Here is a 65,467-nt window from a genome sequence, read left to right on the forward strand (position 1 = left end):
TATATTTTCATTTTACTAGCCACTCTGAAGATTTTGAGAAGAGCCATGTAATTGAGAAACCTATTTGCAACTTAACAAATGATTTATATCCCTAATGAATATAAAGTGCTTGCAAATAAAGAAACAAATGATCAAAAGCCCAATGGAAAAATAGGCATAGTACATGAGTAGGCCATTTTACAAGTAGAAATACAGATGGAAAATAAAATGTGAAAAATGTCGAACAGTAATCAAATAAATGTTAACTAAAACTGTTACCACCTTTTCTCCATCATCAGTGGTTATCTTCAAAGGGTAGGATTACAGGGTCTTTTTTGTTGTTGTTGCTTATCTAAATTGTGTAATTTCTATCAATAGTATCTAATAAGTATATAAAAGAATAGTTCAGTAGCTGGGCGGTAATTACCACTTCAAAGAACAGTGATACAGTAAAAACTCATCACCAACTCATCACCAGGATGGCCCAAGAAAACAAACCCATGGAAAACGAAGTGTATCATCACTTCAAAACCTACTATAGGCCGGGCATGGTGGCTCACACCTGTAATCCCAGCACTTTGGAAGGCTAAGGCAGGTGGATCAACTGAGGTCAGGAGTTCAAGACCAGCCTGGCCAACATAGTGAAACTCTGTCTCTACTAAAAATACAAAATTAGCCGGGCGTGGTGGCATACACCTGTAATCCCAGCTACTCGGGAGGTTAAGGCAGGAGAATCGCTTGAACCCGGGAAGCAGAGGTTGCAGTGAGCCGAGATCACGCCACTGCACTGCGCCTGGGCAACAAGAGTGAAACTCCATCTCAAAAAAAAACAAAACAAAACAAAAAAAATCCTACTATATACCATACTCTTTTCTCTGTTTCAGGCTGTTTTCTTTGTCTGGTCCTTTCCTCATATCCATAAATTTGCCAGTTCCCCATGACTATTTCCTTTATGTTTATCAGGTCAACCCACTGCTAATCCTTTCACATAGCTGGTAAAGCCACCTTTGACAGTACCAGCTATCTTCCTGTATCTATCTTCCCGTAAGATGACTTTGATCATGTCACTTCTTTGCTCATTAAGTTTAAACTCTTTAAATGTGGCGCTCAAGTTCCTTCACAAAGGAGTCTGACCTGACTTCTGGACTTCTGAATTACTCCTATCCAGTAGGATTCCTAAACTCCAAGCTAATAGGCCTTCTCTACTGTCCTCTGAATAAGTAGAGGAGGCCCAACTGTTTGTATCTCATTCTTTATTCATCTAACACTATTTGGATGAAGATGCTGTCTTAGTAGTTTAAGATTGGGAGGATGAAGGATACAGATGAAATATTTAGTATTAATATCCAATATAAGCTATGTGCTAAAGAAGTGGTAGACACTACTCATTGATGTATATTTTCCTTTTCCCTTTAACTGGTCACATATTAAAGAATAAAATGTTTATTTTACTTCTATTTTTTAAATACAGTGTCATACTATATTGCCCAGGCTGGTCTCAAACTCCTGGTGTCAAGGAGTCCTCTCGCCTCGGCCTTCATAAAGTGCTGGGCTGAGCCATGCACCTGGCCAAGAACAAAATTTTTAGCACTTGTATTTGTTGAACTGTGTCTTCTCAGGACATTAAATTTAGTTGTAATAATCTTTAACTTTTCAAAGAACAAACATACCTCTCTCACTATTGTTTGTATTTGTGTAAATTTTCAGGCTTTTTTTTTTCCATTACTGATCTGTAGCTTAACAGAAATAATTTTCCACAGCAGTTCCATTTATTCCACAACTCTTAGGACATTCAGTTACAGTTAAAAGAGCAAGAACTTTGCAATGACAAAGGCCAAGATTAGCATTCTGAATTCTACCCCCTACCCCCGTTTTTTCAGCAGTGTGACTTTAGGCAAATTGTGACCTCTCCAATTTCTTTCCCCTAACTCTAACACGGGGATAATAATACCTATTTCATAGGGTTATTGTAAAAATTAAATGAGTAAGTGGAAACTACTTCATAGTCCTTGATACATACTAAGAACTCTACAAATAGAAATTATCAATACAATTATTACTACTCAACAGCAAGAGCACCACTGTCTAGAGTATCTGGTAACTCCAATTTTGAAAACCTGAGCGCAAGATAATGAGACTGCACTGTAGCAGTTACCTGAATTCTGGTAGTACAAACTAAATAAGCACCGTCTACACTTTAATATGTCCCTTATTTTACTTGACCCCTCTAGAAAGCAAGCTATTATACGTATGATTATTTATCATGAGAGCATAGAAATATATAAAATAATTGAAATGATATAATAATGTCTGGGATTTGCTTCAAAATAACCCAGGGTAGCTGGGTGCGGTGACTCCCGCCTGTAATCCCAACACTTTGGGAGGCCAAGGAGGGAGGATCGCTTAAACCCAGGAGTTCAAAGATAGCCTGAGCAACATAACAAGACCCCAGCTCTACAAAAGGGCCGGGGTGGGGGGGGAGTTAGCCGGGCTTGGTGACGCCTGCCTGTAGTTCCAGCTGGCGGGGAGGCTGAGGCGTGAGGATCGCTGGGGCCCAGGAGGCGGAGACTGCAGTGGGTCGAGATCCCGCCACTGCACTTCAGCCTGGGTGACAGAGACCCTGTCTCAAAAACGCAAAATAACCCGGATTAGGGGAGCAAGACTGCCCATGTATTGATAATTACTGAAAGTGGGTAATGAGTACAGTGAATTCCTTATATCTTCGTTCAATTTCTCCACAGTTTGAAGATTTCCATAATAAAATGCTGCTGTTGTTAATGCCCAAAGGCCGGCTTTGGGGCTTCCTGCAAACTCTGGTCATGGTCAGAAGATACACTGGTAAGTTCTAGGAGGCGAAAAGTGACACAGCAACCACGCGAAGCTGGTTAAACTTTCCGGCAGACCACCGAGCGCACTGCTCCTGTCGGACGCCGGCTTGAGGTGCACCCGCGCAGTCGGGCTCCCGAGCCTGGGAAGGGCGCAGCCCCCGAGGGAGCCGCCGCGAAGGGCGGTCGCCCCAGGACCGCCGCCTGGCGGCCGGCGCGGGAAACGGGGGTCCGAAAGATGGACCGAAGGTCGGGGAGGGGCAAGAGGCGTAGAGGTAGATAGGCGGGTGGGCGAGTCTCAGCCTTCAGGGCAAGTCAGCCGACTTCCCTCTGCTTCTCCGGAGCCCCGGACCCACGCGCCCTCAGCCGAGGCAGTCTCTGCCTCCCAGCCGCGGGGCAAACACCCAACCGGCCCAGGATCCCGCCGGCCTCCCTGCGTTCCCGAACCGAGCTCTTTCAGCTCCTGTCCTGATTCCAGGGCATCCCACGGCCGTCGGGCCTGGAGCCGACTTCATTACCCCGTCGCCAACCGCTTTTCCGAGTTCCCACCCTACTCACCTCCGCCGCGCGGCAGCCAGCACCCACTCCGGCTCCTCAGGCTTCCACCTTGGCTGTCCCGTGGCGTTGCTGCCAATCAGCCAATCCCCGCCTCAAGCCTGAGCCAGGCTGATCAATCAGCTGTTTCTCCAGGCTCGGAGGCGGGCACAAGAAGCCCGGCGGAGGGCGCGGCAACCGCTCAGCAAGCCGGCTGCGGCGTTTCACAGTCGGTGTGCGCACGCGCGGAGCTCTGCGAGGGGCGTGTGCTTTTATGCGGACCTTGCTTTGTGCCTTCACTGTCCTGCCCTGGGTAGTGCTTTTGTCAGCTTCATGCTCTAGGGGTTTAGGGACACCCACATTCTGAATGTAGTCGCAGATGTGTATTACCTTGAAAGAGGCTGCGAGTCGTAAGCCTTTGTTAACCTAACATGTGGAGCCCATTTCACCGCACGCTATAGGGACCTGTGTCCACCCGGCAGATATAATGCCTGTGCGGACCTCACATCAGGAATGTTTCTCTTCAGGCAGAACAGGAGTGCGGGGATTACAAAGTGCCTCATGGATAAGTATTTTAATTTACCGTGTTCAGTTCCAGCGTCTGTTCAGTCAGATTCATTTGGGGAACGTGCTTTCTAAAGATTTGAATACTCTAGGACACTCTGGATTTCCAATAATTGTCGTGAAAATATGATTATTACATTTATAGTTAACTTATGCAGTATAGTAATGTGCGTAGGCTTGATGAAAGATTCCCATGTATGGCAGGAAACCTGTGCGTATTTCTGTATGGCTTTTGAAGAGGCTGTTGCTGATTGGCTGTCTCTCTTACCCTCCTATTGCAATTGATCCCGGAGGTCGCTGGGCTGTCACTGGATCTCTGATGTTCTTGCCCTGGATGACACAAGTCTCTTCCTAGTGAGGGCTTTCCTCCTTCACCCAGAGCATTAACTCATTTACTCAACAAGGGCTTGCTGGGGTACCACTATGACAGCAGAAAGGTTGGTAAAAGCCTTGAGCCACGCCCTAAGTGAGCCTGCATGATGACGAGGAGATAACACAAACTAAACAAAAGCACAAACTTAACATACGTGATCAAATATTATAATGGAATTGAGGTGGGAGCCTCGGCGCCTCCATAATGTCTCAGGGAATACTTCCTGAGAAGTGAGTGCTTGTCTGAGACCGGGTGCAAGAGCAGGAGCTTTGGAGCTGAAAGGGTGGGAGCGACGGATGGTGGCGGTTCTGTCAAAGGGCACTCATTTCTTCCTCTGAGATCTTTCTGGAGGTTATTTACTGCTAAGCTAATGAAGCTTGTGTTTCAGGCACGCTGACTTTCGCTAGCCCTTTCCAAAGTCCATAAAGGAACTTTAGCACTGAGTTTACGTGATCATACGTTGTTTTCTACTTATTTATTAAAAGGAAAATGTCTTAAAGCACCCCTCAAAGAGGCATTGGTTAAGACCTGTCTTTTTTTTTTTTTTTTTTTTTTTTTTTTTTTTTTTAATCCTCTCCAACTTCCCTTCCTTCATACTTCCTTTCTTGCTAGATACGCTGGAGTAGCCTTGGACATTTTGGGAATCTGGGTGGGGGAAAGAGAGTTGAATTGAACTTGGGCCTCTTCGTGATAAGTTACTGCTGGCTCTCCTGGTGCTGGACTGGCTTTAAGCAAGACATGCTATGCCATCTCACTCAGTGCTATGATACAGGGATGTGTCCCTTGGCACCTGGCCCTAGAAGTATGTGACTAGTGGAGGATAAAGTTTGAGGCCAGGCGCGGTGGTGCATGCCTGTAATCCCAGCAATTTGGGAGGCTGAGGCAGGTGGATCACTTGAGGTCAGGCGTTTGAGACCAGCCTGGCTCACATGGTGAAACCCCGTCTCCACCAAAAATACAAAAAAGCTGAGTGTGGTGGCACGTGCTTGTAACTCCAGTTACTCAGGAGGCTGAGGCAGGAGGATTGCATGAACCCGGGAGGCAGAGGCTGCCGTCAGCGGACGGAGCGGAGACTCTGTCTCAAAAAAAAGTGGGGGCAGGGGCTGGGCGCTGTGACTCACGCCTATAATTCCAGCACTTTGGGAGGCCGAAACGGGGGGATTACTTGAGGTCAGAAGTTTGAGACTAGCCTGACCAACATGGTGAAAACCCTGTCTCTGCTAAAAATACACACACACACACACACACACACACACACACACACACACACACACACAAATTAGCCAGGCATAGTGGCGGGTGCCTGTCCCCAGCTACTCGGGAGGCTGAGGCAGGAGAATGGCTTGAACGCGGGAGGCGGAGGTTGCAATGAGCCGAGATCACGCCACTGCACTCTACACTCCAGTCTGGGTGACAGAGCGAGACTCTGCCTCAAAAAAAAAAAAAAAGAGAGAGAGAGAGAGAAAGAGAGTTTGAAATGTACAAAGCCGGAAGCTAATCTAGGGGAGATCTTCTGGTCATCACGCTTCTAAAATTGTCAGCAGGATGCTTTGTTTTTTGTTTTTAATTAACTATTTTAGAATTATTTTAGATTTACAGAAAAGTTAGAGTACATAAAGTTCCTGTCTACTCCTCACCCAGTTTCCCTAGTGTTAACATCTTACATTACCATGATACACTTACAAAACTAAAGAGCCAGCCAGGCGTAGTGGCTCACGCCTGTAATCCTAACACTTTGGGAGGCCAAACTGGGAGGATCATTTGAGCCCAAGAGTTCAAGACCAGCCTAGGCAACAAAGTGAGACCCCATCTCTATTTTTTAAAATAAATAAATAAAAGAAAAAACAAAACAACTAAAAAGCCAAATATTGGTACATTACTATTTACTAAACTCCAGACCTCATTTGGGTTTTAGTAAGGTTGTTTTTCTGTTTCAGGATCTAATCTAAGATGCCACATTGCATTTAGCCATCAAGCCTCCTTAGTCTTCTCTGATCTGTGACCGTTTTTCTGTCTTTTCTTGTTTTTCATGACCTTGATATGACCATGACAGTTTTGAAGTCTAGTCAGGTATTTTGCAAAATGTCCCTCGATTTCTGTTTGTCTGATGTTTTTCTCATGATTAGACTGTGGTTATAGGGTTTGGGGAAAACATCACATGATGAGATGACCTTCTCATCACATTATGTCAGAGGATACATGATATCACTCTACCTTATTACTGGTGAGGCTCACACATGGTAATATTTGATAGTTACTCCACTATAAAGTTGTATTTTCCCACTTTCCATATTCCTTTCTTTGAAAACAAGTCACTAAATACTGCTCACACTCAAACGGAATGGGGATTAAGCTTCAACTTCTGGAGTGGACAATTGATAAACCTTATTTGAAATTCTGAAAGGAAGATTTGTCTTTCCTCATTTATTAATTTATATTTATATTCAATCATTTATTTATATAGACATATAGACTCTTGCATATTTATTTTATACTGTTACTCAATTGTTTCAGCTTTGGCCATTGGGAGTTCTTTTAACTAGGTTCATGTGTTCCTTTTGTTTTTTGAGTATCTCCTTTTTTCTGGAACTATAAAATGCTCTGCGCTTATCTTGTATTTTTCCTTACCCAGCCCTAAAATCAGCCATTTCTCCAAGGAGTCCTGGAATGGTATTTAGAAACCAAGATTTAGGTACTGGATGATCTCATTGCTACTGGGATATCACTTAATTTATTGTTTTATTTTTTATGGAGCTGGGGCCTTGCTGTGTTGCTTAGGCTGGCCTCAAACTCCTGGGCTCAACTGATCCTTTTGCTTGGCGTCCCAAAATGTTGGGATTACAGGTGTGAGCCACCATGCCAGGACCAGGATATTGTTGAATTTATCCTCTCTTACAAGATAGAGCTAGGAAATATATTACCACCTTGTTTTTTAATTCTTTGCTTACATCTCTATGATAGTCTCTAAGGTGACCCCCAATGATCCTTGCCTCCTGGTATTCATGCCCCTTGTATAATCCCCTCTCCTTGAGCATCAACTTGCTTCTAATGAATAGAATACAGTAAGAATGAAAGGATGTCATTTCTAGGTTAGGTTACAAAAAGATTGTGGCTTTCATCCTGTTTGCTCCTTCTAGCTCTCCTTCACTTGCTCTGAGGGAAGACAGTGTCATATGTGAGCTGCCCTAAGTAGAAGCCCATGTGGCAAGAAACTGAGGGAAGCCTCTGACCAACACTCAGCAAGGAACTGAGGCTCTCCTTCCATCAGCTATGAGAAACTGAGTCCTACTAATGGCCATGTGAGGTGAGCTTGGAAAAATAGCCTGTCTCACTCAACCCTTGAGATGACTGAAGCCCCAGCTGATCTCTTGATAGCAGCCTTTTGAGAGATCTGAGCCAGAGGCACCCAGCTAAGCTGCACATGGATGCCTGATGCACAGAAACTATAAACTAGTAAATTATTACTGTGTTAAGTTGAAAACTTTTGTAGAAATGTATTAGGAAGTGATATACAGGACGGGCGTGGTGGCTCACATCTGTAATCCCAGAACTTCGGGAGGCCAAGGCGGGAGGATTGCTTGAGCCCAGGAGTACAAGACCGTCCTGGGCAACACAGTGAAACCTCATCTCTAGAAAAAAACATGCATAAGGGACGGGTGCGGTGGCTCATACCTGTAATCCCAGCACTTCGGGAGGCTGAGGCAGGTGGATCACTTGACGTCAAGAGTTCGAGACCAGCCTGGTTAACATAGTGAAACCCTGTCTCTGCTAAAAATACAAAAAATTAGCCAGGCGTGGTGGCAGGCGCCTATAATCCCAGCTACTTGGGAGGCTGAGGCGGGAGAATCACTTGAACCCAGGAGGCCGAGGTTGCAGTGAGCTGAGATCGCGCCATTGCACTCCAGCCTGGGTGACAGTGCAAGACACTGTCTCAAAAAAAAAAAAAAAAAAAAAAAGAAAGAAAGAAAAGAAAAGAAAAAAGAAAAAAAAACATACATAAGGTAGCCAGGTGTGGTGGTGTGCGTCTGTAGTCACAGCTACTCAAGAGGCTGAGGTGGGAGGATCACCTGAGCCTGGGGAGGTTGAGGCTGCTGTGAGCCCTGATCTCAACACTGCACTCCATCCTGGGTGACAGAATGAGACTGTCTCAAAAATTAAATTAAGTTAAATAAATAAAATGAAATACAAAGGACACATTAGATAATTAATACAATTTATGTTTCCTCCACAAGATCAGTGACTCTTAAATTTCACATTGGAGCTGTTTAAAAGTATGTATGCCCAAGCCTCTACCTCTGCAGCTCTATTCAGCAGAATTATGATTGTTCTGCATAGCTAGCTTTGGAAACAAATGTGGAAGATTATAGGGCAATCCATTTGGGCATGTGAGAATAAAATAGAATACTTTTCTTTTTAGTGTATTTGATCCTAGAGTTCTTGACCCAAATTAAGGGCTCAGTTTTCTTGGCAGAATCTCGAACAACTGAAACTTCGTCTGCCATTTGCAGTTTTTATTGAATGGAAGAGAAAGAAACAGAGCTCTCTTACTCACTGTATGGCCTTGAAAAAGTCCCTTATCTTTTTTGGGCCTCCAAATTCTGAGTAGGAAATTAAAGGATTATAAATGCCATTATTTACGCAAATAGATTTGTTCATTGTTAGATGTATTAGGCAAAAGAGAGGTGACCAAGGCTGATCGTGAGCTTCCTTCACCATAGAGATTTAACAAAATATCAGACTCCCATTAATGTTGGTAGACAATGAAGCTGTATACTGTAGTAGAAAGAATATGGGCTTCAGAGGCAGACAGACCCTTGTTGGAAATATGCCTCTGCCAATGACCAGCAGTGTGGTCTTGAGCAAGACAGTCAGCCTTCCAGGGTCTCAATTTCTTCCCTTTCACAGTGGCAATAGTAGACAGCTCAAAGAGTAGCCTTGAGGATCGATTACATAACATTTATCAAATGCTCAGGGGAGTGCCTGGTTTATCTCAAGGGCCCAATAAATAATAACCATGTAGGATATATAGTCAGCTTGGGTGGTTGTGATCCAGTGGTTAGTAAAGTAGGAACAGACCAATGTCTATGTCAGCCTGTTTCTCATATAAGGCTTAATGACAGCCTCATTTGTTGAGACAGGTTGAATAATCTGCAAAGCTTACAAAGGATCTTTCCTGGAAGTTGAGACCCTTTTCCTCTAGTTCTGTTTTTTTCCCCCCCAGCTCTAATTGCCTCCCTGGAGAAAATGTAACACACTGAAATAAGCTTCAGCAGGTTCTGCATTCGAATATAGGAACGGATGGTAAAAGATCACGGGGTAGGACGGTGAAGTGCTTTGAGACACAGTGAGGCTAGATGCGTCTGGGACAGGTTGGGCTACAGGAAAACTGGTCAAGACCAGTTAGTGGGCCAACTTCATCTCACCTGAGGAAAGAGTCAGTGATGCATGCAGTGCCCATTGGCTTCAAAGCTCCTTTAATTAGTAATAAAAGCACATATTGGGCCGGGCGCAGTGGCTCACGCCTGTAATCCCAGCACTTTGGGAGGCCGAGGTGGCCAGATCACCTGAGGTCAGGAGTTTGAGACCAGCTTGGCCAATATGGTGAAATGCCATCGCTACTAAAAATATAAAAAAGTAGCCAGGTGTGGTGGTGCATGCCTGTAATCCCAGCTGCTTGGGAGGCTGAGGCAGGAGAATCACTTGAATCCAGAATGCAGAGGTTGCAGTGAGCCGTGATCACGCCCCTGCACTCCAGTGCACTCCAGCCTGGGCAACAGGGCAGACTCCATCTCAAAGAAGAAAAAAAAAAAGCACATATTGTTGGGAAAAGATAACATTTTAATCTGCATTTATTATCTAAATCTCAATTGAATGAATGTTTTTACCATGGTGCTCAATGACAACTTGTTGAGCTATTTTGATTCAGTCATAGACTCTGGGGTATATTTGGTTGTTCTGAGCCTTGAAACAGTTTAATTCTTGATCAGTGCATAGTGACCAGAAAAAAAACCTCTATATCCAAATAGGTTAAAGGATCACTTCCAGAGATTGTGACATTCTTTTCTATAAACCAGCTCTTGGGATTGACCCTGACCTATAGAGCTGTTTTTCTTTTTTTTTGAGACAGAGTCTCGCTCTGTCGCCCAGGCTAGAGTGCGGTGGTGTGATCTCTGCTCACTGCAGCCTCTGCTTCCCGGGTTAAAGTGATTCTCCTGCCTCAGCCTCCCGGGTAGCTGGGACTACAGGCGTACACCACCACGCCTGGCTAATTTTTATATTTTTAGCAGAGACTGGGTTTGGCCATTGTTGGCCAGGCTTGTCTGGAACTCCTGACCTCAAGTGATCCACTCACCTTGGCCTCCCAAAGTGCTGAGATCACAGGCGTGAGCCACTGTGCCTGGCCAGCTGCTTTTTAAAACAAGTCAAATGTATCCATTTTTTTCTTGTTTAACTTTTGGGTTTCCAGTTTTGTTCAAGGTTTCCCTTTGCTTCTAGGTCATATATGTAGTCTTCAAGGTTTGAGTTTTTAATACACCTGGAATTTTTTTTTTGGTAAATGATGTAATTATGGATCCAATTTTATTTTCATCTGGATGTATAGTGAGAGCTTCAATTTATAATTATTTCTCTTTCTTCAAAAATTTCTACTTTGACATTTTCAAAACTACATATTAGTTTGATAGTACACATATAGAATTTAGGAATAAATACATATAAATATGTCAGAGCTGTGTACTCGAATACATATATATAAAGCTGAAAGTGTTGCTTGATCAAAAAGTTTTGAAATTCAGTGCTTCTTGAGCTCTTTAGACCATGAACTCCTTGAGGGCAGAGCTTGTGATTTTCCTTACCTTTGAATCCATAGTTAAGATTGTCTATGGCACATTGTAGCATTCAAAATAATTAAATGAATGAAACTGCCGGTATCTGAATCATGTCTTAAGCAACACAGCTATTGAGAAATGACATTCCAGTGTCCTGTGGGAAGATACCTGAGGCTAGGAACAAGCAATGACTCACAATGGAAGGTAGTATAACCTCACTGGTGTCAAGTTTAGACATTTTAATACAAGAATACAAATTCTTAAAATTTTTAAATACCTCCCTATGGCTTATAATCCATAGGTGCTTAGGAAACTGGTAATTATTCTTTTGTGAATACAACCCCTGCTTCTTAATAGCAGTCATCTATTCTGTAATGGCAGTGTGTAGGAAGAATTAGCTTTCTCAATGCTTTAATGGCAGAAGCATGATTATATTTAATATTTATTTATTTATTTATTTTGAGACGGAGTCTCGCTCTGTCTCCCAGATTGGAGTACAGCGGCGCGACCTCGGCTTACACCCTCCACCTCTCGGGTTCAAGCAATTCTCCTACCTCAGTCTCCGGAGTAGCTGGGATTACAGGCGCCTGCCACAACGCCCGGCTAATTTTTTGTATTTTTAGTAGAGACAGCTGGCCAGGCGCGGTGGCTTACGCCTGTAATCCCAGGACTTTGGGAGGCTGAGGCGGGCGGATCACCTGAGGTCCGGAGTTCAAGGCCAGCCTGACCAAAATGAAGAAACCCCGTCTCTACTAAAAATACAAAAATTAGCCGGGTGTGGTGGCGCATGCCTGTAATCCGGGAGGCGGAGGTTGCGGTGAGCCGAGATCATGCCATTGTACTTCAGCCCGGGCAAGATGATGGAAACTCTCTCTAAAAAAAAAAAAAAAAAAAAAAAAAAAAAAAAAAAATAAGATGGTGTTGTCACCATGTGGCCAGGCAGTCTCGAAATCCCTGAACTGTCAAGTTATCCACGCACTTCGCCTCTCCAAAGTGCGATACAGACGTGAGCCACCACACCTGCCGTCCTAATATGTTAACATTAACAAAAATAGCAAGTTTAATTTCCTTTTTTTAAAGTTGTTTTTAATAACTATACTGAAGAAACTTACTCAACCAAATGGGTTATGTTTAACCTGGCTGTACCCTTTGGACTTTTTTTTTGTTTTTTGTTTTTTTTTTTGGCGACAGTCTCGCTCTGTTGCCCAGGCTGGAGCGCAGTGGCGCAATCTCGGCTCACTGCAACCTCAGCCTCTCAGGTTCAATTGATTCTCCTGCCTCAGCCTCCCAAGTAGCTGGGATTACAGGCGTCCGCAACGACGCCCGGTTAATTTTTTTTTTTTTTTTTTTTTTTTTGTAGAGACAGAGTTTCACCATGTTGGCCAGGCTGGTGTCGAAATCCTGACCTCAAGTGATCCACCCGCCTCGGCCTCCCAAAGTGCTAGGATTACACGCGTGAGCCACCGCGCCAGGCCTATTTGTTTTCTACTTAGCTTATTTGGCGCCTATTTTGAGTTCATTGGAAGCAAGAAGATAACCGAGAACAAGGGAACGGAAAGAAATCCAAGAAGCTGCTTGGTTTTTAAATTCACTTACGAAGTATAGGAGATACTAGCATTGAATACAATCTGGGATATTTATTGTTATTTACACTCTTTTCCTATTAGAGGCGTCTCACATTCCTTCTGACTTTAACACATGAGCTACGTGGCCGAATCAAACTGTTATAGAGCGAATCCAGAATCCGTTCATTGGGGTTATTGATTGCAAATGGATACATTATTCTCAAAGATCTGCCTGCGGGTTAAAAGTAGGTTTATATTTAGATAAATTAAAAAAAAAAATCTATGCCCAAAGAAAACAAAAACTTCAAGTGATTGCCATCCATAAAACAAGTATATAAATCCTTACTTTGATAAACTACATAGAAGATATTTTAAAATACGAATTTGAGAAGATTCTGATCATAAATTCCTTACCAAAAAAAAAAAAAAAAAGAAAACTTCTTCTCCAAAATAAATTACTACTTAAACGAAAACTGTACTTTGCGTCTTTCAAGCTGCTAGGGAGACAGTGGACACCAAGAAGAAATAAACGAAAATCCAAGGAATGCCTAATGTAGTGCTAACGTCCACAGTAAAACACAAAACAAAAAAAAATTATGAATTAAGACTCACAGAACCGAATAAAATATTAGGTATTGCCTTTATTAGAATTGCAAGAGTTGCTAAAGAAGAAATACTCAATTTGAATTACCGAATGCAGTACCGGTTAAGTCCTACCGGCCCCAGAAGGCTGGGAATTGAAGTTGTCAAAGTGCGACAGTTTCCCAGCCGGAATCAAATTTCTTCGGTTAGGGCTTGGTGGACGGCGAGTAGTTAGGGCCAATATAGTGTTCCTGGGTCCTCATTGGATCCGTTCCTCGAACACTTAGTGTATTTCCCTAAACCACCTATGAGCGCTTCACTCTAAAAAGACCTTCACTGATTGGATACTTTATCCTCACGTTGGACTCATTAGCAGCCAATAGAAGGGCAAAAGCGACAGAGGCGTCAGGTCACCTGGGAAGAGTCTGCAGAGCCTTTGCCCGCCGGCGCCTTGGCTCTTTGGGTTCCTGAGTTAGTCCAGTTTGTTTGCGATCGCGGCGGCCGGGGCTGCGAACCCAAGGGCTCGCTCCGCGCCGCCTGGGTCTCTACCTCATCCGTAGGTGTGGCCCTGATGGTGCGGCAGGCTCTGGACTCCTAAAGCTCTGGAGCGGTATGTGGGGTCCACGGGCGGCAGACAAAGCAGTGGAGCCGGGAAGGCCGCGGGAAGCGGCCCCTGCACCGAGGCAGCGAATCTGCCTGGGAGGGGCGCCCCGTCTGCCTCTTGTCAGATCCAGTAGTGCGTCCCAGTGAGGCGCTTTAGCACGCTCTACCTCCACGTGTCCCGTGAATCTGTTAGATTTGCTCACTTCTCTGTCCCCCTCACATCCGACTTTTACTAACCCCAGCATTATTGATGGGTGTCATCTCATTTTTTCATCTCCCCAGGTTATTCTTTGGTAACTCTGTTAGTTTTGTGCACCTGCATGTCTCCTAAGAGCGGAAAGACATAGTTGTGTTAGGCTTAATTCAAGAGAGACCAGTATTCCCATTTTTATATTTAAGACTGTATTTTGGGAGGGCGGGGGTAGGTACTCGTGAAGTTAGAAACTCCTTTGGTGATACTTAGTGCACTGAAGTGTTAGGGCGATGAAGAAGGTACCTCCAACACCTGGCGGGACAGATGTCCCCACATGAGCAAGTAATATTCTGGTTTGGTAGTTGCTGGTGTTTGATTTTACCATTTCGCGTTCTTACTTTAATCTGATAACCGCTGAGGATTGTTACGTGAGATAACTGAGGCTCTGAGAACTTAACGTCTCAAAGTTACAGTTAACTCTTCGAGTAAGGGGAAAGTCAGATTTAATCTCAACGCTTATGTTATTTTTATCAAAGCCCACCTAACTGAATAAGGATTTAGGTTAAACGTATTCCCTCTGCAGCTCTTAGCATGTGAGAATTAAATCTTTGAATTGAATGGTGAATCTTGACTGTACTGTACGAGACGGAAAAATCTTTCAGGCATCTGCCTAACTACAGGTGTCTCACATGTATCATCTAACTGCTTGCTTCTCAAAGTGTGACAAGTAGTATAGGCCTCACCTGGAAGCTTGTTGGAAATGCAGAATCTCAGACTCTCCCACCTACTGAATCAGTATTTGCTTTTTAACAGGAACCTTTAAGTTACCAGAGTGCTCATTAAAGGATGAGGAGTATTCTTTGTCATAGAATGATTTGTTTGTCCAAGTTGAACTAAACAAAAGAGAAAGTAAAGGTATAAAAAGTTTTTTCACATTTTCATCATTTGTTAGTGAGGCTATGGCCTTTATTTTTATTTTTATTTTTTTGAGACGGAGTATCGCTCTGTGGCTCAGGCTGGATCAGTGGCGCGATCTCGGTTCACTGCAACGTCTGCCTCCCGGGTTCAAGCGATTCTCCTGCCTCAACGTCTGGAGTAGCAGAGGCCTTGGCCTCCCGAAGTGCTGAGATTACAGGCGTGAGCCACGTGCCCGGCCTCTTGTAGAGTTTATTATTATTATTATTATTATTATTATTTTGAGACGGAATCTCGCTCTGTTGCCCAGGCTGGAGTGCAGTGCCGCAATCTCGGCTCACTGCAAGTTCCGCCCCCCGGTTTCACGCCGTTCTCCTGACCCAACCTCTCGAATAGCTGGGACTGCAGGCACCCGCCATCACGCCCGGCTAATTTTTTGTATTTTTAGTAGAGATGGGGTTTTACCGTGTGAGCCAGGATGGTCGCAATCTCCTGACCTCGTGATCCGCCCGTCTGGGCCTCCCAAATTTTAATATTTTGAGGTGAGCTGTGACTCTGGAGCTCCCAGGCTCAGGTGATCCTGCCACCTCAGCTTTTGTATTTTTAGTAGAGATGGGGTTTTGCCATGTTTCCCAGGCTGGTCTTGAACTCCTAGGCTCAAGAGATCCACCCCCTGGGCCTCCCGAAGTGCTTGGATTACCGGCCTGGGCCATGGCACCGGGCCATCTCACAGAGTTTTAGAGCTTAGCGTTTCATTCATATGTTCATAGCCATGTTTAAAAGAGATGCATTTATACACCAACATAAAGTTTTAGTGGCTCTTTGTTTTGGCAGCAGAAATTACGTGGTATGTTTATTAAAATGAGTATTGGGCTCTCTCTCCAAATACTCCTATTTAGGATGGGGATAGAGCCTAGGTCTTTGCATTTTAACAGTAATCCCAGTTTATTCTGTTCAGGTCCCCACTTCTTGGTGTTAGCATTTTAGATAAAACACAACTAGAGAAAAACTTATTTTCTTTTGAACTTAATGCAGTACTCATTGTAGAAGAAGATAGGAAGGTTTTTGTTTTTTTTTTTAAACTTACCTTATGGTTTATTGGTTACTATAAAATTGCTCAGGTCAGTATATTTCAGATTATTTAATAATTCTTCTCATGCCTGTAATCCCAGCACTTTGGGAGGCTAAGGTGGGTGGATCACCTGAAGTCAGGAATTTGAGACCAGCCTGACCAACGTGGCAAAACCCCCTCTCTACTAAAAAATATAAAAATTAGCTGGACGTGGTGGTGCATGCCTGTAGTCCCAGATACTTGGGAGGGTGAGGCATGAGAATAGCTTGAACCTGGGCAGCAGAGGTTACAGTGAGCTAGGATCATACCACTGTACTGCCTGGGTGACAGAGTGAGACTCTGTCTCGATTAAAAAAAAAAAGCAAAAAACCAATTCTTTTGGCCAGTGCAGTGGCTTATGCCTGTAATCCTAGCACTTTGGGAACCTGAGGTGCACAGATTGCTTGAGCCCAGGAGTTTGAGACCTGCCCAGGCAACACAGCGAAACCCTGTCTCTACAAAAAAATACAGAAATTAACTGGTTATGGTGGCATATGCCTATAGTCTCAGCTACTCGGGTGGCATATGCCTATAGTCTCAGCTACTCAGGAGACTGAGGTGGGAGGATAGCTTGAGCCTGGGAGGTGGAGGCTGCAGCTCACTCTGTCGAATCCCCAGGCTCAGGTGATCCTCCCACCTCAGTTTTGTATTTTAGTAGAGATGGGGTTTTGCCATGTTACCCAGACTGGTCTTGAACTTCTGGGCTCAAACGATCCACCCCACTGGCCCTCTCCCAAAGTGCTTGGATTACCAGCCTGAGCCATGGCACCTGGCCATCTTACAGAGTTTTAGAGCTTAGCGTTCTATTCATATGTTCATAGCCATGTTTGAAAGACATGCCTTTATACACCAGCATAAAGTTTTAGTGGCTCTGCCACTGCCATCCAGCCTGGGCAACAGAACGAGACCCTATCTCAAAATAAAATAATAATTATTTTGCACTTTGCCAAATTGGGCATATAGTGGGTAGGATAGACTGAATCCTGAAATATTCATTTAAAATCATTTTTTCCAACCTATGAAGATAGACTTTTTTTTTTTTTTAAGAGACAGGGTCTTGCTATGTTGGCCATGCTGTGGTAAAGTGGCTGTTCACAGGCAAGATCATAGCACACTGCAGCCTTGAACTCTGGCCTCAAGTAGTCGTCCTGCTTCAGCCTCCCGAGTGACTGCACCCAGCAAAGGCAGACGTTTTATCAAACAGCTTGAGTGTTTGTGTGAAGTTGATAAAATTAACACAGAAACATAATATGTATCTAATACATGAATTGGGGTTAGAGTTGTAACTTTTGTTTATCTGTTTTCAATTTCCTAACTGTTCTATTGCTATCTCATAAAATCTGCTTTGTGAACTCTGCAATCCACAGAAATATTGATCATTTAACAGAATTTAAGCAATGGCCAGGCACGGTGGCTCACGCCTGTAATCCCAACACTTTGGGAGGCCAAGGAGGGCAGATCACCTGAGGTCAGGAGTTCAAGACCAGCCTGGCCAATATGGCAAAACCCTGTCTCTACTAAAAATCAAAAATTAGCCAGGCATGGTGACAGGCACTTGTAGTCCCAGCTACTTGGGAGGCTGAGGCAGGAGAATCACTTGTACCTGAGAGGCGGAGGTTGCGATAAGCCAAAATTGTGCCATGCCCGTCCAGCCTGGGTGACAGTGAGACCCTGTCAAAAAAAAAAAAAAAAAAAAAAAATTCGAGCAATGTGGTAGTTAGAAATGGATGTCAGAGTGACTTGCTATCATCAAGAATATTAAAGTAAGAAAAATGAGTCTTAACTGTGAGGAGTTCTCTCCTGAAGTTTTACATAAAACCCTTGTAATTTGAGGGACAAATCACAGCTTCTGTCAGGTTTTCTTGCCTTCCTTTAAATGCCATGGGAAATGCAGTGACCACAGCTTCTGCCTCTGTTATACAGTAAACCCATGACATTGTCAGATTCAACCAAGCATGAATCAAAAATATTGTACAGTATTCTCAGGATTTGAAATCTGTGGATATAGAGCACCAGCTGCATTAGCTAAGGTCTTTGATGGATCCTGTGCAGATGCTGATTTGAGCCACTCCTTATCAGTGCTATTTGAAGATTGGAAGGTTTTTTTTGTTGTTGTTTATTTTATTTTATTTTATTTTATTTTATTTTATTTTATTTTATTTTTTTTGATGGAGTCTCACGCTGTTGCCCAGGTTGGAGTGCAATGGCGCTATCTCAGCTCACTGCAACCTCTGCCTCCCGGGTTCAAGCGATTCTCCTGCCTCAGCTTCCCAAATAGCTGAGATTACAGGCGCCTGTCACCATGCCCAGCTAATTTTTGTATTTTTAGTAGAGACAGAGTTTCACCATGCTGGCCAGGCTGGTTGCAAACTCCTGACCTCAGGTGATCGGCCCACCTTGGCCTCCCAAAGTGTTGGGATTACAGGCATGAGCCACTGCACCCTGCCAAAGATTGGAAGTTTTAGTTGTTTTGATTTTTGTTCATCCCAAAAGAAGAGTAAAACTATTTAACTTTTTTTCAGTATAGTTCCTACTGAATAGTTATCTAATGGCTCCTTGAATGAGAATGGAACTCTCCAGTTTCAAGGCCAGCATTGTATGCAAAAGGCCAACATTCAGAGTGTTTGGTTCTTTTTTCCCTGATTGATTGTAAAAAATTTTATTGTAAATTGGTAATTTATAGTTGTATATATTTATGGGGTACAAAATGATGTTATGATTCATGAATATAAAGTGGAGCAATTAAATCAAGCTAGTTAACATCTGTCACCTCATACTTATTTTTTATGGTGAGACCACTTGAAATTTACAACAATTCTTCTCTGTTTTGGTTTTGAGACGGAGTCTACCTTTATTGCCCAGGCTGGAGTGCAGTGGCACGATCTCGGCTCACTGCAACCTCCACCTCCCAAGTTCAAGCAGTTCTTTGGCCTCAGCCTCCTGAGTAGCTGGGATTCCAGGTTTACGCCACCACGCCCGATTAATTTTTGTATTTTTAGTAGAGATGACATTTCACCATATTGGTCAGGCTGGTCTCAAACTCCTGACTTCAGGTGATCCACTCACCTTGTCCTCCCAAAGTGCTGGCATTACAGGCATAAGTCATCATAGCCTTTTTAAAACCTGGAATACACTATTTTGTTTTGTTTTTTTTTTTTTTTTTTTTTTGAGACGGAGTCTCACTCTGTTGCCCAGGCTGGAGTACAGTGGTACGATCTTGGCTCACTGTAACTTCTGTCTCCCAGATTTAAGCGATTCTCCTGCTTCAGCCTCCCGAGTAGCAGGGATTACGGGCGCCCGCCACCACATCCAGCTAATTTTTGTACTTTTAGTAGAGACGGAGTTTCACCATGTTGGTCAGGCTGGTCTTGACCTCCTGACCTTATGATCCGCCTGCCTCAGTCTCCCAAAGTGCTGGGATTACAGGCATGAGCCACCGCGCCCATCCAGAATACAGTATTATTAACTATATTCACCATGTTGTGCAATAGATGTCAAAAAACCCTCACTTATTCCTACTACAACTTTGTATCCTTTGATCGTCATCTCCTCATTTTGCCTATCCCCCAGCCTCTTAGCACCATTCTATTCTCTGCTGCTGAGTTGTGTTGTTTTAGTTTCAACAGTTAAGCAACAACATGCAGCATTTCTCTTTCTGTGCCTACTTTAGTTCATTTAGTACTTCATTTAATGTTCTCCAGTTCTGTCCATGTTGTCATAAGTGACAGAATTTCCTTCTTTTTGAAGGCTAAATAGTATTCCATTGTGTCATTGTGTATGTACATCACATTTTCTTTCTTTTTTTTTTTTTTGAGTTAGAGTCTCGTCCTGTCACCCAGGCTGTAGTGCAATGGCGCGATCTCAGCTCACTGCAACCTCCGCTTCCCTGGTTCAATCAGTTCTCCCTGCCTCAGCCTCCTGAGTAGCTGGGATTACAGGCGCCCACCACTATGTTCAGCTATTTTTGTATTTTTAGTAGAGACGGGGTTTCACCATGTTGACCAGGGTGGTCTCAAACTCCTGACCTTATGATCTGCTTGCCTTGGCCTCCCAAAGTGCTGGGATTACAGGCGTGAGCCACTGCGCCCAGCCAGTGTACCACATTTTCTTTACCCATTCATCTGTTGATGGATACTCATGTTGATTCCATAACTTGGCTGCTGTGAATGTTGCTGTAATAAACATGGGAGGGCAGACATCTATTAGACAAATTGATTTCCAGTCTTGTGGGTAAATACCCAGAAGTGGGATTGCTGGATTGTGTATCTGGTTCTTTAGCTCTGACTTGCCTCTTGGGTCTTTATGCCAATGATTGGTTCTGCAGGTTCTATTTTGGAAAGAATTTGTGCTAGTAACAGCACTTAAAGCTTATGGGTGGCCGGGCACCATGGCTCACACCTGTGATCCAAGCACTTTGGGAGGCCAAGGTGGGTGAATCACCTGAGGTCAGGAGTTTGAGACCAGCCTGACCAACGTGGTGAAACCCTGTCTGTACTAAAAATATAAAAATTACCCAGGCATAGTGGCGTGCACCTGTAATCCCAGCTACTCAGGAGGCTGAGGCAGGAGAATCGCTTGAACCCGGGAGGCCGAGGTTGCAGTGAACCGAGATTGTGCCACTGCACTCCTTCTAGCCTGGGTAATGGAGTAAGACTGTCTCAAAAGAAAAAAAAGAAGAAAAAAAAAAAAAGCTTATGGGTAAGCTGGTTGGTAAATGGGGATATTCAGGATGCTGATAATATGATAATAGAGACACCTAAGAGGCAAAATGCTGTCAAATCCCTTAGTTGTATTGCTGTGTGTTCAGTGTGTGGCTTTTTCTTGTGTCTTGATTTTTAAAAAATTGCAGTAGTACCTATTTTCCTTTTGAGAAAATTACTTGCCAAATACTGTCCTACTGAAGCCGTCTTTTCTCTGAGTTTTTTATTTTTGCATCTGCTCGGCTCACTGTAACCTCCGCTTCCCTGGTTCAATCAGTTCTCCCTGCCTCAGCCTCCTGAGTTGCTGGGATTACAGGCGCCCGCCACCATGCTCAGCTGCTTTTTGTATTTTTAGTAGAGACAGGGTTTCACCATGTTGACCAGGCTGGTCTCAAACTCCTGACCTGCAAATTAAAATTATTAGTGTATTTTAACACTAAATATATTTTTTGGCCATGTGGTATGAGTTAAGGATCTTAGCAGTGGTTTTAAAATTGCTAAGAAGTTATTCCAATGCCATTTATTGAATAATCTTACTATTTTTTATTGATTTTTGACATGATATAACTTTATTGAGCATTTATTGTGTGCCAGGCACTAGTATGTATGGTGTTTATGTGTATTGTCATTTCATCTGGAGAGTAACGCTATTTGGTAGCTGCTATAATTGACCCCATTTTAGAGATGAAGAAACTGAGACAAGAGTTTAAGGGATTTTCCTAAAATCACAAAGTTACCCAGTGATGGGGCCTGGGTCTGACTCAGTTGATCCTTCTTCCTTATATCAAATGCATAAATAACTTTCTGGGAGGAAGTATCTTTATCTCTCCACTTTCCCCCAGTTAGCACTATTGCTTATAGCTTTGTGTATTTCAATACATGGTAAGGCCAGTTTTGCCTTATTACCTTTTTCCTTCAGATAACTTCAGTAATCTTTGTGGACTTACAGAATAATCTTGTCCCTGTTGCCCTGACAGTTGGCATTGTTACTGATGTTAACATTAAACTCATTAATTTATGGAAAGTATTTACACTTTTACATTCTTACTAATAAGGAATATACTATGTAAGTTAATTGAAGTTACTATTTTTAATTTGCTGCATATATGAAGATCATTTCTTGACTTTTTGATTCTTCATATGTCCAGCATGTTGCATTTTCTACAATACCCTGTTTACTTTTATGGGAAAAAGATATGCTGACTTTATTTATTTTTTTGAGACAAGAGTCTCGCTCTGTTGCCCAGGCTGGAGTGCAGTGGTGCAATCTTGGCTCACTGCCTCCTGGGTTCCAGCTGTTCTCCTATCTCAGGCTTCTGAGTTGCTGGGACTACAGGCGCATGCCACCACTTCTGGCTAATTGTTGTGTTTCTACTAGAGATGAACCTACACCATCTTGGCTAATCTGGTCTATTTATTTGTTTTTTTTTAGAGACGGAGTCTTGCCATGTCGCCCAGGCTGGAGTGCAGTGGTGCAATCTCGGCTCACTGCAACCTCTGCCTCCCGGATTCAAGTGATTCCCCTGCCTCAGCCTCCTGAGTGGCTGGGATTACAGGCGCATGTCACCACGCCTGGCTAATTTTTGTATTTTTAGTAGAGACAGGGTTTCACCGTGTTGACCAGGCTGGTCTGAAACTCCTGACCTCAGGTGATCCACCCACCTCGGCCTCCCAAAGTGCTGGGATTACAGGCGTGAGCCACTGTGCCCAGCCGATATGCTGAATTTTTTTTTTTTTTTGAGACAGAGTTTTGCTCCTGCAATGGCGTGATCTCGGCTCATTGCAACCTCTCCCTCCTGTGTTCAATCAATTCTCCTGCCTCAGCCTCCCGAGTAGCTAGGATTACAGGCGCGTGCCACCACGCCCAGCTCATTTTGTATTTTTAATAGAGATGGGGTTTCACCATGTCAGCCAGGCTGATCTCGAACTCCTGACCTCAGGAGATCTGCCTGCCTCAGCCTTCCAAAGTGCTGGGATTACAGGCATGAGCTACTGTGCCCGGCCGAAATGCTCATTTTAAAACGAAAGTATGAGGCATGAGGCCAGACACTGTGGCTCATGCCTGTAATCCCAGCATTTTGGGAGGCTGAGGTGGGCAGATCATTTGAGGTCAGGAGTTTGAGACCAGCCTAACCAACATGGTGAAACCTAGTCTCTACTAAAAATACAAAAAAAAAAAGCCAGGCATGGTGGTCTGTGTACGTAATCCTAGCTACTTAGGAGGCTGAGGCAGGAGAATTGCTTGAACCGGGAGGCAGAGATGGTAGTGAGCTGAGGTTGCGCCACTGCACTCCAGCCCGTGTGATAGAATGAGACTCTGTCTCAGAAAAAAACAAACAACGAAAACGAAGTATGCAAAGTGGCAAGACTGCTGACGAGTTTAGGAAATAATAAGTAATATTTTAGGCCAGTTCTATGCTAACTAGATTTTGTTATGTGGGGCAAATTATTGAACTTCTCTATGACTGTCTCCTCATCTGGCAAGTGAATTACGTCAAATTCTGTTTCATTCTTCCCTATTCTTTTCTGTTAGGCAGTAGAATATGGCATAATCAGATGAACAGATGTGTTTAGATTCAGTCTAGATTCACTGTGATCTTTCACACTACTGGCCTGAGCCACAGGCTAAATACCTTTCCTGTCTTCTTGATTTACAGACTTCTGCCTCTGTTTTCCAAGGGCATTTTATTCTTTGTAGACAGAGTATGCTAGGTTTTTGTTCATTGATGAATAAGCAAGCTATAAGCTAGCCACTCTTCCCTCAGGCACTAGTTTTAGGGGTAGAAATAGTCTAGAGGAAAAAAAGCACTGGCAATGTTAACAGTTTTAGAAGGATAGCAAAGGTTACAAGCTTGAACTATAGAGATCTTTATTGTGACTTTATTGTTAAAATATGTATGCTAAAAAGTAATTTGTGGGAATATAGAGGTTAACATATGTTCTTTAAATATTGCGCACCCAAGTTTTTTCAGTCATCTTATGTTCATTTTACTTTTCTCAAACTGTAGAGTTGCTGATTTCTAAGTTTTTGTGTGATTTATTTGTAGTTACCTGATTCTTTCTAAACGTGTTGTAATCCTGGTTATTTCACAAGTGCCATAATATACCTCAGCAACCTGGAACTAATTCTGCAAACCTTTTCTACAGAATTTAAGATTTTATTCGTGTGCATGGCATAGAAGATGAATTCTTCCACCTCCACCATGAGTGAAGAGCCTGATGCTCTATCGGTAGTTAACCAGTTACGGGATCTAGCAGCAGATCCATTAAACAGAAGAGCCATCGTCCAGGATCAGGGATGTCTGCCTGGCCTTATTTTATTTATGGACCATCCCAACCCTCCAGTCGTCCACTCTGCTTTGCTTGTAAGTTACCTTTAGTAATTTCAATCTCTGTTTTATTTTTGCAATTAAGGAGAGAATTTGGAAAAAGTGCTAGATGACATGGTAAAAAAACTGAAAGCAATTAATAGTTTGTATTTATGTATGTACAAACATATGTATGTGTGGTCTGTTTACACCAGTAGTAACATGCTACATTGTTTTTATTCTTTTGTTTGTTTGTTTTTTTGAGACAGAGTCTCCCTGTGTCATCCAGGCCTGGAGTACAATGTGGCAGGATCTTAGTTCACTGCAGTCTCCCCCTCCTGGATTTAAACCATCCTCCCCCACCTCAGCCTCCTGAGTAGCTGGGATGATAGGCACATACCACCATGCCAGGCAAATTTTTGATATTTTTGTAGAGATAGGATTTCGCTATGTTGGCCAGGCTGGTCTCAAACTCCTGGGCTCAAGTGATCCTTTCACTTTTACCTTCCAAAATGTTGGGATTACAGCTGTGAGTCACCATGCCTGGCCCTATTTTTATTCTTTAATACAAACTGTCGCATACTCCATGCATGGAATGTTCTACCACTTCCTTTCCATTTAACAGTCTTGAGGATTGGATCATATCATACACATAGACACCCAAAGAGGCACTTATTTTGTTTTTATTTTATAACAGCTTTTTAAGATGTAAGCACACAGCATCATACAATTCACTCATTTAAAGTATACAATTAAGTAGTGCTAGTATATTCAGAGTTGTGTCACCATCACCACAACTTTTTATTTTTATTTATTTTTTGTAACTACTTTTTTTTTTTTTTTAAGTAGTGATAGGATGTAGCTGTGTTAACTAGGCTGGTCTCAAACTCCTGGCCTCAAGTGATTCTTCTACCTTGACCTCTCAAACTGCTTAGATTACAGATGTGAGCCACTGTGCCTGGCCCACCACAACTTTTTACCTATTGCTTCCCAGACCCCCCAACTCCCTATCCCTAAGCAAACTATTAATCTACTTTTTGTATGTTTATATTTGTCTATTCTGGCAAAAATGCCTATGTATTTTGCATATAAGTAGGGCCAAGTATGGTGGCTCACGCCTGTAATCCCAGCACTTTGGGAGGCCGAGGTGGGTGGATCACCTGAGGTCAGGAGTTCGACACTAGCTTGGCCAACGTGGTGAAACCCCGTCTCTAAAAATACAAAAAAATTAGCCGGGCGTGGTGGTGGGTGCCTGAAATCCCAGCTACTCAGGAGGCTGAGGCAGGAGAATCCCTTGAATCCAGGAGGCAGAGGTTGCAGTGAGCCAAGATTGTGCCGTTGCACTCCAGCCTGGGCAACAAGAGCGAAACTCCATTAAAAAAAAAAAGTTGTTAAAATTAATGTTATGGGAAATTAATATTACTTAAATTTTATCTATTGTCCTTTACTTAAGGACTCATGATAAATTCCCCATTTAGTCTAATTTCATAAGTTTGTATGGAAGGCATATAGGCTTTTCCTTTTGGAAAAGTTTTTCTATTTTGCCTTTACAGAATGAAGTTTAGCAGTCAAAAAAAGACATTGGTATAAGAGAACAGTAGTAACAAATGGGAAAATGGCACAGCCCCAGTCTGGTTTCTATTTCAATAAGAAATGCAATAAGGATGAGAAGAAAGAGAGGGTTGGTCTATAGATAGGGACTTGGGGCTAAAGGAAGTCTTTTTTTTTTTTTTTTTTTTTAATAGACTAGAACATGTCTAAATTCAGAGGGCAAGGGCTACTAGAATGGGAGAGGTTTGAGGGGAAGGCTCTCATAATTGCAGAAAATAGGAAAGATTTGCTAATGATAAAGTTGTTCAGCAGTGTTGAGGGGCTGATTAGTTTGGTAATACTGAATCAGTATGGTTCAGGCCTGCTGTAGGCTCGGAGAGCCAAGTAGTTGGATTTGCGCAGAGTTGTTACTTGGCCAGGTTAAGTTGGGCAGAATGATTGTGCAAGGGAGTTTAGGGTCTTGGCAGGATTGTTTGAAATGATATACAGTAGGTACTAGGCTGAATAAGGAAGGGAAGTATAAAGTCATGGAGGGACTGAACTAAGGAGAAGGATCAATGGGTGAAAGTTCCCAAGATGCTGAAGAAAAGATTTTTTTGTTGTTGTCTTTTCTGTTTTTGAGACAGAGTTTTGCTCTTGCCGCCCAGGCTGGAAAGCAATGGTGTGATCTTGGCTCACTGCAACCTCTGCCTCCTGGGTTCAAGCGATTCTTCTCCCTCAGCCGTCTGAATAACTAGAATTACAGACCCGCACCATCACACGTGGCTAATTTTTATTTTTAGTAGAGACGGTTTTTCACCATGTTGGCCAAGCTAGTCTCGAACTCATGACCTCAGGCAATCTGCCCGTCCTGGCCTCTCAAAGTGTTGAGATTATAGGTGTGAGCCACCACGCCTGGCCATCAGGTGTGTTGTTTTGTTTTTATGATTTCATTTTTTTGTCACTGTTAGCTTATTAGTGTACACTTTTGTTTTTATTTTATTTAGTGGTTGCTGTAGGTTTTACAATATGCATCTTTAACTTATGACAGCCTACCTGTAAATGAATCCTACCCTTAACATGTAGTGTAAGAATCACACAAGAGTATATTTCCATTTCTTCCTCCCATCTTTTGTGCTATTTTTGTCATACATTTTACTTCTACATATGTTTAAAACCTACAGTGTATATATTTTGCTTTAAACAGTCAATTATCTTTTAAAGAGATTAAAATTTAAAAATGTCTTTTTTTTTTGAGATGGAGTCTTACTCTGTCGCCCAGGCTGGAGTGCATTGGCACAATCGCAGCTCACTGCAACCTCTGCTTCCCAGGTTCAAGTGATTCTTCTGCCTCAGCCTCCCTAGCAGCTGAGATTACAGGTGCACATAGCATGCCTGGCTAATTTTTGTACTTTTAGTAGAGACGGGGTTTTGCCATGTTGGCCAGGCTGGTCTTGACTCCTGAGCTCATGTGATCTGCCCGCCTCAGCTTCCCAAAGTACTGGGATTACAGGTGTGAGCCACCATGCCTAGCAAAAAAAGGTCTTTTATATTTACCTTCATTTCTATGTTTCTGGTGTTCTTTATTCCCCAACATAGATTCATTTTTATTGTTTGGGTTTTGTGTTTGTTTTTGTTTTGAAACAGGGTCTCAGCTGGGTGTGGTGACTCATGCCTGTAATCCCAGCACTTTGGGAGGTGGAGGCGGGTGGATCACCTAAGGTCAGGAGTTGGAGATCAGCCTGATCAACATGGCGAAAACCCATCTCCACTAAAAATACAAAAATTAGCCAAGCGTGGCGGCCGGCGCCTATAATCCCAGCAGGAGGCTAAGGCAAGAAAATCCCTTGGACCTGGGGGGCGGAGGTTGTGGTAGGTCGAGTTTGTGCCACTTCACTCCAGCCTGGGTGAAAGAACAAAAACCCCATCACACACACAAAAAAAAAGAAAAAAAAGATTTTGCTGTATTGTTTTCTGGCATGTATGGTTTCTAATAAGAAAACTGCCGTAATTCTTGTTCTTCTCTTATATAATGCCTTTTTCTGGCTTCTTCTGGAACTTTATTAGTGATTTTCAGCAAATAATTACGATGTCTTTGATATGGATGGTGGTTTTTTTTTGAGATGCAGTCTTGCTCTGTCACCCAGGCTGGAGTGCAGTGGTGCCATCTCGATTCACTGCAACCTCCGCCTCCTGGGTTCAAGCCATTCTTCTGCCTCAGCCTCCCGAGTCGCTGGGATGCGTGCCATCATGCCCAGCTAATTTTTGTATTTTTAGTAGAAACAGGGTTTTGTTTTTGCCAGGCTGGTCTCAAATTCCTGACCTCAAGTGATCCACCTGCCTTAGCCTCCCAAAATGCTGGGATTACAGGCGTGAGCCACCCAGTACCCATCTTTTTTTTTTTTTTTTAATTTTTTTGAGACTTGTGAATAAGTTAGGAACCTTCATTTCAAAGAGTAGATCAGCTGTTACAGCTCAAAGGATCATTTCTTCCTTAGGGAATAATTCTGAATCATCACATTTAAAGGATTTTATTCTAAAAACAAAAACCTATTTTCTCTTTTTTTTAAATTTTCTTGCAATAAGTTGGTAGTAGTTTCAATTTTGAATAGTCTGGACAGACGAATTAACTTATTACTGTTTCTGCTGTAGGCTCTTCGATACTTGGCAGAATGCCGTGCAAACAGAGAAAAGATGAAAGGAGAACTGGGTATGATGTTGAGCTTACAAAATGTTATACAGAAGTAAGTACAACAGACAGTGTCTCATTTATTTACATATATACTTATGTTACTTACTTACAGGGCCTCACTATGTTGCCCAGGCTGGGCTCAAGCGATCTTCCCACCTTGGCTTTCCAAAGTGCTGGAATTACAGGCATGGTTACTACTATTATTGGATTACTATGTTTTAATGTCCTATAGTTAACTGTTTTTAATCATTTAGCTGGCTGAGGGAGGAGAATCGCCTGAACCTGGGAGGTGGAGGTTGCAGTGAGCTGAGATCGTGTCATTGCATTCTAGCCTGGGCGACAGAACAAGACTCCATCTCAAAAAAAAAAAAAAGAAATTTCAATTTTAGGTAGAGAAAAATTACAAATTATTCAGGAAGTAGTTTGTTACTGTAGGAAAATGGTGAAACTGCGGAACTATAAAATAAGCAAGTTAAGATGGTGCTGGTGGGGCATTTAATATTTCGGACATGCAGGACATGGTGGCTCATGCCTGAAATCCCAGCAATTTGGGAGGCCAAGGCAGGCGGATCACTTGTGGCCAGGAGTTCAAGACCAGCCTGGCCAACGTGGTGAAATCTCGTTTCTACTAAAAATACAAAAATTAGCTTGGTGTGGTGGCATGTGCCTGTAATCCCAGCTACGCGGGAGGCTGAGGCAAGAGGATCACTTGAACCTGGGAGGTGGATATTGCAGTGAGCTGAGATCTTGCCACTGCACTCTAGCCTGGGCAACAGAGCGAGACTGTGTCTCAAAAAGAAAAAAAAAAGTCTCTCATCTGTAACTGCTTTGTTTATCTAAGTAGACAGAAGCTTGTGTGACTTTCTAGATACAGTTTTGTAGTAAATTATTAAGTTTATAATTAAAATAGCGGGAGTAGCCCCAGTAGCTATACTGGCAATTATAAGCATGCATACCCCCACTTTGCACATTGTTCATATGAATATCAATACTTGTCTATTTCTCCCCTCATCCTGTTGCTGCTAATGTGGAAGCCACTAGAACTGGTTTGTAAGAGAAGCCCTAAAGCCCTAAGGAATCCATTGGATATAATGGTTTATCTTCTGTGCAATGTACCTGGAATGGTTTCACCTCTATACTATCCTTGGAGTAATTGAAAAAGTAATAACTCAGGGTTTTTTTGTTTGGTTGGTTGGTTTTTTGAGACAGGGTCTCACTGTGTTGCCGAGGCTGGAGTACAGTGGTATGATCATGGCTCACTGCAGCCTCAACCTCCCAAGCTCCAGCTCTTCTCCTACCTCATCCTCCCAAGTAGCTGGGATTACAGACATGTGCCATTATACCTGGCTAATTTTTTAATTATTTTGTAGAGACATGGTCTCACTATGTTGCCTAGGCTGCTCTCCTGGGATCAAGCAATCCTTCTGCCTCAGCCTCCCAAAGTGCTGGAATTACAGGCATGAGTCATCACACCCTGCCCAGATAGTTGTTGTTGTTGTTGTTTTTTAATCGAACTAAATTCTTTTACAGGACCTCAATTCAGAAAGGGTGCTAGAGAAGAGGTCAGAAGGATAGAAGCAGTGATTAACCAGGAAGAGGAGGGCTGGTTTAAGGGTGATGACAGCAGAAGCATCTTCCTTTTTTTTCTGAAGCGGGTCTAGTATGGTAATCAATAGCAACATGTGGCAATTTAAATTAATTAAAATTAATGGCAGGGTGTGGTGGCTCATACCTGTAATCCCAGCACTTTGGGAGGCGGGTAGATCACCTGAGGTAAGGAGTTCAAGGCCAGCCTGGCCAACATAGTGAAACCCCATCTCTACCAAAAATATAAAATTTAAAAATTAGCCAGGTGTGGTGGCGGGCACCTGTAATCCCAGCTACTCAGGAGGCTGAAGCAAGAGAATCGCCTGAACCCAGGAGGCAGAGGTTGCAGTGAGCTAAGATCGCGCCACTACACTCTAGCCTGGGCGAGAGAATGAGACTCCCTCTCAAAAATAATAATAATAATAATAATAATAATAATAATGATAATGATAGTAATAATTAAAATTAAAAACTCAGCTCCTCAGTCATATTAGCCATATTCCAAGTATTTAGTCATGTCACTAGTGACACTATTTCCATCATCTCAGAAAGTTCTGATGTAGAGTGCTGCTCTGAAATTTTCCTTTTTTTGTCTTTTTTTTTTGAGACTGGATCTCACTATGTCGCCTTGGCTGGTGCGATGTTAGCTCAGTGCAACCTCTGCCTCACAGGCTCAAGTAATCCTCCTGCCCTAGCCTACTGAGTAGCAGGGAGTTAGGCCATCATGTCCTGCTAATTTTTTTTTGTTTTGTTGTGGGTCTCATTCTGTTGCCCAGGCTGGAGTGCAATATCGCGATCTTGGCTCACTGCAACGTCTGCCTCCTGGGCTCAAGCAGTTCTCCTGTCTCAGCCTCCCAAGTACCTGGGATTACAGGCGCCTGCCACTATGCCTGGCTAATTTTTGTACTTTTAGTAGAGACAGTATTTCACCATGTTGGCCAGGCTGATTTCGAACTCCTGACCTCATGTGATCTGCCTGTCTCAGCCTCCCAAAGTATTGGGATTACAGGCATGAGCCACTGCTCCTGGCCTTTTTTTATGTTTTTTTTTTTTTTTTTTTTTTTTTTTTTTTTTTGTAGAGATGGGGTCTCGACATGTTGCCTAGACTGGTTTCGAACTCCTGGACTCAAGTGATCCTCCTATCTCAGCCTTCCAACATGCTGGGATTATAGGTGTGAGCCACCGTGCCCAGCTGCTCTAAAATTTTTTTTTTTCTTTTTGAGACAAAGTCTTACTCTGTCACTTAGGCTTGAGTGCAATGGCTGTGATCTCAGCTCATTGCAACCTCTTCCTCTCGGTTTCAAGCGATTCTCCTGCCTCAGCCTCCCAAGTACCTGGGACTACAGGTGCATGACACCACACCCGGCTAATTTTTAGTAGAGATGGGGTCTCACCATTTTGGCCAGGCTGGTCTCAAACTCCTGGCCTCAGGTGATCCACCCGCGCTCAGCCTCCCTGTAAGTGCTGGGATTACAGTCATGAATCACCACCCCCAGCCTGCTCTAAAATTTCTTTGCTTAACTGCATCTAGGGCTTTTTTTGTGTTTTGGATTATTTTTGTTTCATGGACTATTTACTGGCGAATTACTAAGTCAAAGATGTAAATATCTTTGTCTTTGTATCCCTGTTAATTGTTTTCAAATAATACCAATGATGCTTTTGCCAGCAGTTACTTTTTTTTTTTTTGAGATGGAGTCTTGCTCTGTACCCCAGGCTGGAGTGCAGTGGCATGATCTCAGCTCACTGCAACGTCTGCCTCCTGGGTTCAAGCGATTCTCCTGCCTCAGTCTCCCAAGAAACTGGGACTATAGGCGCCCGCCACACCTGGCTAATTTTTTGTATTTTAGTAGAAACGGGATTTCACCATGTTAGCCAGGATGGTCTCGATCTCCTGACCTCATGATCCACCCACCTCGGCCTCCCACAGTGCTGGGATTACAGGTGTGAACCACTGTGCCTGGCCTGACAGTTCCCTTTTTATTAGATTTTCCGAACATTGGAATAGTTTCTTCACATCATAGTTCTCCTACCCTGTTTAATTTGAAATCAACTTTAAAAACAATTTAAACATCTCTGTTGAGACTGATAGAAAATGGATGGTTTGGGTGGGGACATAATTCCACTGAAATTGATTTGGAAAACTTTTTACTTGGATTTTTCTGGTGAGACACTTTACATTAGGTTCTTAAAGGGATTAATGGCTGGGCGCTGTGGCTCATGCCTATAATCTCAGCACTTTGGGAGGCCAAGGTGGGCATATCATGAGGTCAGGAGTTCGAGATCAGCCTGACCAACATGGTGAAACCCCGTCTCAAACTCCTAACCTCAAGTGATCCACCCACCTCAGCCCCACAAAGTGTTGGGATTACAGACATAAGTCACTGCGCCCGGCCCGGTTTTTTTTTTTTTTTAAACTTAAATTCATAAGTTTCTCTAATCATTGTCTCTTCATGCTCTTTATAACTTGTTCTTGGCTGATATTTAAAATATCTGAGAACTTCAGTGACTTCAATAAACTCTAAAATAACTATCAATAAAAATGCTGAGACAACTAATACAAATTAGTCTTTTTGATAGCTTCCTGTAACACACAGTTAAAGTCACCAAAAGTAACTTATCTCTGGTCAACAGTGGCCCAGAAAAGCACCTGATATAGTAATTGAGTGTCTGGAATACTGTCAGATTATCACCCCTGGAATTAAAGCTCTAAATAGCTAGAACATATACAATCTGAATATTGGAAAATGAAGTATTCTTACTCATTCAATAAATAACTTGCAAACATTTTCGTTAGGTTCTATGGAAGGTACAAAAAGGATACCTTCCTCCTCTTAAAGAGTTCATATACTTATAAAAGAAACAGAAAATTAAGATCAGTAGTATAAGTACAAGCATAGTACTCTGAATGCAAAGGGAGAATTCGGTTATTAGGTAGAGGCATTATATGGAAGGTGTTGGTTAAGCTGAGCCTTCAAACGTTGAAATAAGAGTTGGAAAGCCTGCAGTCTGGGTGAAGCTCTTCCAGCTAAGGAAAGGCCTAAACAAAACTTAAGGGTAGAAAGCACTCGAGAGCGAAGAACATATAAAAATGCATGGTCTTTGTAGGAGATGGCCAAGTGTCATAGTCAACCCAAAGAATAATAGAAGGACAAAGTGACCTGATGGAGATAGCCAAATGGGGCCAGATTTTAAGGCCTTGAGTGTACATTAAAGGGTTTGGGCTTAGTTGAGCCCATTGATAGGTGAAATGAGGATTCTTTTCTTACGGTTACATGTACTTACTCTGTTCAATTCCACTAATAAGAGCCATTAGACTGTTGTCCAGTGTGGTTAGCCACTCACTCTGTGTGGCAAATTAATTAAAGGTCTGTAAAATTTTTTTAGTTGCACTAGCCACATTTCAAGGGCTCAGTAGCCTCATGTGAGCGGAGAGTGCAGCTATAGAACATTTCTATCACTGCAGAAAGATTATTGGACAGCACGGCCCCCTAGTTGTTGATGTGGGGATCTCTAGTAGGATTTAAAAGCTTAAGAATGAAAACTTTTGTTAGAGCTGTGGTTTTATGATAAATACATAATTTGTAATATGTAAAAAAAAAAATGTAAATTAAAAAACAATTGGTTTCAACATACAAAGAAATCTTGAAATTAGTTGATAGTATGAATGATCCTATTCCAATTTGGTTTCTCCTTTTGGATTTTTATATGTTGCATTTTCTTAAAAGTCAAGGTACTTTCAAATTGAGAGTTGAATGTTAGTGGTAATACAGGAACATATTACAACCTGATCTTGTTAGTTGATTTTGTATTTAATTATTATTATTATTTTATTTTTTATTTTTTGAGACAGAGACTCACTCTGTCGCCCGGGTTGGAGTGCGGTGGCCGGATCTCAGCTCACTGCAAGCTCCGCCTCCCGGGTAGCTGGGACTACAGGTGCCCGCCTAGTTTTTTGTATTTTTTTAGTAGAGACAGGGTTTCATCGTGTTAGCCAGGATGGTCTCGATCTCCTGACCTCGTGATCCGCCTGTCTCGGCCTCCCAAAGTGCTGGGATTACAGGCTTGAGCCAGCGCGCCCGGCCATATTTAATTATTTTTATTAGGCTTTTTTTTTTTTTTTTTGAGATGGAGTCTCCCTCTGTCGCCCAGGCTGGATTCCAGTGGTGTGATCTGAGCTCGCTGCAACTTCTGCCTCCCGAGTTCAAGCAATTCTCCTCTCTCAGACTCCTGAGTAGCTGGGATTACATGCGTGCACCACCACACCCAGCTAATTTTTGTATTTTAGTAGAGATAGGGTTTCACTATGTTGGTCATGCTTGAACTCCTGACCTCAGTGATCCACCTACCTTGGCCTCCCAAAGTGCTGGGATTACAGGCATGAGCCACCGCGCTCAGCCAAATGTGTTTTTATACCTCTATAGTGATAGATTTTGAATCTCAATGAGCCACGTGTTTAAAATGAAATTAGAAGATTGTTATAGACAAGATGCTTTTTCTACATTATTGATTATTCTAGGATTCACTGCTATTGCTTTTAAATTGAACAAAGCATTAGAGTGAAAGAAACAAGGCTCCTTTTAGTGGAGAAATAAAATTACAGAATCAGTAGAAGTGACAAGACTAATTATATATGTGTTTCTTTTCAAGAACTACAACTCCAGGAGAAACAAAACTTCTGGCCTCTGAAATCTATGACATTCTTCAGTCCTCCAATATGGCAGATGGTGATAGTTTTAATGAAATGAATTCACGTCGAAGGAAAGCTCAGTTTTTTCTGGGAACTACAAACAAACGTGCCAAAACGGTGGTTTTGCATATAGATGGCCTTGATGATACGGTAAGGTCTGTTAGATAGGAAAGAGAAATCATGTTACTAGTTTCTTCAGTGTCCCTTGCTAACAGTCTTTGAGAATAAATCTCGCTATCAGTATTTTACTAATACAAAGGGTCATTTTGTGCTAAAGAGGTCAATCATAGGATATAAGAATTTAAAATATTTATGTCCCTAATAATAGAACATTGAAATATGTGAAGTAAATCTTACAGAAATGGGGAGAAATAGAAAAATCCACAGTTAGAAGCAGAGATTTTTAACACAGCTCTCTCAATTAATACAGGAAGCATACAGAAAATCAGTTAAGATATAGAAGACTCAAATAATGCTATCAACCAATTTAACCTAATTTTTATTTTATTTTATTTATTTATTTTTTATGTATTTTTTGAGATGGAGTCTCACTCTGTCACCCAGGCTAGAGCACAGTGGTGCAATCTTGGCTCATTGCAACCTCCACCTTCCAGGTTCAGGTGTCTCTCCTGCCTTGGCCTCCCGAATGGCTGGAATTACAAGTGTGCGCCACCATGCCCAGCTAATTTTTGTATTTTTAGTAAAGATGGGGTTTCACCATGTTGGCCAAGCTGGTCTCAACTCCTGACCTCAGGTAGTCCGCCCGCCGCAGCCTCCCAAATGCTCCATAACAGGGATGAGCCACCGTGCCTGGCCCAAAGCATGTTCTTTGAGCACAGTGAATGCAAATTAGAAATCAATAACAGAAAGATATCTGAAAAATTTCCCCCAAATTTGTGAAACTAAGTGACACATTTTTTTTTCCTTTTCTTTTTTCAGGGACAGGGTCTCATTCTGTGGCCCAGGCTGGAGTGCAGTGGCACAATCATAGTCTACTGCAGCCTCGAACTCCTGGGTTCAAGTAATCTTTCTGCCTCAGTCTCCTCAGTAGCTGGGACTACAGACATGTGCCACCATGCCTGGCTAATTTTTAAGTTTTTGCAGAGATGGAGTCTTGCTGTGTTGCCAGGTCTTAGACTCCTGGCCTCAACCAATCCTCCTGCCTCAACCCTGCAAAGAGCTCGGATTACAGGCGTGAACCACTGCACCTAGCAAAATAGCACATTTCTTTTTTTTTTTTTTTTTTTTTTTTTTGAGACGGAGTCTCGCTCTGTCACCCAAGCTGGAGTGCACTGGCCAGATCTCAGCTCACTGCAAGCTCCGCCTCCTGGGTTCATGCCATTCTCCTGCCTCAGCTTCCCGAGTAGCTGGGACTACAGGCTCCCGCCACCTCGCCCGGCTAGTTTTTTGTATTTTTTAGTAGAGACGGGGTTTCACCGTGTTAGCCAGGATGGTCTCGATCTCCTGACCTTGTGATCCGCCCTTCTCGGCCTCCCAAAGTGCTGGGATTACAGGCTTGAGCCACCGCGCCCGGCCAAGCTTCTATCTTAAAAAAAATAGAAGAAGCTGAAGGGAATCACTGGATCTCAAGAGTTCAAGGTTATGGTGGTCTATGATTCTGTCACTACACACTCCTGTGTAGGCAACAAAAACCCTGTCTCAGAAAAAAAAAAGAAACTAGAAAAAGAGAGCAAATTAAAGCCACAACAAGCAGAGGAGAAGAAACAAGAAAGATCCGGGAAATGAAAACAGTAGAGAAAACCAATGAAATCAAAAGCTGGTGTTTGACATGATTGTTAAAATTGGTAAGCCTCTAGTCGAACAGATCAAGAGTAAAAAAGTCATAAATTATCAATATCAGAAATGAGAGAGGATACCACTGTAGATCCTACAAACATCAAAAGGATAAGTGAGGGGCCGGGCATGGTGGCTCACGCCTCTGTAATGCCAGCACTTTGGGAGGCTGAGGCAGGCGGATCACTTGAGGTCAGGAGTTTGAGACCAGCCTGGCCAACATGGTGAAACCCCATCTCTACTAAAAATACAAAAATTAGCCAGGTGTCATGGTGCAGGCCTGTAATCCCCGCTACATGGGAGGCTGAGGCAGGAGGTCGCTTGAACCCAGGAGGCAGAGGTTGCAGTGAGTGGAGATCATGCCCTCCAGCCTGGGCGACAGCAAGACTCCATGTCAAAAAAAAAAGGATAAGTGAATATTTTAAATACCTTTATGCCAGTAAATTTCATAATGTAGATGAAACAGGTTTCATGAAAGACACAGATGACCGAAGCTCACTCAAGAAGAAACAGATGACCCGATTAATTGTATATCTACTAAAGAAATTGAATTTGTAGCTAAAAATCATGCCATAAATAAAACTTCAAGTCCAGATAGAAGCATGTTTTCTAGTGTCACTGGTTTTTAAATTTTTTTTTTTTTTTTGAGACAGGGTTTTACTCTTGTTGCCCAGGCTGAAGTGCAATGGCACAATCTCGGCTCGCTGCAACCTCCACCTCCTGGGTTCAAGCCTTTCTCCTGCCTCAGCCTCCCAAGTAGCTGGGATTACAGGTGCCCGCCACCACACCCAGCGAATTTTTTATTCAGTAGAGACGGGGTTTTGCCATGTTGGCCAGGCTGGTCTCTAACTCCTGACCTCAGGTAATCCATCTGCCTTGGTCTCCCAAAGTGCTGGGATTACAGGCATGATCCACTGCGGCTGGCCTTAAATTTTATTTTGTCAGCCTGGCGCAGTGGCTCACACCTATAATCCCAGCACTTTGGGAGGCTGAGGCAGGTGGATCACGAGGTCAGGAGTTTAAGACCAGCCTGGCCAACATGGTGAAACCTCGTCTCTACTAAAGATACAAAAAATTAGTGGGGCGTGGTGGTGCACGCCTGTAATCTCAGCTACTCAGGAGGTTGAGGCAGGAGAATCCCTTGAACCTGGGAGGTAGAGGTTGCAGTGAGCCGAGATTGTGCCATTGTACTCCAGCCTGGGCAACAGGTGAGACCCCGTCACACACACACACAAATGTTTATTTTGTCTATATTTTTAGTTGTTGTAGAGGCTAAATCTGGTCCCTGTTAATCCATCTGGACTGCAACTGGACGTTCCCCTGAAGTTAACCTTGCACAGAGATTATATAACTTTACGTATTTAGGGGTAGCAGTTGGTAGATTACCACTTACCTCTTTAGCAATGCCAGGTAGGTTACATTAGATTATTCACAGCTTTTTTCTGTTTTTTTTTTTTTTTTTTTCTTTTGAGACAGAGTCTCACTCGGTCCCCAGGCTGGAGTGCAATGGCGTGATCTCGGCTCACTGCAACCTTTGCCTCCCAGGTTCAAATGATTCTCCTGCCTCAGTCTCCCGAGTAGCTGAGACTACAGGCGCCCGCCACCATGCCCATCTAATTTTGTGTTTTAGTAGAGACGTGGTTTCACTATATTGGCCAGGCTGGTCTTGAACTCCTGACCATGTGATCCACCTGCGTTGGCCTTCCAAAGTGTTGGGATTGCAGGCGTGAGCCATTATGCCTGGCCCACAGCTTTTCTAGTTGTGTTTTAGGTGCTTAGGCTCAGGATTTGGGGTTTAGTAAATGAACTTGAGAAGGAACCTTCCATATGCATATTATCAGAGCCAAATCAGTCCACAGCTATCTTACTGAAAGTGGGATCACAAGACAATTTCTAGAAAGCAAGTTCTGATAAAGATAAATTGATTCACCGGAAGATCTTAAAATATATAAAATATCTCCAATACCGTATATTTAATTTTAATGAGTAAGAATAATATAGTTTCTTTTAAAGCTAGCACAAATCAAATAATAAAACCCAGCAAAGCACACACAAAATACAGGCTAGCCAGGTGTAGTGGCACATGCCTGTAGTCTCAGCTATGTGGGAGGCTAAGGCAGGAAGATCGCTAGAGCCTAAGAGTTCAAGACCAGCCTAGTCAACATAGTGAGACTCTATCTCAAAGAAAAGAAACAGCAGAAACCAACCAAACAAACATATAGGCCAATGTATAGTAAAACATGATTGCCAAAGTCCAAAATGAAATATTAGCAAGTTAACTCTAGTACTATACTATCATGTTAACATTTTTTTGGTGACATAGCCTGGCACTAGTGATAAGTTTATTCCATCGATTCTCTCATTCAGTTCTGACAAGCAGCACAGAGAGATGTATATCTTCTTTCTTTCTTTTGAGACAGAGTCTCACTCTGTCGCCCAGGCTGGAGTTCAGTGTGACACGATCTTGGCTCACTGCAACCTCCGCCTCCTGAGTTCAAGCATTTCTCCTGCCTCAACCTCCCAAGTAGCTGGGATTAAAGATGCCCACCATCATGGCCCACCAATTTTTTTGTATTTTATAGAGATGGGGTTTCACTCTGTTGCCCAGTCTGGTTTTGAACTCCTGACCTCAAGTGATCTGCCTCCCTCGGCCTCCCAAAATGCTAGGTTATAATAGAAGGGGAAGTTGAGTTTAGAATGGTCAAATAACTTAACTGCTCCACCTATGTAACTTTAGCTTAGTCAACATTTTTTGGACTACTAGGTAGTGTGACTTCAGAATTGAACTTTTTTTTTTTTTTTTTTCAGATAGAGTTTTGCTCTTTTGCCCAGGCTGGAGTGAAGTGGCACGATCTCAGCTCACTGCAGCCTCCAGCCCCTGGGTTCAAGTGATTCTCATGCCTCAGCCTCCCAAGTAGCTGGGGTTACAGGTACCCGCCACCACACCCAGCTAAGTTTTTTGTATTTTTAGTAGAGACAGGGTTTTGCCTTGTTGGTCAGGCTGGTCTTGAACTCCTGACCTCAGGTGATCCACCTGCCTCGGCCTCGCAAAGTGCTAGAATTACAAGCGTGAGCCACTGCTCCTGGCCCAGAATTGGACTTTTAATCACAATATTATAATTTCCTAAAAACAATCTAGTTTTATCCTGGAATTGTAAATATGATTTAACATAATGAAATACTTTAGTATAATATCAGTAAGTCAATAATTTGATAATTTGCTATTGATACTGCTGTAAATACAGAAAATCCAGGAGAATGATCTGAAATTTCTTAAAAATATTTTAAAAATCCAGTGACGTTATTAAATATATAGAAATCAGTCACTTCTTAAAAGGAGAAAAGTAGTTTTACTCTCTCAAGCAAAATAAACAGCTAGGAAGAGTGCAGGGGTATTTTTTCATTTTGGTTTTTTAAACTTAATGATCAGTGTGATAGTAGCAAGGGTATTCTTATTAAGAACATAAGAGACTTAATAAAAAAAAATTAAATGTCCTCAGTGTTATAAGAAGACTGGAATAAGTGGAATGAAATGCCTGTTTCTGAAAGTTTGTAAGGATGTCAGTTCTTCCTAAATTTGTAGACTTAAAATGATACCAATCAGTCTGATGATTTTGGAAGTTTATTTCCCGATCTAAAAGTTCACATGGTAGAATGTACTAATTTTTACAATAAAAGGGAGCACCTAATGTTAGGCATTATTTTAGATACCAGGGATACAGTGATGACCAAAAAGCAAAACTTTTTCCTCTCTAGGAGCTAGCATAGTTGGAGGAGGCAGACAATAAGCTTGCTAAAAAAGTGTGTTAATTTATGTTGAAATAAAGATAAATTAGGCTTATGAATCTCGTTTCTCATTGTGGCATGTGGTTGGCATTTAGTACCAGACTCTACCTGTGGTAAATTAGGCAAGTTGTTTTTCAACTTTTCACTTTACTCACATTTGAAATAAGAGATCAGATTAATAATATCCTAACTTATATATATTGTGCGAGCTTTACTTCACTTATAAGTTTACCTGGTGTTGAATATGTGGAAGAGATAAACATGGTGCTATTTGGCACCGATCCTGTAAGAGGGCTTCACCAAATGCAGGCCCCTGCAGAGCAGGGTCCAGACACAGTGCTCTAGATGAGCCCACTGTGGGCCCGTGCTGTGCCACAGACTGTCGTGTCCCAGGCCTCCCTGAGTAGGGTTGAAATGCAGAAGTAGGGAGATGAGCAATGATGTGAGCAGTTGTTCTGAAGGATGTGGAAATAAGTTTGAAAACTGGATATAGTCTACAGACTTGGCACATGGGTCAGTTGCAGATTGACCCCTCAGAAATATAAATGAAAACCTGTTCTCAATACAGAAATCAGAAAATGTAGAGAGTGTGATTTGGTATGTGGGCCAGAGGTGGAGGGAGCTATGAGGAGAAAATGCAGTTACTTTTTCCAGTTTCACTTTGGATCTTGTATTGAGATGACCACTTGATGGTCAAGTGGGTATGTCTGACAGACAAATGAAAATAAGAAAGTCATATTGGAGTTAGTAATGTTAGTGATGGCTAAAGTGATGAGAATAGTCTCCTGAGGGCTGAAGCAGAAAGAAAGTCAGTGTAGGCAGTAGACTTTGGAGTTAAGGTGAGACAGAGCTGGAATAATCAGTGGGGAAGTGGAAGGCCAGGATAATGTAGTATCCTGCATTGAAGCATTGAAGAGTACATGTTAAATTGTGTTTTGAAGAGTATTAGGAAAATGAGAACCACACAAGGTATGTCTAACCCTTGAGAATGCAAATGGTAACCATAAGAATGCCATAAATGAATGATATAGTGATATTTATAATACCAGGTGATTTAAGGAATAGGGACTTAAACAGTGAATGCTCACTAATTCTAACTTCAGTCTATTAGAATTTATCCCTGGAGATTTTTAGGCTAGAGTGTGGATCATAAACCTTTTCTTTTCTTTTTTTTTGAGATGGAGTCTTGCTTTGTCACCCAGGCTGGAGTGCAGTGGCACAATCTCAGCTCACTGCAACCTCCGCCTCCCGGGTTCAAGTGATTCTCCTGCCTCAGCCTCCCGAGCAGCTGGGACTACAGGCACGCGTCACCATGCCCAGCTGATTTTGGTATTTTTAGTAGAGACGGGGTTTTACCATATTGGCCAGGCTCTTCTTTAACTCCTGACCTCGTGATCTACCCGCCTCAGCCTCCCAAAGTGCTGGGTTACAGGCGTGAGCCACTGCGCCTGGCCAAACCTTTTCTTTATAGGACCAGAAAATAAATATTTTTGGCTTTGTAGACCACGATGGTCTCTGTCATAACTACTAACTCTGTCTTAGCATGAAACTAGCTTCAGATAATATGTAAACAAATGGGTGTGCTTGTGTTCCAATAAAATTTTATTTACAAAAACAGCTGGTGGACTATGGTTTTCCCCACCCGTGAGCTAGAAGAACCTCTGCTTTTCTGCTTTTTGGCATTTTTTCCCCTGTATTGTGTTCTGCTTTATTTAAGATGTAAATTAACCTTGGCTAACTTCTTTCTGATTAAAAAAATTATTAAAACTGCATATTAGTATTGAAGCTTTAAAAATTTAGGAATTACTATTCTGTTGATCTTATAAAATTTAAAAAATTTGACTAAGCACTCCCCGACTCTGTGCCCTGAAATAAGATGGTAAAACTGAAAATAGGTCATTTGCTGCCTTCCCCCCTCCAAAATATAACTTGGTTTTAGCTGATTTATTACCTTTTATTTACCTATTTTCATAACAATTTGCTTTTACTTTTTCAGTCTCGGAGAAATCTATGTGAAGAGGCTTTGTTAAAAATTAAAGGTGTTATTAGCTTTACTTTTCAAATGGCTGTTCAAAGGTGTGTGGTGCGAATCCGTTCAGATTTGAAAGCTGAGGTAAGTATTTTAAAAGGCTTAATATGTTTGAGATTACAGGTAAACAATTCAGTTTCAAAATCGTTCCTTTTTATCTTGACTTAGGCTTTGGCATCAGCAATAGCATCAACCAAGGTTATGAAAGCTCAGCAAGTTGTGAAAAGTGAAAGTGGAGAAGAGGTAAAAGTTGTATTTAATTTTCTTTATATCTAACTCACTCTCAGTTATTTTTTATGGCTAGCAGATTGCCAGTATTTCTAAATTAATAGTGCCAAGTATGTAAGGATGTGCTGTTTCTTGGTTAACAGTTAACTATTTTAGAAATATAAAGAGATCTTTTGTAGATACCAGAGTCTGCTCTTGCTGATTTTTACATGGAAATAAAGGATATGTGTCTTCCTTGCATTTATTTTTAAATACTTTCTTCATAACCTTAACTAATTTTGACAATCCAAAAAATAAAGGTGTAACCACTGGGCAAGTAAATAGGGTGAAAATCCTTGTCTCTTGCTACTCTCTTCACTAGCTTTGTGATGGGGGAAACAAATATACCTTGAGCTCATTTGGGTTCCTATCTCATAGATGGGAGGTTCCATGGCTATCCAGTGGCCTGCAGTGGCTAGACACTTGCTTTAGTCATTATTACACAGAGAAAGGTTGCTCATTTACTCCTAGAATTTCAGCAGATCAGCTTCTGAGTTCTTACTTGTACTCTGCTTACTCCTTTCTGTATTGACACTGCTCAGCAATTGGGCCTACTGTCATGTAAAAGGAAAATTTACCCTGAGAATAACCATGGTAATTAGAATAAGGAGTAAAGTTGATTTTGTAATAACTCTTAATATTTTCTGTATCAGATGTTGGTCCCATTCCAAGATACTCCTGTGGAAGTAGAACAGAACACAGAGCTACCTGACTACCTGCCTGAGGATGAGAGTCCCACAAAGGAACAGGACAAAGCGGTGTCCCGGGTTGGCTCACACCCAGAAGGTGGAGCTAGCTGGCTGAGCACAGCTGCAAACTTTTTATCCAGATCATTTTATTGGTGACTTCACTTTGGGGCTCAAGGACTGTGTGAACCAACAAGGGGCCAGTTTTCCATTGTTGTGGTGAACTGTCAAGTGCAATTTGCAATAAGTTATCATGAAAAGTTTTTAGATTACATGATTGCGTATGCTGCATTTTACATTTTATTGGACATTTTACCCCACAGAGTGGTAAAAAGGACAGAGGCTACAGATGGAGTTTCTTTGTTATGAAAGTATTTTGGTTTTGTTTTCTTTCATTTAATTGCCTCATATTTAAAAACCATGGGTCCACTGTTAAAACACACGTGTATGTGCAGCTTTAACATTTTATTTTACATGAAGCACGTGATTAGGAAAACTCATTTTCTCCTCAAGCCTCAGGACCTACCTGAAGAGAAGTTTTCTTGTAGCTCAAGTTGTGCATGAATTACTGAATATTTTACTGTGCTTTTCTTCATGAAGGATACATGCTTTGTATTCTTCACTGAAAGCTGAAAACATTTCTTGTTACCCTCTTTTGTGCCTTTTATTTTGCCAACCATGTTTATAGAAAGGACATTACTAATGACATTTTGCAAATTAAAACATTCATTTGAACATAGTAGTCCCCTAGAAAACAACTCTACAAAATTTTGCGGCCTTATTCATTATAATTTTAATAAAATTAACACAAAATCAGTCAAGAAGAAGGAAACATGTATATTAGCAAAGTGTTTTTGGAGACTATTTGAATGTGACCAAATGTGGTTCTGGTTGACTTCTTTTCACTTTGGCTTATATCAGCTCTTGAGAGTTAAATCTGATCATGATATTGCAAACAACTGGAAATGGTCTCTAGGCCTTACTTTGTGATTATACGTTATCTCCTGCTAGAAAAAGATAATGTAGTAAAGAACTGACAAACTGAAAAAAAGAAAACAAAAATCAAATGCCTATAATACCCTAATGCCACTTTGGTATAGAGTCTAATTTTAAAACATGAATTGCTCGACAGAATTCTATTCAGTAGGTGTTTCTTTGTATTGCCTTTTGTGAATTTATTAAAAAAATGCTGCAGTTGTGTTAAATGAAAAAGACCCAAATTATAGCTTATGAAGAAATAAAGCCAGCGTTGATCACTTAATCCTGTTTCTCATGTCCAGCCAGAAAAAAAGAACTTCAGTGAAGGTAAGATAAATAAATATATACATATATAATACTTTTTTTGGTAGATAAGTGCTAATTACATATATGTAATGCTTTATTAAATTTCTGAAATATTTGGTAACAAATTTTCTTTTTTGGAAATTAATAAATCCAGATATGTATTAATGTTGATATGACTAAACTAAAAACAAGAAGAAATTGAAGTTTCTTTTCATAAACATTAGAGCTGCTATTTTTACTATTTGGAGAATATGATGTGAGAATTGGACCCCAAAGGGTTTCCTTGTGTTTTCAATTGTAAAATACCATCATCAGTGAGAGTCTTGAGTTCACTAAACATTAATTACCTTCTGGAGAGATAGTTACTGGAGGCATTGAGGATGAATATTTGTTTTTTCATGTGTTTGGTTTCTCATGTTCAAGGACAACGCCAAACTGAAAAACAAACAAACAAGAAAAAACAAAAAAACAACAACTTTTAAGGGCACCCTATTGCTCAAATGCATAAGTAACTGCGCCAGAACCAGAGTATTGAAAAAGAAAATAAAACCACCTTCTTTCCTATAGCCATTAAAGCAAAGTTTATGTTCTAACAATTTTATTTATTTTGGCATTGCCACACATCTGCTTATTTAAAAACTACAGTCCCTTTGGAGTAATGTTTCAGGACAAGTAGGTATTACCGCTTATGTTGGTTCTAATTCTAAGAGTTCTTTATTCCAGACATATACCAGCAGTTAGGCAACTGTAACAGCATTTTTTGAAATACATTGTAAAATAATAAAAGGTAACATAATTAAGAAAATTGAGTGGATATTATATACTGTGGTAATAAAATATAATTGATTATTTTTAATTTTATTTTAAGTTCTGGGATACAGTGCAGAATGTATCGTAGGTATACCATGTTGCCATGGTGGTTTGCTATACCTGTCAACCCTCATCTAGGTTTTAAGCCCTCGACATTAGGTATTTTTCCTAATGCTCTCCCTCCCCTCTCTCCACCCGACAGGCCCTGGTGTGTGATTTTCCCTATGTTGATTACTCTTAACCCTGTGTGTACACACATTGCCTGGCACACTTTCCCCAGTTTCCCTGCAGTTGTGCCAACCTAATTCCCACGGATCCTCCATTTGTTTCCTTCCTGACACCCAACACTGCCCTCCTCCCCAGATTGGATTGCGCTCCTTGCATATACTCATTGTAGCATCTATCACAATTGTAATCAAAATTGGCATATTTACCAGTTTTTCCTACTTAAGCTCTCTGAGGAAAGAATCTTTTCTTTTTAAGTTTTGCTTTGCATTGGAACATAATATTTGTGCCATATGTTTATGGGGGTACAATATGATGGGTGAGTCCTTCCACAGTTAACATCGTAACTGTGCCCCCTGACTTACTAGTAAGCTTCAGAAATTTTTTTAGGGAATGAGCAAAAGTTTTTTAAAAAATCAGTAAAACCATAACCCATACTTGTGGGCAAAAGGAAAAACCTGCATGATCATTTTTTGGGCATGCTTTTTCTGACTATCAATATTTAACACATTTTAGTCCAGGCACAGTGGCTCATACCTGTAACCTGCATTTTGGGAGGCTGAGGTGGGAGGATTGCTTGAGCCCAGAGTTGAGGACCACCTGGGAACATGGTGAAACCCTGACGTACAAAAAAAAAAAAATTGCTAGCCTGTAGTGACAAGTGCCTGTAGTCCAAGCTACTTGGGAAGGCGAGGGTGGGAGGATTGATTGGCCTGGAAGATTGGGCTGCAGTGAGCCGCGATAATGCCAGCCTGGATGACAACAGTTAAGACCTATTCTCAAAAAAAAAAAGCAATGTCTTCATTTATTTGGTCATGGTTTTTATTTTTAAAAAATGGGGGGCGTAAATTTGCTCCAATTGAATGAGCTAGAATTATCCTGATTCTTACAGAATTTTACAAAGGAGAAAAATGATATACATAAAATGTTTTTATTTTTGTTTATAACTGATAAAGCCTGTGTGATCCTAGGCCAATATTTTTAATCTAAACTTTTCATTAGTAAAATGGAGAATGATTCCTGCTGGGCCTCCATGGGGCCATTATTAGGATCCAGTGAGAAGATCAGTGTTTGAAAACTAAAATTTACCAGTGGCCAATGATTTATATTGTTAGGAAAGTTTCTCAAGTGGTAAAACCCTTTTTTTTTTTTTGTAAAGGAAATCCTTGTTCTGTCCCAGGCTGGAGTGCAGTGGTGTGATTTTGGCTCACTGCAACCTCCGCCTCCAGAGTTCAAGCGATTCTCATGTCTTAGCCTCCCCGGTAGCTGGGATTATAGGCACCTGCTACCAAGCCTGGCTAATTTTTGTATAGAGACAGGGTTTCACCGTGTTGGCCAGGCTAGTCTTGAACTTCTGACCTCAAGTGCTTTGCCCTCCTTGGCCTTCCAAAGTGCTGGGATTACAGATGTGCGCTACCTCGCCTGGCCTTCAAACACTATTCTAATCATGCTTTATCTGACTCCTCATCGTCCCGTCTTCACACATCCAATCAGAGAGTTTTTGTTTTTTGAAATTTTATTTATTTTATTTTTTTTAGGCTTAGTCATCTGCTCTTTGATTTTATCTAAATTTTCTCCCTTGGATAATTCATTTATTGTCAGGATTTTAATTACCTTTTTGTAGGTAATTTCTAAATCTCCACTGTACTGTCAACTTTGATTGCACTTTTTTTCCTTTGCAGTGCCTATCAAATGTAAAGTCTGAATTTTAATTTTTGTTAGAACTGAGCTCATGGTAGGCATGCAATAAATTTTAAGAAAAATGAATTCTGTGCCATGTACTATGCTAATGCTTTACAAATATTTATTCACTGAACCCTAAACCACTATGAGATAGGTAATCTTAAATCACAGTTTTACAGATGGGGAAAAACGAGACAGAGATTAAGTAACTCATTGGTGCCAGGTTATGGGCCTAGTAAGTGGGGAAGCCAGGACTCAAACCTTGGCATTTTGGCTCCTGAGTCTCTACTCCCCCAGAAGGCAGCCTGCATCTTGTGTTCCCCCGCTGTGCCTTTCCAGATTTACTACCACCCTTCTAGTCCAGACCCTTTGGCTTGTATCTGGTCTGGGGACTTAATTCAGGTACCTGTTAGCAGTCAGAAACTCAGTGTCTGGAGACCAGAAAAGTTAGGTATATAAAAGCAATAAGCCTAGTCAGGCGACAGCACAGGAAAACACAGCACCTGTCTAAAGGAAACCACATTATCCTCATATGGGTGGCTGGCTTTGAGAATACACAGCTTTTGGACTTTATGGCTCTTCCAGCCCCATCAGACACTACCAGAGCCATATAAGATATGCCTGTTGGCCAGAAATAGGCTACTCTTCCTCCTAGAATGGCCCATTCTGTTCTATCAGTTTCATCTTAATAGTATTTTCATCATTTTCAGCTCTAATGTCAACAAAACCCTATGGACTGAAGTTTAGACTGTTTTGTGCAGCATCAAAAATGCCCTGAGAGTTTAGTCGCCAGCCTAGCCTTTCACAGTTTTGCTAGGATTAGTTCAGACTATGGAAGGCACAGTTGTATATCTAATTGTTAGAATAACAGTCTGCTTTATTTAGCCTTGCCTATTATAGCATAAATATTCCATATTCATCCTACCCTCTAGATCTTTTTTGTAATCTTTTCGGGAATTTCCTCCTTTATACTCTTCTTTAAAATATTTTGTTATGAAAATAAGCTCAATATATTACAGAAATGCATAAGAAAGCACAAACCACCTGTCATGTCACAACATAGACAGTCTAGGTAACTGTGAACATCTTGTTTCATTTTTTTTCATTTATCTTTTTACAATTTTTTTTACATTGGCAACATTTTCAAAATAGGCATCCAGAACTGGGTGTGGTGACATGTACCTGTAGTCCTAGCTACTCAGAAGGCTGAGGCAGAAGGATTGCTTGAGTACAGGAGTTCAAGTTAAGCCTGGGCAACATGGCAAGACTCCATCTTGTAAAAATAGGCATCCAGGGTCGGGCGTGGTGGCTCACACCTGTAATTCCAGCAGTTTGGGAGACTGAAGTGGGCAGATCATCTGAGGTCAGGGGTTCGAGACCAGCCTGACCAACGTGGTAAAACTCCATCTCGGCTACAAAATTAACCAGGCGTGGTGGCACATGCCTGTAATCCCAGCTATCGGGAGGTTGAGGCAGGAGAATTGCTTGAACCCAGGGGGGCAGAGGTTACAGTGAGCCGAGATTGCACCATTGCATTCCAGCGTGGGCAACAAGAGTGAAACTCCGTCTCAAAAAAAACAAAAAAAAGGCATCCAGCGGAAAGTCCTGCTTGTCTTCTTTTGAACCTTAGTTATTGGTTCCTCTAACCAGGGGCGGCCATTTTTACTAATTTTTTATGCCCATCAGAGATATTCTACAAATTTACTAACTTTTTCATATTTTTTTCCCACGCAAATGGTAGTGTGATATCTTGCACCTACTTTTTTCCCTTAAAGTGTATCTTAGAAGTTACTGTATATTCATGTATAAAGCAGCTCCCTTCTTTTACAGCTTCAAAGTATTATACTGTATTAATGTTCCATGATTTATTTAGTGCTTTGTAATCTTTTGCTCTTAAAAATATAGTGCTATATAAGTATAGCTGTAGGAATGATTCCTTGATGTGGAAATGGGCCAAAGGCTAGGTTTTTAATTTTGATAGTTCTTGCCTCCTTAGAGAGTATTCCAGCAAGGTGTGAGAGTGGTTCCCCTCGACTTCTCACTGTGTTATCCCATGTTGGCCAGGCTGGTCTCAAATTCTTGACCTCAGGTGATCCACCCACCTCAGACTCCCAAAGTGCTGGGATTATAGGCGGGAGCCACTGTGCCCAGCCTTAATAACTTTTAACACTACTTGAGCACTTACTATATCCCACACTATCTATTGGACCTTTACTTGTGTTATCTCCTTTAATTATTACAGTGGTCCAGTGAGCTGGGCTTTTTCTTACCCATTTTACACAGGAAACTAAAGCTTAGAAATAAAGTAACTGGTCATATCACCCTGAATGTGCCCGATCTTGTCTGAAATAAAGTAACTGGTCTTAAGTACACTTAAAAACTAATCAGTGGCAGGGCTGGTATTTAAATCTCAGAGGTCCTTCTTAGTGACCTTTTAGTCTATTGCCCAAATAATTACTATGAATGAGAGTGAGCCCAGGTTGAGAAGCATGATTTAGTTCTTGCACATTTAAGATTTTATTGTTTTTTTTTCTTTTGTATTCTTTTCAACATTTTCAGCATTTTTCAACATCAGCCATTTGATTTTTTCTACTCTTCTGCTTATAAGCATTTAATGGCTTACTGTGTCAAGTCTAAATTATTATGTTTTCAGGAATCACCATAACCTGCTCTCCTTTCCTGTGAATTGACCTGACACTCTTATTTTTACTTAAATTGACATCTTTAAACTTCAGTAAAACTTGCATTGTGTGCTTGGGAGTCCACTCATTCTCTTCTTCTCAACTTAAAAAATTCTATCTGTTCTTTAAGAACTGGCTATTCCATGAAGCTGTCCATGTTTGTTTTGGTTCTTGCTGATTTATTTCCCAGTTGTTCAAAGTTTTTCAGCACTTATAAACAGTCTGCTGTATATTGAGCCACTGATTTTGTGTCATTTGTATCTTCATTCCTTAATGGGTTCATTATGTAGGTTATGATAGCAGAGATCTCTTTCAAACCTTGTGCTTCCCCTTTCGCACTGCCCTCTTCCTTATCAAGCCAAATTGAAGCCTAACCCCAAGCCTCCTCTTTACTGGTGGCTTCAGGACCAGCCTGTATCCTGAGGTTCTTTCTGGCCCTTACTGACTCTGAAGTCCTTTTCTAACCAATTCTCCTCTGGTAAGAAGTTTAATAAGTTGTGTAAGTACTATTTTTCTCATGTTTAATTATTTCATGTGGAAGATAGTCCATTAGGACACATTAACACTAATAATCTGTGTGTGATCTGTAGCAAATAGAAATATTCCAATTATGCAGAAGGAACAAAATTGGGCAATGGAAAATGCACTTTCAGGGGAAAAGTATGTGATTGGTTGAAAAGGAAAAATTTTACTTTAGAAATGAATTAGAAAACTGATAGGTAAGAAAGTGGCATAGAATGAATTGAAGATGATAGTAGGGAATAAAAGAAGATGGAAAAAGAAATACATGGAAAACCAACTTTACCTACCTTAAAACAGAGTTAAAGCAAATGTGGATGACACCATGTAAAGCAGACTGAGAAAGAGCTGAGTCAGAAGCCAGACTCAGTTTTAGGAAATAAACTTCAAGGGAAAAATGAGTCATCACCTCTCAGTGCAGAAGCTCAGAGAAAAAGTACACTGCTTTAAGATAACTTGTATGTAAAAATAAAGATGTATACAGCAAAACTTTTGCTTATATAGGTGTTTACGCTTTTAGTTTTGATTTTACTTCTTTTTTTTTTGAGATAGACTCTCGTCCTGTGTCCATCCTGGAGTGCAATGCAATAGTGCGATCTCAGCTCACTGTAACCTCTGCCTCCTAGGTTCAAATGATTCTCCTGTCTCAGCCTCCCGAGTATTTCGGATTACAGGCGCATGCCACCATGCCCAGCTAATTATTTGTATCGTTAGTAGAGATGGGGTTTCACCATGTTGGCCAGTTTGGTCTCTAACTCCTGACCTCGTGATCCACTCGCCTTGGCATCCCAAAGTGCTGGGATTACAGGTGTGAGCCACTGCCCGGCCTGATCTTTTACTTAACTTTTTTTTTTTTTAGATAGAGTTTTGCTCTTGTCGGTCAGGCTGGAGTGCAATGGCACGATCTCGGATCACTGCAACCTCCACCTCCCAGGTTCAGGCGATTCCCCTGCCTCAGTCCTCCCGAGTAGCTGGAATTACAGGCGCCCGCCACCACGCCCAGCTAATGTTTATATTTTTAGTAGAGACAGGGTTTTGCCATGTTGGCCAGGCTAGTCTCGAACTCCTGACCTCAGGTGATCCATCCGCCTCAGCCTCCCAAAGTGCTGGGATTACAGGCATGAGCCACTGCTCCCAGCCCTTTTATTTGACTTTTAATGAAAGTAGTATATATAGTAAAACTCGTAGAGATGGAAATCTACAGGAATTTTTCTCCTGTGATTGAATAGTAAATAACAAGTATAGGCAACTGTAAGGTAATGAGTTAAAGAAAAATTGAGATCCTGGTTGATTAGTTACAGTCTAAGATGGGAAAGAAAATCTGTATTTTTCCTTCACTACAAAGTTTCCTAATGTTATAATAAAATAGGCCAAGGGCTGGGCGCAGTGGCTTACGCCTGTAATCCCAGCACTTTGGGAGGCCGAGGCAAGTGGATCACTTAAGGTCGGGAATTCGAGACCAGCCTGGCCAACACGGTGAATCCCTGTCTCTACTAAAAATACAAAAATTAGCTGGGCGTGGTGGCAGGTGCCTATAATCCCAGCTACTTGGGAGGCTGAGACAGGAGAATCGATTGAACCCGGGAGATGGAGGTTACAATGAGCCGAGATTTTGCCACTGCAGTCCAGCCTGGGTGACAAGATTGAAACTCCATTTCAAAAAAAAAAAAATAGGCCAAGCGATGTCTTACCACCTCCACCAAAGTTTTATTAGAAACAAAAAATGAAGGTACTTTTTTACGCTATATGGTATGGCCTTTCTGGTTGGTGAAATTCAGGGAAGACACAGAGAAAGAGAAATGCCAACAATTCCCGACTCATGCTAAAGGGAGTCACAGGCTTCTACCTGAGTATAGCACTTAAAGGGCATTTTTTTTTTCAGTTATGTCATTAAAGTCGGTTACCAAATATTTGAAAACCTACATTGTTCCATTCATGGTGCTACTTGGTGGAACTACAGAGAGGATCTTCACAGGATTCATAGTCTTATGCGAAGGAAGGTCATAGGACAGATAACCACAAATGTGTTGTATCAGGAAGTTACACAGTAGGTTTGGAAGACCTAGTGTTTGTGGGGTTGGGCAGTGGGAAAGTCAGGGTAGGCTTTCTAGATAAATTGTGGTTTAAGCCAGAACTTGAAAGATGAGCAGGAGTTAGTTGGCCAAGTGGGGGCAGCGAGAGCATTCCAGCCAAAGGGAACCCCATTGTGACAGCTTCTAGTGAGGCTGCTGGGTCAAATCTAAGATTATATTGAAATGTTGGTGGAGACCAGATTGAACAAGATTTTGCAGGCTCTTCGAGTCCGTGAATATTATAGTATTTCTTCTCCTAATGTCAGTAGTTCAACTGGTATTAAATCTTTGTATGTTAAACTAATAATAGCTACCATTTATTATGCTTTGTAGTTGCTAAGTGGTTTTGTCTAGTATTTGATCTTAACAATCCTATGAGCTCTGTTTGAAAAACAAGTGGACTTCACATATGGGAAACATGGAGCATGGTTCAGTACTTGCCTAAGATGAGATTAGTCAGGTTACAGTGTGGAGAGTGGATTGGAGAGGAGAAAAGTGGATATGAGGCTACAAAGTTACAAGGCTTTTACTAACACATACAGTACAGGGGCAATGCTGGATGGTAAGTAGCAGTGAACATGGAGAGAGGTGACATGTTTGGGAGATTATACTTTAAGGCTGTATCGCAGAAGAATGTGATGATTTGTTGTGAGGGAAGACTCCCAGGATTCTTAGTAGCTGTGCTGATAGTCTTGTTGCGCACTGAGCAAGGAGACACTGTTAGGATAGGATTGTGGGCAAGGATACCAATGGGGGGGTCCAGGGATGCATGTTTTAAGATGGGGGAGAGGCAAGTATTTAAATGCTGGTGGGATGAATTCAGGAGATAGATCAGATATAGAAGAGAATGTTTGGCTGGGCGCAGTGGCTCACGCCTGTAATCTCAGCGCTTTTGGAGGCCGAGGTGGGTGGATCACATGAGGTCAGGAGTTTGAGACCAGCCTGACCAACATGGCAAAACCCCGTCTCTACTTAAAATACAAAATTAGCTGGGTGTGGTGGCACATGCCTGTAATCCCAGCTACTCTGGAGGCTGAGGCAGGAGAATCGCTTGAACCCGGGAGGCAGAGGTTGCAGTGAACCAACATCACACCATTGCACTCCAGCTTGGGGAACAGGAGCGAAACTCTGTCTCAAAAAAACCCAAACAAAAACAAAAAAAAATTAAGCACAGTGAGAATGTGCTCAGTCTTAATAATTTAGTCACTAATATTTTTTACATTAGCATGAATGAGGTAATTTCCATGATAGAGCTTCAGATTTCTAGATTGTCATCTGCTTAACCTTTTTTTTGAGACAGAGTCTCATTCTATCGCCCAGGCTGGAGTGCAATGGTGCGATCTCAGCTCACTGCAATCTCCGCCTTCCAGGTTCAAGTGGTTCTCTTGCCTCAGCCTCGTGAGTAGCTGGGATTACAGGCGTGTGCCACCATGCCCAGCTAATTTTTATTTTTTATTTTTTAAATTTTTGAGACGGGGTCTCACTCTGCCACCCAGGCTGGAGTGCAGGTGGTGCGATCTTGGCTCACTGTAACCTTCACCTCCTGGGTTCAAGCAATTCTCTCACCTTAGCCTCCTCAGTAGCTGGGATTACAGGTGTGTGCCACCACACCTAGCTAATTTTTGTATTTTTAGTAGAGATGGGTTTTCACCATGTTGGCCAGGCTGACTTCAAACTCCTGACCTCAAGTGATCCACCCACCTCAGTCTCCCAAAGTGCTGGGATTACAGGCTTGAGCCACAGTACCCGGCCTTTCTCTTATCTTTTCATTTAATCCTTTCATCTAGTTCAGTGGGTCTCAGTCCTGTTGATACATTAGAATTTCCTAAATGCTTTGTGTCTGTGTGCGTGTGTGTGTGGTGGCTTTTTGTTTTTTTTTTTTTTTTTTTTTTTTTTTGAGATGGGGTCTGTCTCTGTTGCCTAGGCTAGAGTGCAGTGGCACAACCATGGCTTACTACAGCCCCAACCTCCCGGGCTCAAGCAATCCTCTTGCTTTAGCCTCCTGAGTGGCTGGAACTACAGGTGCAAATGGCCATGCCTGGCTCATTTTTGTATTTTTTGTGTAGACAGGATCTCACTACATTGCCCAGGCTGGTCTTGAACTCCTGGGCTCAAGCAATCCTCCTGCCTTGGACTCCAGAAGTGTTGGGATTACAAGCATGAGCCAACACAGCTGGCCAGCATATTTTTAATAAACAGCAGTCTGTGTTCCCACTGCAGACAACTGAACCAGAGTTTCTAAGGATGGGGCAAGGGCTTAGGTATTCTGTAACCATGTTGTGGTTATGCTTATATGCAGCCCAGGTTGAAAAGCACGACGTAGTTCTTGCACATCGAATATTTTATTTTATTTTTTATTTTGTATTCTTTTCAACATTGTGTTAACATACAGTGCACATCTAAGATTTAAAGATCTTCTGAGACCTGCTACCTTAAACTTTTGCTCCATTTAGTAAAGCTTCTTCTTCCAGCCAGCTGGTTTTAGAAACTACACAAATCATGAATTAGAACAAAAACTTGTATACAAAACCTTTGATTGTTAGTTGGATATCTTTGCTATTTCATTATTTACTAGGCTTTGTATGGCTTTTAGTATGCTCATTTTACCCTTGTGCTTATGTCTGATCAGCTATTTGATGACAGATATTCTTCCTAGATTTGAAATTTCTTTCAGTTTTGCTTTTTTTTTAAGTCTAGTTAAGTGAAGCAGTGGGAGTGCAGAAGGAACAAAGAAATCCGTAACTGGTTGTGAGGTGTAAACATCACTGCACTCGGACCATAGATTTGAAGTTTCTTAACCTTGAAACTCTATTTTAGCTCCAACTAGTATTATTTTAAAATAGGTGGTTTAGCAATACATATATCCAAAAATGTTTAGATTCTCCAGATATCTAGAATCTAAACCATCATCAGAGTAAAAAGGCAAGAATATACTTCAAAGTTTTCTCAAGACAATCCTGGCCAGAATGCCTGAGTAGTCAAATACTTAACAAAATGAATATAAAAAATTTAGCACTAGCAACTAATCAAAAGGCATGAACATAAATGCTTTACTATGAAGAAGCCATTGATAGTCGTAATAACTTTGCATTGCTACTTGGTATCTTACAAATTACAACTTATGCAAAGAAAATTATGTTGGTCTATAAATATTGGTTAAATGTACATGCTTCCTGTACATTTATAAATTCTCCAAATGAAAATACTAATCTGAAATGCTAAAAGCAAAATGTTATCAGTAGAAAAGCAGCTATTTTATGACTTTTAAAGCAAGTTATGTCTGTTATTTTCACCTGTTTCAAAGGAATGCATAAGATGCTTTTATAAGTGTTTTTGTTTGCGTATAACATACTTAGCACTTACTACAGATGAATGCTGTTGACTACTTAATTTCAAATGCCTACATTTTCAAAACAATGAAGACATATTACTGACCATAAAATGGAAATAGCAACCACTCAAAATAGTTGAACATTTATTGTGTCATTTACTCTACAGAGGCAATCTCATTATTAAAGAAATTATAGCCAGTTTATGTGCATATGTAGGTGCAAGTATGCATAATGTACATTTTAATTTGTAACTATCAAATACATAAGTGTGATGAATATTGGTTTATTTTCAATACAAACTTATATAAAACAAAGATGCCTGTGTGCTCTATAAGGAATAGTTTCTATTTCACCTAAAGATTTGAAAATTGTTTATAAAATTTTACCTCTTTTTGTTTTGAGATGTTGTCTGGCTCTGTTGCCCAGGCTGGAATGCAGTGGTACCATTTTGCTTATTGCAACCTGTGCCTCCTGGGCTCAAACGAACCTCCTCCCTCAGCCTCCCAAGTAGCTGGCTAATTTTTGTATTTTTTGTAGTTAACGGGGTTTCACCATGTTGCTCAATCTGATCTCAAACTCCTGGGCTCAAGTGATCTGCCCACCTTGGCCTCCCAAAGTGCTGAGATTACAGGCATGAGCCACTGCCCCTGACCCAGACATATCTTAAAAATAAATATTTTTGCTTATAAATTTGCCTTGGCTTTTATTTGTAATCTGAGCATGTCAGTGACGGAATTTGGCACCAGGAATGGGATATAATAAACTATTTTAAGATCTTTGTTACTAGTTTATGATTATAGTGTAGTCCCATCTGAGGCATATTCAAGGTTTTGGAATCCAACTATATGTGCTGGGGCAGAGAGAAAGGTTGAGACTTTAAGTTGTGCAGTCACTTCTGCCTGCCTATCTCTCTGAAGAGTATTCCCCAGCGTAAATGTTAAAAGGGAGACATTAATCTGCTATTCCCTCAAATGGTCATAGATTCTTTGTGGCTTGCAGCATGAGCTTCTCACTGTGCAGAGTGTGATTCTAGTGTTTAAAGATAAGTATTTTTTATACAAGATGGCCTCAAAAGCAAGCCAACTACTTCATCTGGTGCTCACCCAAAGAATGAGCCATCTGTTTGAACACTGAAAGAAAAACTGGCTGTGTTGGACATATTGAGAATCTGCCTCCAACATAGTCTGTAAATGTTGTATACTGTATTTTAAAGGTGACTTAGATTTTCAAGCATAATTTGGACTCCATGAGATTTTTTTTTCTTGTGTGTACAACTCTATGAGATGCAACCACTATAATAAATGCTGCATCCTTCCAATTTTCCTTTGTTACCAATTAACATAGACAATCACAAAAGCTCTTTATCTTCCAAGGTGTATGGAAACCTCTTTAAAAAATCTTTTCATGGGCTGGGCGCGGTGACTCATGCCTGTAATCGCAGCACTTTGGAAGGCCAAGGCAGGTGGATCATGAGGTCAGGAGTTTGAGACCAGCCTGGACAATATGGTGAAACCCCATCTCTACTAAAAATACAAAAATTAGCTGGGCGTGGTGGCAGGCACCTGTAATCCCAGCAACTCGGGAGGCTGAGGCAGGAGAATCGCTTGAACCCGGGAGGCGGAGGTTGCAGTGAGCCGAGATCGTGCCACTGCACTCCAGCCTGGGTGACAGAACGAGACTCCATCTCAAAAAAAAAAAAAAAGTTCATTAGGAGAATTAAATGATCCAAATACAAAGTAGGGCTTTGTGCAAGCATTTAAGAAATTACATGTAACTATAAATGACTCATACAAAGTCATTTATAAAATTAACAAAATAAGCCCTAGTCATGGCAGCAGCCTTATAGAGCTATCATCTGTAACTGTCCATTCCAGGAGGCTATGTTGGCAGGACTGGCTGTGGACTAGAAGATGATGCTGTGGAGCAGGGATCAGCACACTTTTTCTGTAAAGAATCAAAAAGGCTTTGCAGGCCGTAAAGTTTATTGCAGCTACTCAGTTCTACCTTTGTACTGAGAAAGCAGTCACAGACAATATGTAAACAAGTAAGTGTGGCTGTGTGTGAGACAGTAGAAACATCACCATTTCACCTTTGCTCACCAAAGTGTGCGGGGATTTCTTCCACCAACAACCAGTTCTCCAGTGGACACCAACTTGGTGTCCTATAATTCAGTTCAGTTCTGACACTATACCTAGAGATAGTATTGGACCCCGCAGGTTAAGCCTGAAGCCCACAAGACTGCCCCAACATTAGATACCGTTTTTAAGTCCCAGATTTTAGCCTGTATTTCTGATCTACTGGCCATAAGTTGGGATTCCCATGACCCCCTCTTAGCAAATTAGATTAATTTACCCTGGACAGCTCACAGAACTCAGGGAAACACATTTTATCAGCTTATCATATTAATACTGGATATAACAAAGGATATAGATGAACAGCCTGATAAAGAGATGCATAGGGTGAGCTTTGGAAGGGTCCCAAGAGCAGGAGCTTCTGTCCTCATGTAGTTGTTCACCCTTCAACATGTGGATGTGTTCATCAATCCAAAGCTCTCCTGATTCCATTTTTTGGAGGGTTTTAATGGAGGCTTCATTACATAGCCATGATTGAGTACAGGCCATTGGTGATCAACTCAACCTTTGTGCCTCTCCCCTCCCCAGAGGGTCAGGGAATGGGGCCGAAAGTTCAAACCTTCTGATCACATATTTAATTCACCTGGCAACCAACCCCTCGTTTTGAGGCTATCCAGGAATTCACCAAGAGTCACCGCATTAGAACAAAAGATGGTCCTATCATCCAGGAAATTCCAAGAGATTTAGGAGCTCTGTCAGGAACTGGGAGAAGAGACCAATATGCATATTATTTCACTGTTACAATGAAACTTTATTTATACAAGCATGTGACAGATTGGATTTGGTTGACTGGCTTTTCAGAGCTAGAAAATGATGCCCTAAGCAATTCTTCTCAAAGTGTAATTCCTGGACCAGCAGCATGGCGTCACTGGAAACTTATTAGCAATGCAAATTGTCAGACCCCACTTGCCAGTTGCTACTGAGTCAGAAACTCGGGACAGCACCCAGTATTTGGTGTTTTAACAAGTGCCCCAGGGGATTCTTATGTATGTAGTGCTGAAGTTTGAGAACCGCTGCTCTAAAAATCTAGACCCCTTTAAGGCCAACCCCAAACTATACAAATAGCTACTTTTGGCAATGTTCCCATTGGTGCACATGATAGTAATTTGAGCAATGAAATAACTGTAAGTACTCTATTGAGTCAGAAAATAGTTTTAATACTTCTAGTAAGGAAATATTTGCTTTTCCAATTTCTGAAGTTGACTTTTTCGTTTACTATGTTTGAATGTATCCTAAATTTCTCTTGAAAATTTCTCCTTAAATTTGAGACTAGCTTTCATTTGTGCTATTAACACATATACTAAAAACTATGAAAATAGTGTGGCCGGGCATGGTGGCTCACACCTGTAATCCCTGCACTTTGGGAAGCTGAGGCGGGTGGATCACTTGAGGTCAGGAGTTTGAGACCAGCCTAACCAATATGGCTAAACCCTGTTTCTACTAAAATTACAAAAATTAACCAGGCGTTGTGGCGCATGCCTGTAATCCCAGCTACTTCAGAGGCTGAGGCAGGAGAATCACTTGAACCCAGGAGGCGGAGGTTGTTGCAGTAAGCCAAGATCGCGCCACTGCACTCCAGCCTGGGTAACAGAGCGAGACTCTTGAAAGGAAAAAAAAAAGAATGAAGAAAATAGCATGAGGTTTCCTGTTGTTAGAGTGAGACCTAACAATGCAGTATTGTTGCCTATGAGCATTTCAAGTGTGGTTTTAAAAGACCTATGTCTGGCTGGGCGTGATGGCTCATGCCTCTAATCCCAGCACTTTGGAAGGCCGAGGCGAGTGGATCACTTGAGGTCAGGAGTACAAGACCAGCCTGGCCAACATGGCAAAACTCCACCTCTACTAAAAATACAAAAATTAACCAGGCGTGGTGGTGCATGCCTGTAATCTCAGCTACTTGGGTGGCTGAGGTGGGAGAATTGCTTGAACCCGGTAGGTAGAGGTTGCAGTGATCCAAGATTGTGCCATTGCACTCCAGCCTAGGTGACAGAGTGAGACTCCATCTCAAAAAAAAAAAAAAAAAAAAAAAAAACAAAAACTAAAAGACAAAAGACACATGTCTTACAAATACCTGTGTCAGGATATTCAATGGGGCCTGCTGTGGTTGGGATATGTCTCCCAAATTTCATGTGTTGAAAACTTAATCCTCAAATTTATATACTGATGGCATTAGGAGGTGGAGTCTTTGTGAGGTAACTAGAATCAGGTAAGGTTATCAAGGTTGGTCTCCATGATGGTACTGGTGGCTTTATGAGAAAGGAAGAGAGACCTTGAGCTGGCATGCTCTTGCTGCTTCTCTCACCATGTGATACTGTGCCCGTTATGGCACAGTAAGAGGGCCCTCACCAGATACAGCTTCTTCACCTTGGACTTCCCAACCTCCAGAACTGTAGGAAATACATTTCTTTTCTTTATAAATTACCCAATCTGTGGTACTCTGTTATAGCTACAGAAAATGAACTAAGAAGGGCCTTTCTTACTATCCTGGAATTGCAGGCAAGGCCCAAAGCGGAGAGCAAAGCATTCTAGATTCTCTCATTTCTGTTGCTCAGCTCTGCCAAATTCCAAATTTACATTATCAACCACTTCCTTCACCCCCAGGTGTATATAAGGAAAGTCTTGGGAAGGGGGAGTGACACCTTAGCCTTTCAGGAAAACAGTTTCTGTAGCAGAAGGCCACTTCCTCTCTTCATGGGGAGAAGAGTGAGGGTTTTCCCCAAACCCAGGGAGTGGGGAGGGTGGGTTCAAGAGAATCAATCTGAGACCAAGAGTGCTTACAGGCCCTTCCTGTATTGTCACTTCAGTGGAGATGGACAGAGCCTAGAGAGAGCTTGCAATATATCGCGTAAGAATCTGGGGCACTAATGTGTACATAGAAACCAATACCCGTGTGTCTATCCAGAGGCTTCTGAAGATGTGAGATCAATAAAAGTAGCCTGTGTCAGGAGAGCTTGAAAGGACCTTGATGTGGCATGCCTGGATAGAAGGTGGCAACTGCCACCCCATTCTCAGTGTTCATAGTCCTCAGAGGCTCTAGGAGAGGTATCCAGAGGTTCTTTGGGCTCCTTGTGAAGGAGCTTGGAGGTTTAAGGAAGGGCAGGAACTGTAGAGTCACCTAGGTCAAGTGAGAAGGCAACCCACCTCAAGAGGGGGTTAGGATATTACCACTCTCAGGGTCAAAGGGGACTAGGCTTTTCCTCCCTGAGGGGCTTCTCAGCAACAAAAGGAGCCATGGTGAAGCTTACAGCAACCCAAGAACAAACAGATAGCTGTTTGGAGACCACCAGCATCAGGGAGAACCAAGTCCAATCATGAGGGCCCCTTCCTACCACCATGAGGCAGGCAGGCAAGTACATCACATTTTGGTCTCCCTAATCCTTCCTGCCTTCCCCCAACTCCAGCCTTAAGATGAAAGGAGAGAAGGTGTTACAAAGACAGACAACCCTGCTATGAGCCCCTGTAGTTGGCATCCAGCCCATGATTGAGATGGTCATAGGAGTAGGGACGGGTGGAGATTTTGCATCAGATATGAGGGCTGAGAAGTATGAAGGGTATGATTTTACCCAACTTACTAGCCTGCTATGATTTTGTATCTGCTAGCAGACGATGTCAGACTCCTGGGTCAGAAACAAGTGGCTTTTCATACTCACAGCATGATGAAAGCATGAGCCTCAGTGTATTTGTGTTGGTTTTTCTTGTTCCCAAGTCCCATGAGGGTGATTTCATGGGCTGAGATAACACAAACATTGTCAGCGGGTTTTGTTCCAGGAGAGGCCAGGGCCAAGAGCCCAGTGCTTTTTGATCAAGCAGCACACACTGTAGCAAACAGCAGGCAAGCTGGTTCCCTGGCCTCCAGAATGAACAGTTAGGTGGTGGTCATCTGCTCTGGGATAAGGATGAGGCAAGGGATGGTGCCCAAGGCAGACAATGTAAGGTGGTACTCTCAGGTTTGTGCAAATGCAGAATTGGCACCTGAGAGGGAGAGCTTCCTTAAATCTTATGCCCTGGGGGACTTGCTTGCCCTACCCTCTTCCTAGCTCTGCTGGTCATACTGGACTTCCCACTGACTTACTGACTTATTCAGCTGCCTGTGGGACTAGCTACAGAATTTTCTCAGTGTCAAAGGACATGTAGTCCTGGCAGTCCAGTCCACTTAGCAGGAACACGTCGGGGCTCTCAGGGCCCAAAGCGCCTATCCTAACAACAAGATTGAAGCCCAAAGCTGAGCTGTTTTAATAACCCATGGGCCAGATGCAGCCCAGCTCACGGTTCTGACATTTTTAGAGGATTGTAAAATAAACAAGAATATGCAATAGAGATCATATGTGGCCCAAAAAGCTTAAAATATTTATTATCTAGCTCTTTACAGAAAAACTTTGCTGACCCTTTAACAACTGAAAGGCATTTAATCTGTGCATATTTTTAAAAGATGAGAGGGATGCTCAGTGTTGTGCTTGAGGCAGTCATTTGAAGAAAAAAAAAAGATTATGTTACATTTATTTCCCCAAAGAGGTGAGTGTCTTCAATAAAATTGTTATGCAGATGATAGGTATTAGTGCTGTTTCACCCAACTTTAGTTAAAGCCAAAAAGAATGTATCAGTTCCTATAGATAAACTGCAGAAAGGGCAGGCATAGAACCTGCCCCAGGGTCCGCTGGATCTAGAGATTTAAACGCCATTGGAACTTGTGCACATGTTGGCTTCATTTTTGCCTCCATAGACTACTGTGGAAGGGCTTTTCCCAAGTGGTGGGGACCAATGCTCAGGCTACTCCAGAACTCCCCATCTAGGGCTGCAATCTGGGAGGCAACAGGAGGTCTGCTTCCTAGCTACAGGTTGGCCATTGTCCAACCCTACCCAGCAATGTGGCTGGGATGCAGAGGCGCTCTGGGATTAACCTAACCATGTACCCATCTCTGGAGCCAGGGAGAGGCAAGATCTTTTTACCAGATAGCAATGAGGAGCAGCACACAGATGCGACCCTGTGTGTACATACGAGACAAACTGGGGCAGCCGCCAGCAATCACCCAGGGTCGCATCTGTGCCACTGCTCCTCACTGATCTCTGGTAAAAGGACAAGCGTCTTTTAGTTAGGAATAATGTGGGATTCTTAGGCCCTGTCTATATCTGCAGTCAAAGATCTTCACCTGTATAATTTTCCTGGGTTTAGAATTAGTTGCTATGTGTCTGACTGACGCATTAGATTGACCTCTCTACCCTTGTTTCTATAGTAGTATCACTTTGTTTGGAGGTGTGCTTTGTTGTGACTATGCCTTGCAGCACTTCCTCTTTTAGTGCTACAAGAGGTGGGCTTTTTTAGGTGGGCTGACCCCAGAATAGTTTTTTAGGGGCGTCTTTGTTATTTTTTATTTCTATTTTTTGAAACAATGGCATGATCTCAGCTCACTGCAACCTCTGCCTTCCAAGTTCAAGTGTTTCTTCTGCTTCAGCCTCCTGAGTACCTAGAATTACAGGCACCCACCACCACGCCAGGCTAATTTTTGTATTTTTAGTAGAGATGGGGTTTCACCATGTTGGCCAGGCTACTCTCAAACTCCTAACCTCAAGTGATCCACCTACCTCGGCTTCCCAAAGTGTTGGGACTACAGGCGTGAGCCACTGCGCCTGGCCTTGGGGGCATCTTTGATTAATTGTCCTCTTATGATCAGAATCTCATCCTGTCCACATGCGTGGCCCAGCCAGATAATTCAATGGCAAACAGTACGTTCCTGATTCTAGACTCTCTGTGTCCTATCATCACAGTGAGACTTCTGTTTTGCGAATTAACTTCCAGTGTGGGTTTTAGATGGTGCTCATGAAAAAAGTGAAATGTGACAGCCTTATAATCCATAAAGAAGCCTGAAAAAACAAACCCTCTAGAGGGTTGACTATATTTGGCAGTTAATGCCAAGTTGATTCTAGAGCCCTAAAAAACTTGCACTGCCCCTTCCTCAGGGAGGGAGCTTGCACTGGGTCCTTCACATGCCTAAGGTCTAAGCAGCTACAGTAAGGTGTCATTTTATTCTTCTGTTTTGGGGATTCCCCCCTTTTTAAATCTATTTTTTATTGCTCAATTGATTACTTTTTGCCCATTCTTTCATTTTTATTTTTTATTTTATTTTTTATTTTATTTTTTTTTTTTTGAGAGAGGGTCTCACTCTGTCACCCAGGCTGGAGTGCAGTGGTGTGATCTTGGCTCACTGCAACCTCCGCCTCCCAGGCTCAAGCCATCCTCCTGCCTCAGCCTCCCAAGTAGCTGGGACTACAGGTGCACACCACCACACTTGGTTAAGTTTTGTACTTTTTGTAGAGCCAGGGTTTCATCTTGTTGCTCAGGCCGGTCTCAAACTCCTGAGCTCAAGCAATCCACCTACCTCGACCTCCAAAAGTGCTGGCATTACAGATGTGAGCTACTGTGCCCAGCCTCAATTTTTTAAAATGAAGTGTTAAATGTTAAATTGTGTCTACATTTACAGAGTACAAGTGCAGTTTTGTTAAATGGATATACTGCACAGTGGTGAAGTCTGGGCTTTTAGCATAACTCACTTGAACAGTGTACATTGTACCCACTAACTAACTTTTCATCTCTCACCTCCTCCTGCCACCCTTCCAAGACTCCAATGTCTATTATTCTACACTTTATGTCCATGTTTACATATTATTTAGTCCCACTTGCAAGTGAGAAAATGTAGTATTTGGCTTTCTGAGTTTTTTCACTTAAGTTAATGGCCTCCAGTTCATCCATGTTGCTGCAAAATACATGATTTATTTTTTTTTAATGACTGAATAGTATTTCATTGTGTGTGTGTATATATAATAAATATACATGTATTTATTTTAGTAGTTTTTAAATTTTTATTTTTTTAAGATGGGGATCTCATTCTGTTGCCCAGGCTGGAGTGCAGTGGTGTGGTCACAGCTCACTGCAGCCTCGACCTTCTGGGCTCAAGTAATTCTCCCACCTCAAGCCTCCCAAGTAGCTGGGACTACAGGCAGGTGCCACCACACCTGGCTAATTTTTTCATTTTTTATTTTTTGTAGAGATAGGGATCCCACTATGTTGCCTAGGCTGATCTCGAATCCCTGGACTTAAGTGATCCTCCTGCCTTGGCCTCCCAAAGTGCTGGGATTACAAGTGTGCCCAGCATAGTTCTTCCTCTTTTTCTTCTTCTTTCTTTTCCCTCCCCCTCCCTCTCTCCCTCCCTCTCCTCTCCCCCTCCCCTTCCTTCTCCATCTCCTCCTCCTTCTCTTTCTTCTTCTTCCCATTCCCCTGCCTCCTCCTCCTCCTCCCCTTCTTATTCTCCTTCTCCTTCTTCTTCTTCTTCCTCTTCCTCTTCCTCTTCTTCTTCTTGTCTCATTCTGTCACCCAGACTGAAGTGCAACCTTTGCATAGTTCTTCTTCCTCTTCCTCCTCTTCTTTCTTCTCTTCTCTCTTCCCCCTTCCCCTGCACCTTCCTCCTCCTCCCCCTCCCCCTTCTCCTCCTCTTCCTCCTCTTCTTCTTCTTCCCCCTCTTCCCCTTCTTCCCCTTCTTGTCCTCCTTCTCCTCCTCCTCTTTGTCCTCCTCCTTCTCCTTTCTCCCCTCCCCTTCCTT

The 65,467-nt window shown here is 42.0% G+C and overlaps 1 protein-coding gene and 1 long non-coding RNA gene across 3 annotated transcripts in view; one reads left to right on the forward strand and one right to left on the reverse strand.

Moving 5' to 3' along the window:
• Window positions 1-4,316, reverse strand: part of LOC108528809 (uncharacterized) — a 28,002-nt gene extending 23,686 nt beyond the window's left edge. The window contains exon 1 of the long non-coding RNA XR_001885312.1: window positions 4,171-4,316. This is a non-coding gene — a long non-coding RNA (uncharacterized LOC108528809). The remainder of the gene's footprint in view (window positions 1-4,170) is intronic.
• A 9,326-nt stretch (window positions 4,317-13,642) lies between these two features.
• Window positions 13,643-45,221, forward strand: ARMC1 (armadillo repeat containing 1). 2 transcript variants are annotated; one of them, XM_017870791.1, is made up of 7 exons: window positions 13,643-13,859; window positions 23,919-24,136; window positions 28,262-28,353; window positions 34,536-34,725; window positions 42,152-42,268; window positions 42,353-42,427; window positions 43,105-45,221. In XM_017870791.1, exons 2-7 carry the CDS (start codon window positions 23,954-23,956, stop codon window positions 43,294-43,296), a joined length of 849 nt encoding a protein of 282 aa, XP_017726280.1. In that variant the 5' UTR covers window positions 13,643-13,859; window positions 23,919-23,953; the 3' UTR covers window positions 43,297-45,221. The 2 variants fall into 2 exon arrangements, with proteins under 2 accessions (XP_017726280.1, XP_017726281.1); XM_017870792.1 differs by lacking the exons at window positions 13,643-13,859; window positions 34,536-34,725 and having other exon boundaries at window positions 24,070-24,136; window positions 43,105-44,398.
• Window positions 45,222-65,467: the final 20,246 nt, after the last annotated feature.

Source organism: Rhinopithecus bieti, unplaced genomic scaffold, assembly GCF_001698545.2.
Source record: "Rhinopithecus bieti isolate Rb0 unplaced genomic scaffold, ASM169854v2 scaffold_5022, whole genome shotgun sequence".
NCBI lineage: Eukaryota > Metazoa > Chordata > Mammalia > Primates > Cercopithecidae > Rhinopithecus > Rhinopithecus bieti.

What these genes read in the sequence shown, in the direction of transcription:
- ARMC1 (XM_017870791.1), top strand. Translation starts at nt 23,954, where the DNA reads ATGAATTCTTCCACCTCCACCATGAGTGAAGAGCCTGATGCTCTATCG. An exon ending in TCGTCCACTCTGCTTTGCTT is followed by an intron (nt 24,137 to 28,261) that starts GTAAGTTACCTT and finishes TTTCTGCTGTAG; the next exon opens with GCTCTTCGATACTTGGCAGA. An exon ending in TAGATGGCCTTGATGATACG is followed by an intron (nt 34,726 to 42,151) that starts GTAAGGTCTGTT and finishes TTACTTTTTCAG; the next exon opens with TCTCGGAGAAATCTATGTGA.